We start from the raw sequence: 71243 nt of genomic DNA on the forward strand, positions 1-71243 counted from the left end.
GAATGCGTTGTATCAGCAGCTTCTTGACGTAGTTTGAATGAGTCAAGGATATAAGGCGCGTTCGTAGCCTTTCATTCTGTGTCGGCTTTGTGGCGCAGTGGGAAGAGCACTATGTACCTCGCGTTCCGCCCACAGGTAGTGAATGCGTTGTATCAGCAGCTTCTTGACGTAGTTTGAATGTGTCAAGGATATAAGGCGCGTTCGTAGCCTTTCATTCTGTGTCGGCTTTGTGGCGCTGTGGGAAGAGCACCATGTACCTCGCGTTCCGCCCACAGGTAGTGAATGCGTTGTATCAGCAGCTTCTTGACGTAGTTTGAATGAGTCAAGGATATAAGGCGCGTTCGTAGCCTTCCATTCTGTGTCGGCTTTGTGGCGCAGTGGGTAGAGCACCATGTACCTTGCGTTCCGCCCGCAGGGTCGTGGGATCGAAACCAGGCGCCGGTAAGTATTATTTTTTTATATAGTGTGGGGGAGGGGGGCGGACCAGTTGTTGAGAGCGAGGAGGGTAGCGTGATGAGGGAGAGGAGGAGTGGGGGAGAGGGCGCACCTGGAACGGCTGTTGCGGACGCCGAGGCACGCCGACAACGCCGGGTGACATCGTGAGTTAAAGAAATGCTCTGCATTTAAAACACAGAGAAAGGATAACAAAGAGTAAGCGACGCTAAGCTATAGCGAAATGGAACAGAGTTCTAACACGTGAAAGAGTCACAGGACGTGGTTGTTACCGGTATGGGTTGGCAGCACCCCACGTTCCGGTTGCACAATCGTGTAGGTGCGGCGTCGCTCGACGAGGTCATAAATTGGGGTTCATGATGGCCCGGCGCGCTACGAGCTCCCGCTCGTGTATCGAACGCAGCTCCTTGGGACACGCCGCCGTCCTTCTCGAAGGCCACCCCACAAAACGACTGCCGGGTTTCCAAAGGAGAGAGCCTAGGATTTCTGGTGTGGGCGCCCATAGAGGCGTGCCAAGCGTCTGGACGCCCGACCGGAATGCGTCCCGGCCACACTTCTCACACGTCCTGTGTTCGTCTTTTGAATAAAGATATTTTCAATCAATCAGTCCCACATGGCCTCCCTGTTCATCTTCGTGTGTCATTAGTGGAAGCGCAAATAATACCATACAAAAAGAGGGCACAAACGCAGCGCTGACTAACAATTGGTTCTTATTGCTTACGTCAGTGATTTTTATGCACACGTAGGCAAGAAACAACCAGAAGGCGAAGAAGGAAACACTAATTTAGCACGTGAACACTTGAGAGGGCGTGAGCGTCGCGTGATAATGACTTGAAATGTTCTTTACGCGTTAATCTACTTACGGGGCAAGAAGTGCAACCGATACAACACACATTCTCTTTTAAAAACCGCAAAAGCTGTTTGGAAACCAAACACTGACTAACAGGGTGTGGTTTTCTGCACCAAGAATCGACACTCCTTGTCTGAGTAGCGGTGCTTCCGCATTGGTCACCTCATTTTTTTTGTTTACGTGGCCTCAAAAACGTCCATTTGTCATCTCGCTCAGCATTGTCCCGATTGCGATAGTAAATGCCAGCCGCTCCAGGACCAGAGCGTTGTGATAGGGGAGCACGCCAACCAAATCGTGCGAGAAATGTTAAAGGTCACGGAAATAACAAAGTTAGGCGACCAACGCGTAAGCACCCCTTGTATTGCCCTCTTAGACAAGAAGTGTCGATTCTTCGCGCAGAAACCCCACTCTGTTGATCAATGTTTGGTTTCAAAACAGCTCTTGTAGTTTTTATGAGGCATTGTGTGTTGTATTGATTGTACTTCTAGCTCCCTAAGTATATTAACGCGTAAAGAAAACGTCAAGCCATTATCAAACGATGCTCAGGGCCTCTCAAGTGTTCACGTGCTCAATCAGTGTTCCTTCTTTTTCCGTTTTGTATATTCTTGCCTATATGTGTACAAGAACCCCTGGCATAAGCAACAAACGTCACTCGTTTGTCATCGCCGTATTTATACCCTCTTCTTTTGTCTCGTGTCGTTAGTGCTGTTACTATGTTCCAACTCGCCCAATCGTCCGTTTTAGCTTCTTCATTTCGATCGCATTCGCCTCCTGGCCTCTATCGCTGGCAGCTCCTCATTGGCCGGTGCCTTGCCCGAGCTCGTGTTCTCAGCTCGAGCGCTAGCGTCAATGACCTTGGCGCCACGTGCTTTCGTCCCCCGCATTCGTCTTCTCGTCTTCTTCTTTTTAAGGGCGTGCATTTTCATCTCCATGATTTCTTCGCATCACATACCCATACTTGGCGGTTTTAAAAAAGTGACATTGCAAATAAATAAGCAACTGCTGCTCCGTCGAGTGGTGTATTTGTATTCCCAGCACTGTAGTCTACCGACATAGGACAACTTGCTTTTACACTGCAATGTCGCGTTAAATGCTGGCTTCAAACCAATATTAAAAAATGTAAGAAAACGGGAAACATAAATGTGAAATATAAAAATGCATAAACGTGCTTCGTTTTCAATGTACTGGAAGCGGCGTTGGCTGGGAAATAATATTGCTTACCCGCAGCCTTCACCAGCCACAGAAGACGACGAAGATGACGGTGAAGGAGACAAGGAGGATCATCATCGTCGTCATCACTCGTTGAAGAACGCGATTCTTGAGCGACAGGAGCCTCGACGATCTCTGCAGGCGTAGCAAAGCCAGGGCACCACTGAGGCTTCGAATACTGGTTGCTCCCTTGAGTTCGTCGTCTTGAGACGTTCCTGAGACGTTCCTGGTTATGGCGTCCAGCTGTGCCGGTCCCAGTTCGGAAATGGCGGACGAAGCGAGTACCAAAGACGCCGCCAGCTGCTGTTCGCAACTGGTGAGTGGGTGCACCTTGTCTTCAGTCAGCAGTGGTAGCGGTGACGCCGACGCCCACAAACGCAACCTTAATCCTGATAGCGGCTATGCGGGCGACTTCACTTCCGAGCCTGGAGCTTCCGACGCTGAACAGCCGGCCACCGCCGACCCAAGTTCCGAACGCGTCAAGTGCGCAATAGTAGCGTCGTATGACCAAGGAGACGTGGATCCTGACACAGAGTTAGAAGTCACAGAGCTCGAGGATGACGAAGGCGCTGAAGATGGCGTGCAGTATGACTCAGAGGATACTGCCGCAGGATCAGAAGACGCAGAGTTGGAAGATGACGACGACAACGACGCATAAGGCGTCTTCAACATCCCGGTGATGCCATCAGTCAGGCCCCCGGGTCAATAAGCAACAAAATTGGGTAAGACCACAAATAAGGGCAGTGCAGCCAGCGCCGACGGCTCGCTTTGAACACCCCTCTTGTTGAAAGTCGCCGTAGGAATAGACCTCATTCAAGACGGCGGTTAATACGCTGACGAGTACTTGCGCCCGGATTCCTCAACGCAAGCTTGTTTTGACGTACTGAACCGGCCGTGCAGTGTCAATTTTCCTTCCCTCCAGTTTTGTACACTCGTGACAGCATCAGTTATCATTAAATAAACGTGGGTTGTACGAAATCATGGTTGTGTTATTTAGGAAGCCTCTTTATAATGTAAGTTCTTTGTCTCCTGAAATTCAATTATGGTTTTGAACGGCCGTTCCTGCAGAAACGGCGAGACTTGTCGCATCATATTGCCGCGAACCGTGCATTGGGTTTGCTTATTCGTGTTTTGCTTTTGCCGCCCGGTTGCGCCGGCCTGTGTTATCGCTGTTGTCTCTGTGCCAAGGGAAGCGCGTGTTCCGTTCTCTCTTTCTGTGCCGCATGTGTTATCTCTTCTGATAGGGAGAGCGTCCGAACGAATGTGAACAGCCTAGAATAATCTTCGTTGATCTACAGTGTTCTGGATACAATTCGACTATTCCAGAAACCCTCGCACCGAGTGATAAATTCCCGCTGAGGAGATGCCGCGGCATCCGAATACCCGACGCTCGCCCGCACACGTCACTTTGTTGACGGCTGCTTCGACGCCTGTGTATTCTTTGAGTTGTTAGGGGAGCACAAGTTCGCTCGAATAAACGTGTTTTCCTTCAAGACAACTGCGTCGTCTTTGGCTTCGTGACAATATTTGACATACGGCGTGGCGTGCTTATTCACACTGAGTTTGCGCCCTTCTTCGAAGTTCATATTTCTGCATAGTCCACTCTGCTTGTTTGGAGCTAAAAAAAGAGGTTTACCCCTGATCTTCAACATTATTTTTTTTAGGTTGCGGCGTACCCCGTGAAGGTAGGTGATGGCCGATGGCCTTCTATGAAGCAGTGGTGCGCGTTTGGCGGAGGCGTTTGATGGCGACGCTGTAAAGTAACTGGTCCGGACACCCGGCTGACCCAAGACGGTGGACTTGAGTCTCAAAGCTGGACTGGACTGAATGCTCACAAGACCTTGACCAGGCATTCTTCAAAGCGGATGTAGCCACCGCACAGTTCACGAACTTCGAGTGGGCTGACGAGTGCGCAAAGACGCCCTTCTTTGGCAACGGAGCATACGTTTAGCAGACGTGCTGGCGGCTAATGTACAACAGCAGGTCAAAAAATTGGAGCTGCTCGTTTAGCGGGTCTTCCTTCGTCAGCTCGCACTCGCAGAACACAATGAAGAAAACACGAAATATTGCTTGTTCTTCTCAAAACGGACACCCGAAGTCGCTCGGAGTATGCTTAAGAAATCGTTGACTTAGCGGAACACTTTTACAACGGCATAACTGCTTGGTGCTTCATGCGGCTTTTTATGGAGGTGGGCCGACACCAAGTCGCGGAAGAGAAACGCGGAAGCAGCTAATATGCACTCTCTTCTTCTGCACGTAAAGGTTTTCTTCAAAGCGTACAAGGGTAAGTTGCAGGTAAAGTTCAAGCGATTCCAGTGCTTACGCCGCATGAATTCCGGTACCATGGTCTCGCCCCATGAATCGATGCCGTCCCGAACGACTTCAAAAATAACCTTGCGGGTAAGGAATACTACAGGTGAGGGATATATACGAAAACAAAGCAGGCTTCCACTGGACACTCATTTCTGAGGAAGTCTGACGCATCTTGCGGTCTTCGGACCAGAACTTTTGGGTAACACGGAGAGCTGGCCAGTTCTGTAGAAAGGGGCCTAGAAAACGCTTCCATGGGCCCCGTTAATTGACACCATTTCCCTAAATGGGCATTCGTCTATGTGACCCTTGGCACTGTATAAAATACCCAGGCTTATCAAAATTCTTCATTATCATCATCCTCATCATCATAATCATCACCATCAGCCTGTCTACGCCCGCTGCAGGGCAAAGGCCTCTCCCATAGAACTCCAATTATCCCGGTCATGTGCTAACTGCGACCAATTTGGCCCCGCAAACTTCTTGATCTCATCTGCCTACCTAACTTTCTGCCGCCCCCTGCCACACTTGCCTTCTGTATACGAGCCACGGCGAAGTGTCGCTGGCGCCCCGTTGCATTCATAGACTCCGTCTTTCGAGCCGTGCAACTTCCCGGAATCCGGCACACTCTCTCAACCATTACCCCCGTCACTGCTCTTCAGTACCACAGCCGACAAAATGACTAAAAGGGAATCCAACTGACCGTGTAACATAAACCTTGGAAAAGGTCGGCGAGGCGCACTTGCTTTTTGAACAGAACGCAGCAGCCGCTTCCCCCAGCGGCCATGCTTTTTGCTGCCATAGCGACGCCCAATTGGGAAGGCCTTTCAAGAAAACGCAGCCGGAGAGCCAATGACGCTTTAGAAGCTATCGTTTGCTTCGTTTCACAGTTTTTCTTTTAGGGGCGAAGCTCCTCTTGCTCGGTGCAAGTCCCTCGGCGCGCCGTGTCCGAAGCCCCAAAAAAGCTCCCAGTAGTTATAACTAAAATATATAGGCACAATTTTTCATCACCGTGCTCTTCTTATTCACTTTTTCCCCATTTCAGATGTCCGATTCATGCTAGTAAATTAATCCGTGGCCCCTTAGGCAATTAACTTATCGCAAACACAGCGCTACCGATGCCCAACAAACTGATTGCCCGTTAATCTCCCGTTCAAACTTCCGCATGAAGACAAAATACAAGTTTGGTTTATTCGAAAGACTGCCTTGCCCCGATAACAGTGATGCCACTTGTATCGCAAACTTCAAGAAAATGATCCCAATATTAAATAGAACAATATTAAAGCAGTGGCGCCGCCCCAGCCATCTTCCGGCTGCTTCTCTATGACGTCACAGGAACTGGTCTGCGATTAGAGGCCGTCGACCAATCCGCTGCCAAGAAACATGACTGGGAGATTGTAGTGGAGCTTCTATTGTCGTTTGATCGTATCACTTCAACGCTAACCTGCAGGCCAATAAGTTTTAGGGGCGAAGCTCCTAAAGTCATGGGTCTGTCCATCCCTTGTGTCTCGTGGTACGTGACCGCCGCATGCTTTCGGAGATGTCGCAAAGTGGGCTGCGTTGCACGCGCAAGAACCGGCTGCAACCGGCAGCGCAAACTCGGCACCGGGAGCGCGAGCTTGTCTGTGTTCGCCAACGGAGGCGCGAGCGCACGTGCACTGCGAGGGGGAGATCACGCAAGAGATCACGCCACGAACGCAGCTGCAGTCGTTCTCGGAGATCGAACGAGACGCAAGGACCTTTGCTCGTTTCCTCTCGTCTTGTTCGGGCACAAGTTCGCCCTAAATAAAAGTTATTTCTTTACCGTTGTGTCCCATCCTACGTGACAAATTGTGGTGGAGGTGCGGGGTAGTCCTCGATGGCGCGGGGTCTTTCGCCAGGTCTGGGCCTGGGAGCATTGACTCCGACAATAAAAGTTGATTTGTACAATGTACGCACACAGTCTTACGTCTTTCTTAATGATGTAATGGGCGAACTTTCACGGGAGAGTTACGGTTACCGAGGATCTCCCCCTCTCGAGCTTCGCCCCACTTATAATCATTCATTCCGTGGATATGGCGTGATTTTTTTTTTTTTAGTGTGGGCACATATTACGTCACTTCTGCCTCTACTACGTCCCTATAGCGCGAAATTTGAAAGCTTCTCGATATTTCTCGCATTTTTGCGGTTAACATAAAACGACGTCTCTCGTGGCTGGAATGGAGCTGATTGGGTTTCAAAAAGGCTAGTTATTTCAAATTGAACAAAGGCTGTATTTTGTCTTCATGGCCCATTTAACATGTTTATTCGTCCAGAGCGCTCATCCCCGCTCTAAGACGCGAACCAGAGCTCACTCTTGCAGGCGGCGCGGCCGAAGTCACGCAGCTAGCGGCAACGCGCGGGCCTGTCGCTCAGGCACGCCAGGGCGCGCCTCGACTCCGGCGCACAAACGCCGAGCGGGGACGGCATCATTATCGGCAGGCAGTCACGCAAGCAGTGTTAGACGCTTCCCCAATAAGGGCCGGATTAAGGGGCCCGACGCCGCCCTCTCTCTTGCGGCATAGCATGCGACGAGGGTGACTGACCCGTGTTTCGGCGCAATCGGCTTTGCCGTCCGGCGAGGGGTTTTGGCTTGGTTCTTCTGTCCAGTGAATCACAGGCCTTCCGGGGCGCTGTTGTTTATTTTATTATTTATTCATTTCGAAATACCGTAGCCCAGATTATGGTTATAGCAGGAGCGGGTACAAAATAATCTGCACAATGCAGATATAGGATCACACACAACCAATGTAATGTATCTACGCCTGGTTGAAAACAAAAATGAAAAATGGCAAATAAATACGAATTACGATAAATACAAATAAAAATGGCAGATTCATTTACGAGATGAACCCGGACAAAGAGATGCTACATTGTGATGGTGCTGCGTGGTTGGGGAATGGCGAAATGAAGATGGCGATACCGTCTACACGATAGGCTGGTGTGTAGGTGTACACACTGTGTCGCATGTTGACTTTTGCAATGGGCAGAAAATTACCTTGCTGATAAAAAAATGGCTTCAGTTTGTCGTCGATCGTCGATCGCCCTGCCATGAAGCCTGCCTTGCAAGTCTTGAAAAGGCCATTGTATTCTATATAAGTGTACAAGTCTTTTATTTATCATCTTCTCAAGAAGCTGGCGCAGGCAGCCTGTCAGTGTGATGGGACGATAACTTGCAGAATACTGTCCTTCAGAAAAGCCACTAATGTATGGCCTCCCTCTAAGATTTGGAAAAAGCGCCCGTCCAGCCAAATTTTATTGTATGAGTGGAGGCGTGTTTCAACAGTGTCTACGTGTAAGCGCTGTAAAATAAAAAAACAGCAGACGAGAGGAGATGAAGTTGACTTGACAATAAAATGAAATAAAACCACACTTGGCACTGTACACTATACCGACACACACAAAGCCTCATTGCGTCGCCTCAGGTAGATTACGGATACGCCACACGCATGGAACTCACTCAAGTCTGTTCACTCGATCTTCAAGACGCCTGTGTCACAGGCGGGGAGCGTGCCTGTTCGTTATTTAAATCTTAAGTCAACGTAAACCACTCGACAAACCAGGACGCGAAAGCTCTCGAGAGCTGTACAGCTACATTACACTACGCCCCTCATACCTTTCAGGTATTCGGCTACCTTTTCCCTGCAGCGGTTTGAGTATTTATTGATGGTAAAATTTTTACAGCTCATTTCTTGTCTGAAAATAATAACCTGGCCCTACACGCCATCCATATTACGTGTATTTTGAACCATTTCACTTTTACTGTATCTGGTTTTAGCTAGCGTCACTAAATAAGCCTTTATTTAGTCACGCTAGCTTCAGCTGTACCCCAGGCTCACATCACTATTATATTGAATAGTAATTTCCTTTATTTGGCACCATTTGCCCACTCATGGCACCGCGCCATAACGTGGCACGTATAATCCATGGCCAGTGCAGTCCTTCTGGGGCCGAATTCTCTAAAACGACGGGGCATCGCTTTGAAACGACGGGGTAGCGCCATGCAAATGCATGTGTTCTGGGGTTGGGGCCGTCGCTTTGGGGTTCTCTGAAGGTAGGGTGAGCCGCAGAAAAGCGCTGTGGCAAGGTCGCGAAGCGACACCCACTGCCCCCCCGTCGTTTCACTTCTCGCTTCGCGCCCTTGCCACAGCGCTTTTCTGCGGCTGACTCCACCTGCAGGGAACCCCAAAGCGACGGCCCCAACCCCAGAACACATGCATTTGCATGGCGCTACCCCGTCGTTTCAAAGCGACGCCCGTTTTTTAGAGAATTCGGCCCCTGGTCTCGTCTCCGTTCTTTCTTTTTTTTTCGTAGCTATATCTTTGTATCGTGGACCAACACGCCTAATTTGCCGTGTTGTGTAATAGTGTAATGTAATGTTGCCTGCGCCTGAAGGTGAAGGTTTACAAGTGCTCCGCGAAGAGCTCATGAAGTAAAAATGAAGGCTTTTTATTTATTTTTATCACGTTAAGAATTCCTTTGGGCGGATATTTTGTGCTGCATGAAAGAGGTCGTGCAGTGTTAAGAACTGGATACGTATTCGAAGTGTTGTGCAAGCGTATTAGCCTAAACTTCAAGTGTGCCCCCTGCTATGCTAACCAAGGGCAGTCTATGTGTCTGTTGTCCTTTCAGTCCTCGTATTCGCGTCCTCGTGTGAGTCTGTGTATTGTTGGGACTGGGCATCCCACCGCAGTCACCAAGGTTGTGACTCGCATCCCAGCTTGTCACCGATGTTGGGAATCAGCCATCCCGACGCTGTCTCCGCTGTTGGGATTGGGCCCGCTCACCGCAGCCACCACTGTTGCGACTGGCCATCCGAGCGCAGCCACTGGTGTAGCGGCGTTGCCTTGCTCCGTCCGCTGTCGAGACGGCGTAGAGCAGAGCGATGAAGTTCTCGAGACGACGAAAAGTTGAAGTAACATTTGTATACAGTATGTACAGTCTTTGTCAAAATTTTGTGGGCCACGGGAACCGTTGCTGGAGCGGGCGCGAGGCTGAGCAGGGGCGCTGCACTTGCCGCTGTTGGCTGGTTGCGCGGCTAAAGAGAGTGAAGAGAACTTTCGCACTTCCCTTCGTTGTATGGCTGGCGCGATAAGTGCAGCGGGGCCGGCTTCTCAGAGCAGGCGCACATCGCTTCAGCGCACGTACTTTGCGCAGCACTTGTCGCCCCGGACGCACTACAAAAGCAAGAGCAAAAGTTCCCCTCGCTCTCTTGAGCCGCGCAACCAGCCGGCAGTGGCAAGCGCAGCGCCCCTGCACGGCCGCGCGCCTGCTCCGGCAACGGTCACCGTGGCGAACAAAATTTTGACAAAGACTGTACAAGGGTAAGCAAACGTTACATGGCTCGCACAAAGGCGACAGCACCTCTCCACTCGGTGCCTCCGAAAAGTGCCGCCGAAGAATGCCGCTCAAGAATGCCGACGATAAGTGCGTCCGGGCGGGTTTTTATACCCCCGGAAGTTCGTTGGAGCCCCGAGAAGTTTGAATAGCTCTAATCAGGACTCTCGCTGGCTGAAGTTTGAAATGCGACGAATGGTAGCGAAGCGGTTGCATCAGCCGAGCCGCCACGATGGGGAAAGGGAGGGCGACGCCCACGCCGTCTCGGCGAACCCGCCTCCAGTCGTGTGGCTGCATGTCGGCTGCCGGTCGTTCACCCGATGCAGGATTAGGCCGAGCCGCCGCGACGCAAAAGGAGCGGCGACTCTGCGGCGATGCATGTTTCAGTCGCTTCAGCCTGTGCACCGCGGGCGGGCGGTTTGCACTCCTGCACACAGCGTCTTCTTGCGGGGAAGCAACCTTAAGTACTAGAGTGCGTAATACTTATAGGGTTGTTCGTTTTCGGGTTTTATATTTCAACAAGAACGTGTTTAATGCGGGGTACACCAAGATTTCACTGACGTCATATCCGTCACGGAAATGACGCCAGTACACCTTTGCCGAAGCGATTCACCAGCAGGAGGTCGCTCGCCAAGCACACGCACAAGACAGCCGCCGACCCGCAAATCATGCTCAGCTGCAGATTTCGCTGTGCATTTCACTTTCGCGTTTTACCGATTCCTATGAGAGAGGAATCAACCCCGGTTTTTTAAAGGGACGGACAACCGATTTTTGTGGGGTGGATGTCGTCTAGCTAATGAAAGCCAGCGCTTTAGGGGCAACCGCCAGGTATTTTTAAATGAACAGGTAGAAATACTATTAATTTTGCACTAAAATTTCTGAAGTCTTCAAGGTGGCGACACGCACACTAAACTTTTTTACGCCCTTTTTGGCCGAAAAGGGTGTAAAAATCTTGTCCCATGGCTCACGTCCCTTGTCCCTTAATCTTGTCCCTTAATCTTGCGTGCAGTTGAAAGTTTGTAGCAGCATGGCTCGCTGTCATAGTCGCCGGCATTCCTTTTTGAGGGACACGTATGGCTGCTGAATCTAAAAATTGCGATTTCAAAAGTTCTAGGGCGCTATCAGTAAAACCGTTTCGTGTTAGGGTGTTTTAAGTGATGTATTTTCATTTGGGATAAAGTAAATATACTCGACAAAATCGATTATCTGTCCCTTTCAGAACGTCCCTACAGGTCCGCTGTACTGTTTCCCTTTTTTTTATGTTGAGGGCTTTTCGCGGGGTTTTTCTTTTTTCATTGCTGATTTAGACGTCCTTTCTTTCCTGCTCCTTGCGTTCCTCACGCTGCGATGCAGGCAAGTAGTGTGCCCGTGTCGTAATCGGGTGCATAGTCAAGTTTCTAAGGACAGGCGTTTATTTCCCCACAGGGCATAGATAAGGGGGTATGAGTGGATGATGACGAAAGTTGATGAGATGAGCATGAAAATGTTCGCTTCGCAGATGAAGCCTAGGAGACAACGATGATCTTTTTTGTGCTCTTTGTCTCAGCAGCCACCACCGAGGAGGTGAAGAGCACCACGGGTCCCAAAGGTGGTGCAGCGAGAGTGGGAGCTGTTGCGGGTCCCCCATGTCCATGACCTCCATGCCTGCCCTTAGGTGTAACGGGTACTGGCGAAGCAACAACAGAAGAAGAGCAGCAGCGTCGCTGTGGACGGTGTTGGTTGCCACCGCAACCGATGCCGGCTCGGCAAGCGGCGCGGTGACTTATTGGGCTGCCAAAAGCAACCGAGTTATATTTCATTCGTACGTGTCTCTTTCACTTTCCCGCAGCGCGCTCATTCTTTATCCGTAAAGTGCCGTTTCACATACGGCTCGGCAGTGTCGGCTTTTGTTTTGAGGTGTTGCGGTCATTCCTCGTGGCGTTATGTCGAAAAGACATTTTAAAGCGGCAGAAAACCCGCGCACAGAACGCACCGGTTCGGACGGCTTGATCAGTAGCGATGAACGAGCTTCCGGGGCAGGCACAGAGGAAACCAGCAGCGAACTCAAGCAGGGTGCACGCTTTTAAAGCAAAGCTTTCCGCCTCTACCAGCCAACGGTTCTTTCGTGGTGTCGGGACAAGGTCCAAACGCGGCTGCGGAGGTAACGGCGATTTGCACTCACGGAGCACAGTGTAGCTGGCGCGGCGAAGTTACCCAGCGTTCCCCGCGCGCTCACGCCGGAGGGCGCATCGGCGGGACCCGGCCTTGTCGGCTGCTTTAGCGACGGTTGTTTTGGGCCCGTTTAGGCGCAGCTTCGCGTCCATTGCGGGCTTTTTTCGCACGGCTTGATTAAATTGTTCGACAGCCCCTCCTGTGTAACCCGGACAGTGCGGAATTAAGTAGTCGTACAGCGAACAGGTTTGCATGGTGGGAAAACAAAACGTAGAGACCACATACAGACATCTGGCGGCAAGAGAAACGCTACCGTTTGCGCACTGCTTGCCACGAATGGCGATTTCTAAATTGGGGAATACCAATTCGTGTGTGTTTTAAGAGGTATTACAAAAGACGAATGGAGCAACTACATCTGATAAACAGCGATTATATAAGTCCCCTAAGCTTCGTCGCCATTCTCAATCATGCAATACTAACTAGTTTAAATCGGTATAAATGGCAATCACTAAGCTCACATGCCGAATTGTTTCGGTGTTCGCACTTGTGTCGCGCGGTAATGTAGCCCCGAGCTCGCACATCGGAATGGCTAGGTTCCGCTGTCTCACCCTTCGATCGAATAACGCTCCTTGCCGTTTTTTTTTTTTTTTTTTTTTTCTGCCGACGCACGTCCGGGCTACGGCGGCGGCGTCCGCCGCTCTAGCCCGGCCGTGGCCGACGCTTCTGCGTTCGGGACGCCGCCCCTGCGAATTCCAAGTAACAGCAGGCAGAATCTCTGGTTTCCCTCTTTGTAGAGCCACGTGTGCGAATGCAAGTGACGTAGCATGGGCAATTGCTGTGAGTGTCGTTTCCAGCTTTGCTTTCCAACCACCTTCACTGCGTGGATTGGCCGCCGCGGGGGCTCAGTGGCTAAGGCGTTGTGCTGCTGAGCACCAGGTCGCGGGTTCGATTCCCAGCCGCCGCGGCCGCTTTTCTAATGGAGGCGAAAAGCAAAAACGCTCGTGCGTACGAGATTTTGGCGCACGTTAAATATCCCCAGGTGGTCAAAATTAATCCGGAGCCCTCCACTACGGCGCGCCTCATCGCGTGCGTTGCGTCGGCGCGTTTAACGACAATCAATCAATGATCACAGCGTGGATTGGAGCCAATTTTTTGTATTGTCAGATTTCAGACGTGGCGTTGACAGGTGCACGGGAGATAGGCCCCGCGAACCCGTCCGCCACCTCATGCAGCCGTACCATTAGCAGACGTAGTGCGAGCGGAAAGGACGCAGAACTGAAGCCTTCTTCTTTTCCAGTTAGTGTTGGCCTGGGTCTGCATCGAGACTCGCAGTGTGAGACGACGCTGGTTGCGGCGGGGGCGTGAACGCTCGAAATGGTGGCAAAGCAGCGGGCCCTTGGACGCATCGACCCGCTGAGGCGTGTTCGAAAAGGAAGGTCCCCTACTGCAGCGGCTACGCATCAAGCGGCACTCGCGCGTGGAGCGTGTTCTTGCCCTGTCCTAGCCCGTGCGCCCCTGTGGATGTGGGTTCCCCGGCCCGGTCGGTCCCCGGACCTGACGGCCGAAGTACACCAGGATCGAGATCCAGGGCCTCCGCAGCAAGCGGCGGACGCCGCACTGCGGGCAGCTGCAGCTGGCCTGGGCCGTCGTCTGGGGCGACCTGGCGCCCAATTCAAGAGCTAAAACGACAGGGCGAGAGGCCATCTTTCTGAAACGGCGCGGTGGCGCCATGCAGATACATGTGTGTTCGGGTTGGGGCGCCGCTTTGAGGGGCGGACGAAGGACGAAAACCATTGAGGGGAGCACTCGAAGAAGAAAGCGACACGCACTGCATCCTGTCGTTTTGCTTCGCTTTGCGCCCTTGTGGGAATGCTCCCTCACTGCTTTTCTTCTCTTCTCCGCTCACCGTTTCAGAACGACGGCCTCTCGTTTTAGAGAATTGGACCCCGGGAGGCGTACAGAAACGCCCGCCTATACGCCCCCGGGAGGGCCACACCCTGGCCTGCTCGGGCGGCTCCATGCGGCAGAGGCAGGGGTTTATCCAGAATTTCGATTTTGGTAGGGTATCGAACTCCTCCTAGGGGAGGGGGGTTGTGAGACTGTTGGGGGGGGGGGGGGCATGGACGGCATGCTCGTGGTTGTGGAGTCTTCTGGGGGGGCTATAAAACCCTGGGCAGAGGCAGGTTCTGCCGCAGCGACAACTGCAGGTGCTGTGAGGGGGTGTGTGTAGGGGGTGGGGGTACGAGCAAGGCAGGCCCGGCTGCACTACACCGCCTCATCCGCCACGGCCGCTCTGCTGGATGTCAGCCTTGGCCTGGACCTGCTACTGGAACCTGCTACTGGAGCCTCCTCCTAAGCGCTGTGCCCTGCTGTGCGATTTCCGGGTGGCCCTACTGCGGATCCGGCAGTTCAACCCGCGCTCACTCCTGGTGCGGGCCGTGCGGTACACAAGGTGGGAAGGGTGGCTAAACGAGGCGCTCCGCTGCGGCTGCAGTGGGTGCCAGGCCACATCGGGCTGAAGAGAGAGAGAGAGAGAATTTTATTTTATTTTTTTTTTAACCAAAAGAGGGGAAATGTCTCTGTCGGAGAGCTTCATGGAGTCTGGGTGCTTCCGTCCAGGCTCCCACTGATGGCCTTCTCGATGAAGTCCACCAGGCCACGTTGCTCGTCCTTGGTCTTCTGGGTGGCCAGCCACTCTATAGTGTAGTGTCGTCTAATGTGTGCATAAATGGGGCACTCCCATAATATGTGTTGTTGGTTGGCGATCACATTACAGGTGCGGCATAATGGGGGTGTATCTGTCTTTCCACTTTGCATGAGGTGTAGTCTAGCAGGTGTGTGTAGTGTACCGGCTTGTGCTTGTCTGAATGTAGTCTGCTGGTGTCTTTCTAGGTGTGGGTGCGGCTGCGGTAACTGCTTCCTGGCTCTCCTGCAGTCTTTCAGGTGAAGCTGTCGTGGGCTTGATTCGGTTTCACCGGGAGTTTCGCCGCCGTTCCTGGGAGCCCGGTAGTGCGCTTCTCGGGCGAGTTCATTTGCTTTCTCATTACCCAGTACGCCAGCGTGACCCGGAATCCAATATATCTTCACAGTGCCCTGAATATATCGAAATAGATGTGCCGCGATTTGGGGGGTGTGTCCGGATGCTATAATTCGGCAGGCTTTCTTGCTATCTGTGTATATATTTAGGGGACGGGTTGGTTGACTGAGGTGAGATATCGCTTTTCCAATTGCGTAGATCTCTGCTTCTTCTGCCTTCTGGAAGTGCATGTTGCTCTGAGTGTAAGTTCGGTTGAGTATGTTCCAATATGCTACTGTCCATGTGTTGTTGGCTCCTGCCGCGTCTGTGTAGGCGTGCATTTGGTCCAGCTCCCTCTTCGGTTTCTTATTAAAGTAATTTGCTCTAATGGATCTTCTTTCTATGTGCCGGTTTGGATCCATATTATTCGGTATGGGGGCCACCTTGATTTTTTGCCAGTCTCGTGGGTGTATTTTGGCAATAGGAGGGGCCGCTTGGCTGACCCTGTATCCTAGAGACTTCAGGAGTTGTCGACCGGCTGTGGTTTGGTTCAGTCTTGCCAATTGGTTGTGATTGTGAACAGCGACTATTTCGTCCACGGTCACTGTTGTCCCCATTTTGTCAAGGACTGTGTTGCTCGCTCTGATAGGGAGACCTAACGATATCTTGACGGCTTTGCGGATTAGGGTGTCTATTTTTTTAAGCTGTGTCCTGGTAAAATTGGTGTATGGGGCTGCGTATCTTATTCGCGATATGACGAGGGCCTCGTGCAGTCTCAGTAGGTCATCCTCCTTAAGTCCCCTTTTTTGTTGGAGATCCGCTTCATAAGTTGAAGAACCTGCTCCCCTTGCTTTAGTATCTGGTTGGTTGTGGCTTGTCCCCCTCCATCTTTTTGGAAGTAGTGTCCCAGTACTTTGATAGTGGATGGAGTTGGAATATTGTTGCCGTGCAAGGTTAAGTTAATGGGAGGATGTTTCCACCGTCTGTTGGCTACTGTTAGCAGTTCTGTTTTTTCTGCGGAGCATGATAGACCTATTGTTGTTGCTGCTTGTTGTGCTCGATTGAGTGCTTCCTGTAGTTGCGTCTGGATGTGTCCAGGTGATCCAGTTGTGCTCCATATAGTAACGTCATCTGCATATATGAGGTGTTTAATGTCTTCCACTTGCGATAGTGCCCTATGGATCTTGAGTGTCGCTAATGTGAAGAGAGTTGGGGATAGCACCGCTCCTTGAGGAATTCCCCTCTGTGGATGAGGTATTGGTCCTGTTTCGTGATCCCCTATTGCTATAGTAAGAATTCTTTCTTGAAGGAATGCCTTTACATAGTTATACATCTTCGGTCCGCATTTTGTCGCCGCTAGTTCTTCGAGTATGGCGTCGTGGTCAACGTAGTCGAACGCCTTCTTGAGATCCACCGCCAGGATGGCTTTGAGTTGTGCCGAACTCGGTTCTGCCGTTACTTCCTCATGGAGGGCAAGGAGTGCATCCTGCGTCGATAAATGTTGCCTGAAACCTATCATGTTAAAGGGAATTCTGTTCATCTCTTCAAGGTGGTTTTGGAGTCGCTGGAGTACCATTCGTTCCATAAGTTTGCCTACGTTTGATGTGAGCGTTATTGGTCGCAAGTTGCTGACGGCTATTTTCTTTCCTGGCTTAGGGATGAATACCATCTTGCCTTCTTTCCACGTGATATGGAGAGGCTGCCTGCCTGTCCACACATCGTTCATGTTTTGTAGGAGGAGTTGGCGATCTTCTTCCCCTAGATTCCTGAGACACGGTGTGGTCATCTTGTCCGGTCCCGGTGCCTTGTTGCCAGTGCATTTACTGATTGCGGAGTTTAATTCTGCCAGGGTGAACTCGTCATCGAGGAGGGGATTTGCTGGACCGACATATGCTTGATACTCAGGTTGAACCCGAGGGGCTACGTAAGTTTCCTTTATAGTTTGTAGTAGCTGTTCGGGATCTTCAAATTCTTGTGTTAGTCGGTAAATTTTCTGTGTTGTCATAGTTTTAGTAGTAGTAGGGTTAATGAGGGCTCTTAGTAGGTTCCACGTTTTTCTCATTCCCATTGTGCCTTGGAGCTTGTCGCAGGTTTGCTGCCATTGTTCTTGGTATGCTCTTGTAGTGTACTCCCGGATGTGTCGGTTGAGCTCTGCTATTCGCTTTCTGAGGTTTCTGTTTGTCTTGCGTTGCTTCCATCGTTTGATTAGGCTATTGCGTGCTTCCCAGAAGTGGACGATGTGTTTGTCTACCGGTCCTTCGTTTTCATACTGCGTGATGTTCTTGGTATGTCGGTGCACAACTTTTAGCAGCTGCTCGGTCCAGTCTTGAATGTTATGATGTGGTTGATTAATGCGCTCTTCGCGAACCTTGTCCCATTCTGTAATGCGCGTTGTCTTCCACTATCATCAGCGTAAACATCGGGCTGGAGGGCAACGAGCGGGCAGACGAGCTGGCTGCCGCCGCCCACGAGCTGCCCCCCTCGCCCACGGCGGCGGCGGTCGACGCCAGCCTCCTCATCCAGCGGCACGTGCGGGCCCAGCACCCAGATCCGTGGTTGGCCGCTGGAGCGAGGCCTCACAGCACGTTCGGGCCGCGAGGCTGCCACGTCCGCAGAGCACGGTTGTCGTGCGCCTCCGCGCTGTGTGCGTGTAAACAACCGAGCGAAAACACCGCCTGGAGCTAGCCACGATCAGTCGTGCCAGCCCTGCCAGGCGGCCGTCCAGGTCGAACTGCCGCACTTGGTTGTCGAGTGCCCACAGTTTGCGGCAGAAACGGCAAAACTGCTGGCCGCCCTCCGGGAAAGGGCTCAGCCGGTCAAACAACTTTTGTGGCCGCTGGGCAGTGCCGGGGAGCGAGTCGCAGCCCACGAGGCCCTTGGAGCCTAGTCATCCTACCTTGACGCCGTGCGACTCCTCCCGGCTCTCCGTTTTCTCTCCCCCGGTTGCGGTGTGGACTTTATTTAAATAACTTTTTAACCTGTAACAGGGTGTATTTCCCTGTAAGCGTGTGAATTGCGTGACTGCTGTCCTCAGTGGTCGAGGGGTTTCGGTTAAGGTCGATCGAGACGACGCAGGAGGGAAACGGCCAGCCCCATTTTTCTTCCCTAGAGTATAACTAGTTCTCCCAAGTTTCATTCAGCATATACTAGCTAGGACGTACCCTCAATCGTAAATTACGTTTTATTTCGTGCACTCCTAGCACTGCGCCCAGCATCACTGGTCATCCTCCTTCCGAGTGGAAGGGAACTGATTTCTTTTGCTAGCAGCACCCGTCCGAATGTTAAGGGCATGTCACCATGCCTCGTTCACACGCATGGTTGGGCCTCCCTATGCCAGCGGCGCGGTCACGTGCGTGCTATAGCTACCTCGTTGGCCGTGCCTAGCACTCTGTACCTGCGATACCACGTGACTTGAGGACGAGGAGGGGGAAGAAATACATTGAGATTTCTGAACGGCCCAGAAAGCGGCCCAGGGGAGTGGTTCCTGCACCTGAGCCTATAAGGTGTAGGCAGAGAGGGGGTGGACAGCGCATCTCCCGCTGCTGCTGTTGGTCAGTTTACGGGAAGAGGGGAGGGTGCTCAGGGCTAAAGTCTCCCGCCTGGTCTCCCGCCGGCACCCTCTTTCCCGGAGGAACCCCATTTCCACCTAGCCACCTGTTCGCGGGGAGTCAGCTCGGAGATTCTGTCGACGTTGGTCGGATCAGGCGTCCCTTCTCCAGCAGCCACATCGACAGATATTACACTCCGTCTCTCTGCGGCTTTAGCGAGCGAACCGAGTCTGTCTCCGACATAAGAGACAGTTGTATTTTCTGGTGCACCATCTGTACATGACTGGGCAACAAAGTCTCAACTTTGTCGCTGATGCCGGAGTCGGTGTACGTCTTCGGACTTGTCTGGGACTAGTAACACAGCTTGGTAGTGCTCTCTCTAGTGGAGCTAGTCGGGGTCCAGTTACCCTGTACTCAAGCCCACAACCGGAAGCTAGAACTAGAGACACAGCGCACACGATCACTATGAATTTACTGTGGGACATAAGGCCACTGGGCCTAAAATATGACGCGATGGCCTTAGTTGGCACCAAGGCCAAGGCCGTCTTCACAATTTCCAGCTAATAAGATTAACTGAAGATAGACTGCTGAATTTTTGTTCACGCAAGAACATTTCATCCTATCCCTCATGAACTTGACACCCGACCCGATGTGCACGCTCCGGTTTTCTGTTTTGGGGTCCCGCACTGGCTGCACACAACAGCACGTGCAAGCAGTGGCAGGAGTCCCGAGACCCATCGAGACAACGCAGCAGCAGCAGCAGCACACACAGTTTCGACACGAGTCTCTGCAACATTGGCACCATCCCGAAGGCACCCCTCTCCTTTCTCAAGGGCAAATCTGTCCACTCTGTGCTCCGCTACCTGTTGCTCGTGTTCACACATCAATGCTGTTCTGGAGAGCAACGGGAAAGTTTCACCGACCTGCACCATCTACATTGCTTACACAGCAAAAACACAAACTGCTACTACTACTAGTACTACATCCAAGATATGCACACCAAACAGTCATTCAGGTACCACTTGTATGTAGCCTTCGGTCAAGTGGCCAGTAACTGGTGCCACCTGCAAGCACCTCTGAGTACTTGCTTTACTGTCAGTGTCAGTAGAATTTCAGCGGTGGGCAGCTGTCCCGTGTCTCGACTGGGAAAAAAGGAGACAAGAAACTATGGCAGGCTTAACACAAGACATTTATCGCAAATAAATTACACGACCGAATCAAACAAAACCAAACCGAACAAAACAAATTAAAATATCTAAACGAAGGAACACTACTTCAAGAGCAGAACAAACTAAACTTCTTGTCTTCCTTTCAAAGTCCCCATGAGCTAAACAAAGGAACACTACTTCAAGAGCAGAACAAACTAAACTTCTCGTCTTCCTTTCAAAGTCCCCATGAGGTCCTAGGTTAGAGGTCTATACAAGGCCTACCCCAAGTCACTGGCAGCAGCGGAGGCATTGCAGTATTGCTGTAAAAAGGTCATGTCCGTCTCCTGTGGTCACGATGTAGTGCAACCGGCGTAGTCACCGTTCTCTCGGTAGTTGGTGCTGGATGACCACTCGCGTAGTGGCCGCCAACCACGAGGTACCACCTGGTTCCGGAAGCGTTGCCGTTGCAGGGGCCATCAGAACGTGTCAATGGTGCACTGTCACTGCACGAAGGCTCTCACCCGTCGCCGCTGGGGCCACCAAAGTGCAGGTTGACGGTGTGTCAAGGAAGCTGGAACTGACGCGCTGTCAACAGGCTTTTGCCCAGGCTTGAGTTGCGACATCGATGCCCAGGCAGCATCTCCAGACTTGGCTCTCTGGAACCTTATCCTCTTCTCATACCGTTCTTGTCTACTTGTGTCCTCTCCCCTCTCCTACCTTGAGTTAATAGCTTAAATTATCTCTTTGGGCCTATAGCGGCAATCCTTCATTGGTCATTTTAGCTGCACACCCTGCTTCTTTTGCAGGGCATTGCCCGATTGGTTATATCATTGGACACATTTAAACTTTCCATCTCCCTTTCACGCCCTTTCTTTCGTGTGAGCTCTTCTAAGGTCTTGGATGTCGTCTCAGGGGAGACTGCCCCTAAACTCATCAAAGCAACTCATCATCCTGTGGTTGGCTTATGCTAAACAATGATTGTTACTGGGTCGGTAACACATACTCGCCATTACGAACACAAACATCATGCCCCTATTATTGTAAAATCAGAAGTTATTTGCCAGGAGAGCAGAGTAGGTGAAGGCCTCAGCGGGAAGGCTGCTACGAGTTCCTGAATCTGTTTCTAAACGAATGCACAAGTACAGACTGTACCAATCCTGCCGAAACGAAGGCCTGGTGAATGGCTCTTCAAAGTGGCCTCACTCCAAAACAAAACTTTATTTAGCTATTTACAAAAAGCTTCTCACTCCATCTTGTTCCGTTCAAACCGTACAGTCATGATTTCCTGGAAAAAAGAAAAGTCAATGATTTGCATCTCTCTAGGCATATGACTTCGAAACGCTTCCAACCGTGATAAATATACAAATGCATAAATTTTTTAAGGTGTACAACAATTTCAGCAGAGAATAAACCCAGCAGCAACAAGTGCTGCTGAAAGGCATTACCAAGGAAAACAGATAATGTGGATAGCTACCAACGCAGGTTCTCGGAAATAATGCATATGGCAGGTAATAAAGATCGTGAAAAGTCATGCCAGCCTTTTCTTTCTAAGCCTGTATCACTACGTGTATGAGAACATCAAAGCGTACGAGATGCCAAAACTTTCAACATTGATAAAAGCAAATGCTCATCATATGCAGGGTGTTCGTTTTTACAATACCAAGCATATACAAAAAAGTGGGCAGAAGTTATCCCATTTTGGTGTAAGCTTATGTGTTTTGGTGGAAGCAGAAACAATATTATTAACATAACTTAGCCCAATTAGCTGAAATTTGTTTATTAGGTTTTTAATGACTGGTTTTGGGGCTCATGTTTATATCACAATTGGCAGCAAGTATTAAACAAAGCTAGCTTGGTTGATAAGATTAGGAATATGAGTGCCCCCAAGGTGGGCCTCCGATACCACAGTTACGTAAACGCTTGCGTGCTTTTTTTTTCCTTTCCCAAAAATCAAAGTGAAGTTATGGGGTGTGATAATATAATGCAGACAAAATTTTCAACTGCTAAATCTCAAGCCAGCCATTTTAAATACAACCAGCATTATTTTCAAGCAGGACTTGCCTTTGTAACAACAGTATACACGGTTGACAAAAGCATGAACTCCAAAGAACCTCCCAGGACTAGCCACACCACAATTTCATAACTGCTTCTCACATTTTGTAGACAGGAGATGCATTGACTGGAGTTAGTACAGTTCTACCCCAAGTTTCTGTCAACAGTTCCATCGCTGGTTGATTTGACTGATTGTAGGGTTTAACGTGCTGACGCAACGCAGGCAATGAGGCGTGCCGTGTTGGAGTGCTCCGGATTAGTTTTGACCACCTGCGGATCTTTAACGTGCGCCAAAATCTCGTGCACACGGGCGTTTTTTGCTTTTCGCCTCCATCAGAAAAGCGGCCGCCGCGGCCAGGAATCGAACCCGCATCCTCGTGCTGGTTACCGCCTCATTGGCTTTTTCAGACGTTTCAACCTTATCCCGCACTCACTGTTCTTCAGTCATGTCCAGAGAGTTAGACATTTGATTCATTATAAGCTTCCGATGATCACATGTGCGCCAATCATGTCCCATGCTTCTGATATCCAGCCGCACAGCAGCTCCAGAGACGGTCTCCTGATCTTGCCACCCAACGTCAAAATGACTCACTCACAGAGACGTCCACAGGCTGTAGCCCGGATGTGAGGCTACCTGGCATAACTGCCAGGTCAGTGTTTGGTTCGCTCCCCTTTGCAAAAGCAGCCTCCACAAGGAGCCTCAATCTCACCGCATATGAACGCGGAACAAAACCCAACACAACGAAAAATACGAGCCAGTTATTTTTGCAAAAAGATCACAAGGGGACTGCACAACAACCACGTTTTCACGGGCATGGCCAAGGGAGGCAACACATGTGCAATCACCTATTGACCACACAGTGGAGGAGACAGAAATTCTCACCATAGCCATCGCAGTAGCTCATCCATCCGACCCTGATAGAATCACCAATATTTAGACCGGTTCGAAACAAGCATGCATTTTTTTGGGCCGAAACACCAGCCATCCAAACGCAATACCCCTCCTTTCTGCCATCAAAGGACCAGCTAGGGTGTACTGGATCCCTGGCCACACTGGCATGTCGTGGAATGAAGGAGCTGATCCGGTCGGCCGCGAAACCCTTCTCCAAGCGCCTGACATCAGCGACCAAGTCCAGAATTCTAATGCCCCTGTATAACCTCACACTCAAGATCTATTTATCCGATAAGCGGCTTTTGCCGTCACCTCACCCCAGATTGACCTGGCAACAACAGGCAGCCCTCCTACAAGCACAGACAAACACACTGCTCCCACCAGCTCTGCAAAGACACACCCCTCCCAAAGGATGCACAATGTACAGTATTGCAGGATCCCGTGGGTCTTCCCACACACCCGGCCAATTAGGGCACACCACACTAGAGAGTGGCTGACTACCGCAACCAAGTTAGAGGAGCAGAGGAGCCTGGCGGTCTTCATCATGAAGGCCACCAGGAGCTGCCTGGTGGCCTTCATGAAATCATGTATGGCTCAAAAATCGTGTACGGTAGCAACTTCCGCAACACAACCATCATGTCTTGCAACGCTGCTTTTCAGCACCAGTCGTCCTGACGTCCACAGTGTCTGCTCCAGTATGATGCAGCTTGGTGGCACCTGGCTTGCGTTCCCAGTCTCTGAGACACGAGTATTTTTTCCTGCCGAATCCTTATCATGAAACAGTGCAGGTCCGCAAGTTTTTCTTCATAGGCTGCAGGTGGCTCTTGGCAAACTGTTTCCCACCTCCTGAAAGACTTTACGTCCTACCCATTACTTGTCTGGACCTTTTGCACCGGGATGCCTCCCTTCCTTGCCAATCCAGGCCCCTAATTGCGCATGAGCTCCGTCAACATGGCGTACTCATCAGGGCGTAAAGCTCTGATGTTGTCTCAGAGAAATGTTTCAACTCGAGAAAATTTTCTTGTCTTACTGGCGGTCTTCCATACCAGACGCAGGAGTCGTTGACGCCGCAGTGACTGCGGCTGGTGTGGTTGCCGTGTTCACACGCAACCTCAGCAGCTTTCAACTTCAAAGCAGCTGGATAGCCAGCGCACCGCCTCATGGCTAACCAGCGCTAAAATCAACACGGAATGGTGTCAACTCAGAAGAGACTTCGCAAAATCTTGAAATGGCAGCTTTTGCTGACGACAGACAGCATCACATTTTTGTTATCCGGGTAGCAATAGTTTGTGTGGCTGGCCTGTAAACCAAGTGAATTATGAACCAACTGGCTCAGACTCTGCCTCTTCTACTTGCAACTGACCCTTTGTACACACACTCTATGCCAACATGCTGTGCAGATGGGGGGGGGAAGGAGCTATGACTGGCTTCTTAGCATGATGTCATTTCACGACTTGAGAAGGAAAGCCGTGGAGAAACCGAAACCTGCATTTCTTAAACTATATGCCGATGAGACACCCAAATACCCACAAACGCTTTTTTTTTTTAAGTGCGGAGCACTTAGGCGCTCGCCTTGTCATCCTAGCTCGCTCGCTGGAACCAAGCATATCGCCACAGCGTTACGGTGTAGCCTGTCACGGTCCCTTCGCTGCGGCGTAACCCCGAGGCTTCGAAAGCCAAGAGGTTTATATAGTCCCAAGTGCTCGAAACTCGTGAACCGCTGGCGCTTAACAGTGGCTTAGCTCGGCTATGCCAGGATATACGTAGCGCGAGCTAAGGTTCACCTGGTTATTCTTAGCTTTCCTGGTTGTCTAGGATTAGCTGATTATCATGCTTACTGCTGCTTATCAACCAATCCAAATCCAATGCAATCCAATCCGAAACCAATCAAATTCAAGCCAATTCACTTCAATCCAATGCAATCCAATCCAATCCTCACGCTTGCACAAAATGTGTCAGTGCAACGCCGCCACGTGCAGGGAGAAAAGCACAAAGAGAACAGAACTCCCACTGGCGCAGTTCCAGGCCGGGGGCGCGCAAGCACTGCGAAGGCAGGAAATTTGAATTGCATGGTGTGGTAGCAGTCAGCGGATAACGGCGGTGCAGCCCATTATGGCGAACCACTGCTCTGCACTTCCGACAGCTTTCAGATTGAGTGGAACGGCTTTAATTTTTTAAATATCTTCACGACCCCTTTAAGTAGTGTTCGAAAAATGGTTCTCAGTTGGCACCTGCTACCACTATGACCAGTCAGCACAGGGAGACAACCTCCACCGCAGTCACTTTAATACCTTCCCGCCCATGCCTATTCATATAAATAGTACATTATCGATGCTTTCAAGTTTAAATTTTGACGTTTTCCCATTCAAACTTGGCACTTTCGGAGTGCGCTCTGAGAGCTGCCGCCATTTACTGAGTCGTAAGACATTTACATCCTGCTTGGATTTTTTTCCCCCCCTGCAAGTCGCGATTTTTCAAAGCCCTGCCGGCGTCATGTGACAAGTGCTTGGATGACAACAGTGCACCAAACCGGTCCAGAACCCGATACCACTGTTTAACGCAAGAAGCCCCAGAAAATGCAAAAGTATCAAAACTGTGAATTGTGCTACGAAGAAAAAAAGAGTGGAGCAGAAAAACAATGTTTTCTGCGAAGCATGTGTGGCCAATCTGTGTTTCGAGGAACTGATTTGCGCAGTTGCACGAAACCCACTAGTGCTAACATGTTTTTTGTAAGTCAAGAAATTTTACACTTAGGCATTCGATACTTGCAAGAGCTTTGCACTAATCGTATATGTGCAGAATGTATACCCCAAATTGTTTGTGTATTTTTTCCTCTGTGGAGCAACACCGACGTTCTTGCTTACTTTTCTTTTTGTCCCAAAACTTTTCTGTGCAGCTTTTGTTCTTTTTTTTTTTTAAACATTTTGGTTTGAAACAATGACTACTGCAAAGACAAAATTTGCTCTCCTACAATTCGATACCATACACTTATATGTTGCATATTTTTTGCGGCTGGAAAAAAATTGTTTGTTAGACTACCTGAAATCACTGCTTTTCCCGTGGGCAGAAAAGCGTTAAGGGCATGATAATTGCGAGAAGGAAAAAAAATGTCTAACTTTCGTTGGCTAACGTTTGGCATGTAAGCATCACACAGGTGCAACCGTTAAGGAAGAAATACCAGAAGTTAACATTCCACGTCCCTTTACGCATCTGATTTTCAAATGCATAAAATGACACTGCATTAGCTGCTGGCTGCTGAGACACATAAGCTCACACAAAAAAAAATGAGGTGGACCCAAAATTTGCCCCATTTTTCGTCAATGTCTGGTGCAGTTAAAAAATACACCCTGTGTAGCTGTGCTGCCTGTCGAAAACAAAAAAGTGAGCAGTGGGAGAGCTTGTAGAGTCGCACTATGGAATCAGAGGCAAAATTTTGAGTTGTGTCCGTTTTGAAAATGTCCATTTTGAGTCCGCTTCAGTAATGACGTACCACATTTTTGTGCGTATAACCCACCCCTGCATATAATCTGCACCCCACTTTCAGCCCGCCGGAGAAGAAAAAAAAAATGCTCGCGTATTGCCCGCACATTTGATACAGGAAAGGCTGCACCAAACCTACCGCTCAAGCAACACATCACATACTTTGCAGATAGAAAAGGCGTATATTTAGCAAGTGGAATAGACTGACTGCAAGGCAAAAGTCACAATTCACTAAAAAAAAACAGTTGTTGGAGTGCGCTCATCCGTGTATGTTTTGCGCAATCGCTGCAATGGAAGGCTTAGTCAGTGTTACTGCGTAGGAGCATCACGGCACAACATGCATTGCCGTGAATCTGCACCAAAGGAAGAACCCCGCCTTCTTTTCGCACCCCCACATTACCACTGAAATTTTCACATTTTCGGTGCAGGTTGTACGCGCGAAAATACAGTAATTGCACTTGCGAGGCTTCCAACCAATGATATCGCTTTGCTTGTGCTGCGTCACATCCGCTTGTCTGTTACAGCCAATCAGGGCTCACTCGAAGCGGACACTTTGAAACAAAGGACACGAAATGGACAATACTGTGAATACCGCCCCCGTTGAGAGAGTCATCATCATCATCATCACCAGCCTATCTACGCCCACTGCAAGGCAAAGGCCTCTCCCATTATTCTCCAACTGCCTCGGTCCTGTGCCAACTGTGACCAATTTATCCCCGCAAACTTCTTGATCTCATCTGCCCATCTAACTTTCTGCCGCCCCCTGCAACGCTTGCCTTCTCTAGGGATCCACTCTGTTACCCTTAATGACCAGCGGTTATCTTGCCTTCGCATTACATGTCCTGCCCACGTCCATTTCTTCTTCTTAATTTCTACGTCGAGAGAGTAGTACAGTCCAACCCGGTTATAGCGAACTGCAATATGTGCCGCGATTAGTTCAACATAGCGAAATCAGCCGATAACAAGTTTTTTGTTACGAGTTCCCAATACGCGGGCACACCCTCCTCCTTATCCCAGCGTGCGGAAACCAACGCAATGCAGTATGTCGTTATCATACACAAAACAATCCATTTATTGCAAGCAACACGGCTACTTTCCACCTCAACTGCGTTCTTCGCAAAAAAAGCGGTGTTTCTTGTTTTCACTTTTATTTTGGCGGCGTCAACTAGCACAGCATTCCAGTCCCTGTCCTTCAATGTCGAAGCAATAATGGCGGAGCATATCAACTGCCGAAAGTGCTTCATTAAGCAGCGGACGGCTTTCACTCGCGACATGCTCTGCCTCTTTGGTGCTTTCAGCAGCGCCAGCTGCCATGACATCGATGACGGTGTCTGCGTCAGAGGGGCTCACAGTGACAGCAACCTGGTCGTCTCCACGATACTCACGAAATCCCTGAAGGGATTCTATGGTCCCGTTTTGTTGTGCGCAGTTACGGTCACGAACCATTTTCAACTAGCCCGTCTTTCCACTCTGCTTCAGTTACAAAAAGTGTCCGGTGTCACATTGCTCCGTGTGAGGCTGAACGTCTAACCGCAGCCAATCAACATCTCAATTACCGATGTGAGACCATGCGTTTCAGCAGCAATACTAGGTTCACCGAGTTCGATATATCCGATGTGACCTTCGTTATAAGGAATATGTGTCGCGTGTATTTTCGTAACTGATCTTTCTTTATTCGACATACAGCATAATTTGCTCTATTCGGGTTCGTTATAATCGGGTTTAACTGTATGTGCTCCAGTGTCGTCTCCTTCTGAGCTCGCCTCAGAGCTAGATAGAGAGCAATTTAGAGACATCCACCTACCTCGTCCGAGTCCAACAGGCTTGGCAGTGCCCTGCAACAGAGAATAGGTGAGGAGGCTGGCAACCGCCTCACGGGGGGAAAAGCCGACAGGAAGGCTACTCACGTTTCACCCAGAGACGAGGGGATGGTCTCTTCCACCCACTTTAAGTCGTCCTCCTGCAGAGGGCACCCGCCCAAAGTGAGCACTCAGTAGCAACACTCCGTTTCAATATGGGTACAAGCTCAGCACTTCCAGTGCGATGCAGAACATTTTAAAATAGCTACAGTGCAAACAGAAACAAAGACACAAGGAAAAGACGGGACCAACGCTGCCCCGTTGAGAAATGACGGGACAAGTGCTCGTTCCGTCTTTATCTCGTGTCCTTGTTCCTTTTCGCGCTTTGCTATTTCAAGATGAACCACCAACTCGCCCAACAGTAAACCTTGCACAACATCTCTTAAAGGGACAGACAACCGATTTTTGTCAAGTATATATTCTCTATCCCAAATGAAAGGGCATCACTTAAAGCCCCTAGACGAGAAACGGTTTTGCTGATAACGCCCTAGAATTTTTTTAATCGAAATTTTTAGATCTACGAGGCGTATGTGTCCCTCCCAAAAATAATGTTGGCAACCATGACATAGAGTAGCTAGGCAGCATACTTTTGTCTGTATGCGAAATGAAAAACGATATTTAAAAACTTGTCTCCAGCTAAAAAAGTTTGAATCACAGGCTTTCCTGTTCCTTTATGCACGTTTTTAATGCAACGGTCTATTTTGCACGAATGCGCCATCTGTTGGGATAGACGACAGGTAGAATCGGGCTTCACGTTGTGGAGGCGGGAAGTTCGATTCTCCCCGGGCGCGACGTTTTTTTGTTTTTTTTTTAAGGTGCCGTTGGCGTATTTGGAAACTGAAATCAATTATTTTGGCAGAACAAACGTCCCTGACTCAGGCAGAATCGTCAAAGCTTCTTCACGGGGTCTGTTTACTGAACGCTGCCGTTGATTCTGGGCATGGAGGCTCAGTTAGCCACACTGAGAGCAACCTTGCGGCGGCGGGCGGCGTGTGTTTAAAATTTTCAAAATAATGTTTAGAAATACATATACAATTAAACCTTGTACAAATACTTCTGTTAAAAGGTTTTCAATACGTAAATAAACGTTTCAGCAGTTACAGTAGCTGCTAGGTTTGCAGGTCACGTGACAGGGACACATATTGTAGTGTCAAGTTTCGACACTACGAACCGCCACCCTTCCGATTTCAGGAAGTTTGCTGCCGAATTAAAATTATTTCCGCCAATTTGTTTAGAAATTGCTTGTGGTTACCGGGCTAAATAAAACGCCGGCTTTAATTTGGGATAGAGAACATATACGCGTCAAAAATCGGTTGTCTGTCCCTTTAAAGGCCAACTGCCCTCAAATTTTACCTCGACCAAATTTATTTTTAATGCGTAGTAAGTACCCCAAAATCAGCTGGGACACGAGTGCTAGCCCCGTGAAATGCCTCATCAATCAGCCAGAAGCGTTTAAAAAAGCTCCGCCGCAGACAACGCTGCACCTGCCAGCGGATTGCGTAAACAGATATGACACGCCTGTGACATTCCAGCCGACGGGGGCTTCTTCCTCTGGCGAGCTACGCAACTGGAGAACCGGACGAGCTCTGCTGGGAACGCTTCACCCATTTGCTCCCCGTGCGAGCGTAGAGCTTTCGCGCAGGTTTTTCTCCCGAGCTGGTGACCGTCCGACCGCTCGCTGGACGGCTGCAACGTCACTACAATGGCCACGCTCTTGTCGGTTTTGGTTTCAAAATCGCTGATTTTTGCTGGCCGCTTGCGGCGTCCACAGCTGTTGTATTTTGCATGTTGCTTTCTTTTTAAGCAGACTATACAAAAATAGGGTTTTCAAGAGGTCGAAATTTTGAGTGCACTCAGAGTGGTCGAAACATGGCCCACGAACTCCGGACTACAATTTGCATTAGTAATCCCGCAACGTTTACAAATCACTTCAGTGTCCCTTCAAACCAGTAGTACAACATGGACATATAAGATTTTTTGATGAGATGACGCGTTATCACTCCGTTACAAAGGGGATACCATGAACAGTCAATCAACCAATCAATCAATCCAGTGGTTGGCTTTTGCCCACTGGGGAACGGCATCGCGCCACTCACCGGCTCCTCCTTGCTGGCGGCGGCCGGCTGGCCAGTGGCCGGCTTGGTGGACCGCATCTTCATGCCTTCTGAAAAAGGGGACGAAGATGAGGAAGAGGCTTGAGTGGCCCACAAGACGGGGCATGGGCGGGCCTTACCGAAGGCATCGTGTGGCGCCTGCTGCTCCTCATCTTCGTCCAGCTCGTCATCCGGAGCATCCAGCAGGGGCGTGAAGGCATACCTGCGCAAGACAGCCATCATGCACACCCATCCTTCATGGCCGGCATAAAGTAAGAACACGACAAAAAAGGCATTTCAGCTTCCTAGGGTGACCAGAGGAGGTCACAAGTGCTTGGCCCAGGCTCAGCTAGCAGCTTAGTGGAAGTGTAAGTGGTAAGCGAATATATCTACTTCGAAGTTCGAATCCCCGAGCGTACATTTTTTTTTTTTTTTTTGTAAGTTGATTTCTTCGTTTTCGGCTGATGTTTTCTATACTGAGTTCACCATCTTTGGGCCGTAACATTCACTGCTCCACGAGCGAGTTCGCAGAACGCGCGCAGACTGACACTGATGCGCTAGCGTGTCCTCGTTGGCGTGCCAGGAAAAAATTGGGAGAGATTTTTTAAAGTCGAAATTTCAAACAATAAAGTTGCTAAGAGAAGCGCTTAGAGCCTTACCATTTTCGCAAAAAAACTAAGTAATTGTAATCAAATTTCTTTTTTTATTCCCAACATGCCAGTCACATGGAGCTGTCCTCCTCACTGCAGTTGCTTGCGGCTTCACATTTGTTGTCGGCCCACAGCCCACCGTCTCCCGTGCCGTCAAGGCACTCCAAAATATCTTTCCCGACACCGGAAAACTTCCCCTCTTTGGGCCTACGAAACACACGGCAATCCCTCTTCACCGCCCAAAAACCTCTTGTTCTCGCCCGTAGCATACACGCACTGGGTCAACACTGAAGTGCCGCCCAGCCGCGTGGTTTCCATGTGCATCGTTTAAAACCGGCTGTATAGCTCATGTACTGGCCCATCGTACGGCGTGCACCAGGAGCGCAAATAAAGGTTGCGACACAGCTGAAGAATAAAACCACAGAGCGTAATGGCGACACCGCGGAACAGCAAGAAGAGTGCAGAGTACATTTAGTGCCCAAAAGCAGCTGGAACAGCAAAGAGCAGAGAAAGAGTGCGGAGTACGTTTTGTGCTTTGTTTGCACACCACAATGTCTCTATGGCGCAAGAAGGTTTGTTTTGAGTTCAGCAGGTGGCCCTCCACAAGTGCGCAATTTTTAAATTGCGAGCCACGGCATTCGCACTCATGTCTCTGGCTACTGTTGAGATTCCTTTTTGTTGGATTTTGTTTTCAGCATTTCTGCGCGTATTGTAGCGTGATTACTGTGATCGTCTACGGCGTCAGCAATCATGCTGAGATGATATTCCCGCTGCATTTTTTATTCAATGTGACAAAAAAGTAAATTCTCAAAAAGAAAAGTGGGGGGAGGGTTCATTACACGAGTGGGTTAAATATACGAGTAAATACTGTATGTCAACCTGCTGGTTACAAGCTGTCTCCCGTCAAGCTGATGTTTCCACTTTTCCCAACACCAAAGCGGGCCTTCATCCAATGGATGCTGTGGTGATTGCCAATGTTGACTGATTATGAGGTTTAACGCACCTCCGCTACATAAGCGATGAGGCGTGCCATAGTGGAGGGCTCCTCCGGATTAATTTTGACCACCTGGGGATCTTTAACGTGCGCCGAAATCTCAAGCACACGGCCTTTTGCGACTGCCAATGTTAAGATGCATCCATCGCGAGGTCGCCCGGAAGCCAGTTTTCAAAATGAACCTCCTGAAAGCCGCACATTCTGTGTACAGCACATGGTGTGAAGTGAAGCAGGCAAGAATCAGCGACTGTTGTTTCCGCAAAGGCCCTGTGTGCCAGGACGGTTTGTCTTGCGAAGTTCCCCAGTGACAGTACCCGCTGAAACCACAGACGTGGCTGGGCTGAGGGACTACACAACAGCAAAAGAAGGGGTTTGACTGGGTGAGTATTTGACCGTGGGCAATCCTGCTTCCTTCTGTAAAGAGGCAACGGACAAAGCAATCGTCGACAAAATCTTCGAGTGGTTGTGGAGACGGCGCAGCCAGTAGCAGAAACAGCAGCATGTGACGATAGTGAGTGAGGCCCGAGGCCCACCTCCCTCGACCACACAAAGTGCTTGCCAGTCCACTGAGTTACAGATGAACTTTATCCACTCAAGAGGACTGCTGCAAGCTTATGTGCAACAGCTGGAGATCATGGGTAACTCAATCCTTAAGCAGCGTCTACAGCAAAAGCAAATGGAGATCTAAGATTCTTCAAAGCCCATTCGGAAGTTATTCTGGCATCATCGCACGTGAGAATGAATTTTCCCTCTGCTCTTTTTTTGTGATTGTGCCCAGTCAATGCTGGTGGTGAGCACTAGCTTCATCTGAAAGCATTTTTTAGATGACTCCAGACATGACGACGTTTCGTTCATAGCAATGACAATTTCCGACTTTTTATATCTCGTTATATGTGTATTGCACTGCATCCGAAACTGTCTGTACAGAGATACTCCAGACATGACGACGTTTCGTTCATAGCAATGACAATTTCCGACTTTTTATATCTCGTTATATGTGTATTGCACTGCATCCGAAACTGTCTGTACAGAGATACTCCAGACATGACGACGTTTCGTTCATAGCAATGACAATTTCCGACTTTTTATATCTCGTTATATGTGTATTGCACTGCATCCGAAACTGTCTGTACAGAACGGTGCAACTGTCCCTCTGTCCCTATGCCATTTTTTACTACGCAGCCATGCCAGCCTCAGCAGACAGCACAAAGCTATGTCCTCCTCTTTTCAGCAACACAAATAAATTCTTCCGTGATGGCTGTGCATGGAAAGAATGCACTCGCAAGAGTGTGAACTACTTCAACATTCCGTGAAGCCTGACTGCAGCTGCCTCCTGGCAAACACCAGAAAAAAAGGGAAGCCACCGGTTGCGAAGGAGCTTACGTACAAGCCGTACAAAGCTCATTCCTTGCATTGCGTGGTCTCATCGACACCAGCCCAGCAAGTGTCCACTATACAGCACGATGAACAAAGTGGTGCATAGTGGGACTCCCTGCGCGGAACCCCGTGCACGAATGCATGCTTTTGTTTTTGTTTCTTGCACACGGCATCATTGCCAGAATTCATGTTCACTGCAGCCAGTGTAGCCTCTTCAGGTTCCCCGAGAGTATCTGGCCACCTTCTATTGCCCGAAATGCTGCCCCCGCTTAGACTTATCCCACTGCACTCGGTGTCCCCGATGTACCGACGACCTGGAACTGTGTACCCGGAGGATCGGAACCAAGCCCGACAGTGGGCATCGCCAGCCCTTTTGGGGGCAACACAACTGCATCACAGCGCTGAATGAGGCGCTCACAACAGCCTCGAGCGGGAGCTCACCGTTTGTTGTTGTTGGTGGGGCGCCAGAGGACCATGATGACGAGCAGGACCAGGGAGAAGAGCAGGTGCCAGTATCCCTCGTCAAACCACAGCTCCTTCCAGTCCTGAAACCCAACACGGGGGAAACTCAGCACACTGCACAGGCCATAGAGTTTTGTACTAACATACAGGGTGTTACGATGATAATTGGAATACCTTAAATTTTTTTCCTGAGAGAACCGCTGCTCCTTTAGCCCCCAAACTTCATTTGAAGGTCGCATTTTGCGGTCTATTTCATTTGACACCGAGAGTAACGATGGTACTTACCTGTTTATTCTGAAAATATGCAAAAATGATTTTCGGCTATAAGAAAATGGTGGCCGATTTGGATGTGCAAGCCAGTGCAAGCGAATCTTGGAAGGATGGCGCCACCTGGGGTATGCAGAGTGAAATGGACGATGAAGATTCACGCTCCTTCCATGGCAGGAAGAAGCCAAATGGGGTAGCAGACGATCAGAAAATGTGAAAGCAGGTTTCCTGATCATCTGCTACCTCATTTGGCTCCTTCCACGGTAGGCAGGAGCCAAGTAGCAGACGATCAGAAAATGTGAAAGCAGGTGAGGACACAAATCCAACTTTTATTGGAAACGCTGAACCGGGGGGAATATTTTATTAGGATTGGTATCAGCTGTTATGCAAGTATTTGTGATCATGGAAAACTAAGGACGAAGGAGATTTTCTTGTCATCTGCTACCTCATTTGGCTCCTTCCTACCATGAATCCCCATCGTACGTTTTGCCCTGCATACCCCAGGTGGTGCCATTGTTCCAAAGTCAGCTTGCACTGGCTCACACATCTAAAATGGCCTCCATTTTACCATAGCAAAAATCGTTTTTATTTATTTTCCGAATAAGCAGGTAAGTACCCTCATTGTTCCCAATGTCATACAGAATGGACCACAAAATGTGACCTTCGTGTGAAGTTTGAGTGCAAATCGAGCAGCGATTCATTCATGAAAAAATTTTAGAGTTCCAATTATCATCGCAACACCTTGTATACTACAGTCAAACCCCGCGATAACGAAATCCCACGAGTACAAAATTCCCGCGGCAACGAAAAAATTTCGGATCCCTGGCGAATGCCCATAGAAGCCTATGTATTTCATATATCGCGGCAACGAAATGTTTTTGGAAACCAATCCTGCATTAACGAAATTCGCGGCAACTCAGGCGGATATTTTACCTACCCATTTGAGGCTAAGAGTGTCTAAAAAGTGCTCAAACGCATTTTTGGGGGGGACTCAAAGTGTGTAAACTTCTCCCACAGCGCGCTTGTTTACATAAAAGACCGTGCAACAGGCAGCCGTGGAGGCAGCCTCGCTGCGGCACCACCAGAGGGCGACACATGGTAACTTACGGCATGTCTTTTGCTTGGGCTACGTTAGCCTACCATCGCTGAACAGCATGCATGCGTTCGTTGTGTGTGTGCGGCAATCGGCACGTTTGCTCTCAATCAAAAGCGGAAGTTTTTATCACTACGAGATAAGGCCCAAGCCAGTGGCCCAAGTGGAAGAAGGGAGATTAGCGCCAACGAGTTTGGAACCACCTGCAGCTCGCTCTACCATTGTGAAAAGCAAGGATGCCACTCTTGAAAGGCGCATGTGTGCAAAACAAAACAGCGATGGCTGTGGCCTTTCTGGACATCAACGAAGTGGTGCTCACATAGTTCTGTGGACAGCATTGGAACAATGAGGTGCCACTGCTTTGCAAATTGTGTCCACAGAAGAAGCTGGACTTTGCTTGCATGCTCATCGGACATAGTCACTGCCGAGGACCAGACAGGAAAACGTGCAGAAAAGGCTAACCCACGGAATGCTTTGGATGCATTTGACACGATTCGGTCGTTCTTAGGCACGCATGAGGACTAGCAATGAAGCCTTTCTTGTAGTTTGAGAGCTGAGCTGTGAAGTTACTGCAAGGTAAGGCTAGCCAAGTAATACAACCGACTTTAGGAAATAAAGTTTGGTTTGCGGGCGATTTTCCTGTCATCAATGTTTCCTTCTCGCGGTAACGAAATTCCCGCAAAAGCGAAATTTTTCGTTTTCCCCAGCAAATTCGTTATTGTGGGGCTCAGTGCATAGGCGAGCCACACTTCGGTGAGTGTTCCATCGTGTACCGGGTACGAACATTTGGTTTATCCTGGGCGTGGCTCATACTGTCTGTGGCTGCGAAAAAGCAGCAATATTATTGCAAAAGACTGTTTAAAGCTGTTTAATTATCAGGAAAATGGAGTCCAAGAAAGATTTATCTTTCGAAACGTTGGTTATAACGAGATCGTTCCCTTTAATAATGATTTGTTTTCCTTTTTACGGTTGCCTTCATTTGATGCACTATTTTTCTAGACTGTGGTCACAAAACATTTTTGGGAGCGTGGTTTTCTTTTTTCGTTGGTCCCTCGCAGACACCTGAGACACCATGACAAATTTACTACCCCGAAGTGTTATAGCCATTTTGGTCATCATACAAGACAGTGTTAGGTTCCTAACATATTTAATTTTTTGCCTACTGATGTATACTCGCTTTCATCAAAACATGCACTCAAGCTGTACCTCAGAACCAATCATTCTTCTGTGTCATAGTTTTAGACTAGTTTTTGTTTTGTTTTATGTTGGTTTAGATTAGTGTAAATCCTTGTTATCGCACTAGTTCATATTTTTTTAGCGTTCCTGTTAAATGGCTTGCTTTGGCTTACTTTTGTGCTGTAGCCTTCCTAGTTTTGTAGCTCGTTTACGAAAAATTGCTAACCATATTTTATCTTGATTACTTGTCACTGACTTCCTTTCCATGAAATAAAGGCTTATTATTATTATTATTATTATTATTATTATTATTATTATTAGTAGTAGTAGTAGTAGTAGTATCATCATCATCATCATCATCATCACTTTCTGTGAACAGTTACAAATATTTCCTGTACTTTGTTTCATACATTTTTGTGTAATTGATGCTTCATACTATTGCTATGGTCATTGTACGATGTGTTTTTGCAATGTACCATAATTTACAGTGTAACAGTTTGGATACCACTTCTAATTTTATTCTCTGTAGTATTTCGAGTTTTTTATTGTTCTTCAGTCACCCACCTTTTTTACTGGCTATTTATGTGTCAGCTGCTGATGTATTTCAATGCAGGCTTTTTTTTCCCCTCTCAGTGCGCCAGCACGAAGGCTTCGGCTATTCCTGGGCACTTTAATAAAGGTTGGTTGATTGATTGATTGATTGATTATTATCATTACCATTATTATTATTATTATAATTATTGTGGATATTATTTGTCAGGGATCATTTAGAAGCTTCATGCAAGATGGACAAAAAAACGTTGACCTTTTATGTTGATTTTGGCTTCAGGAGCGATATGAAGCCGCGTGGCTAGCCAAGCCAAGGAACATCACCTGCTCTATGGCAACACCCATGACGGTTCGCGATTGGAGCGACAGACTTCCCTCTGGTATGCATTAACATGACACTACATGGCACAGGCGCGGGCAGCCAGCGGGGAATTGCACTCACCGTGAGGCACTCAGCTGTCCGATGGTCGAAGGTCACCCACACCATGAACACCACCGAGGCTGCAGCGAGAGGGAAAAGGAGGAGGAGGGCCTGCAGCTTAGAATCCCCGAGGGTAAAAAAAGAAACACCCTCAAAGAGCCCTCACCCAGCACGGCGAAGATGAGCGTGTTGGTGAAGTGTCGGTAGAGGGAGAGCTTGATGACGTTGCGCCTCAGCCGCAGCGTGCGCGTCGTCTGGCTCAGGCTGCTGAAGATCCACCAGCAGATGACGCTGTCCACCAGGGCCAGCCCGATGCCCAGCACCGTCAGCAGCCGGTCAGGCGTGTTCTTCGGCTGCACACCAACCCGAATGACTGGGTAAGACCAGAGCTCTTCAATATAGTACACCAGTTGCAAAACGGCACTTAGGAGTCCAGGTCTAGCTTGTTGAAGCTGAGGGGGCAAGCGTATGGGTGCTGCACAACTAGGGGACAAGAACTGAACTTGGCGATAAGCACTTACTTTTAACAACAGAACTTAATAAAATAAAGCTTGCTTTTCAAATTGGGAAATGCTGAACTAGGTAATCTTTACTTATGTTTGCCCGTTTTTCTTTTACGACTTACAGCAGCAGCCACAAGCATTCAAGTGCTATACTTCAACTTTCTGTCGGCAGATGGCAGGCGAGTCAACTTGTTCCACGCTTGCCTCTGATCGCCCTTAGTGTATGGGGGCCGACCGTGCCCCGCGTTTTGATACATGGGCCTATGGGGAGTTTCGCAACTGGCGGTACAGTAGCCGACCGTTTGGTCGGACTCCGAAAATTCGGACTTGCTGGATATTTCGGACTTTCCGAGGAGCCGCCAGCTATCCCATAGGAGTAATGACTCGTGGATTTTTCGGACTACCCTTTTATTCGGACTATTTTTGGTTCCTAACCTCCAGGTCCAAAAAATCGGTCAGCTACTGTAACTGAGTAACTCTGAGGCAGCATTGCTCTGTGTTGGCTGAATCGATTCGTGATCTCAGAAGAAGGCTCAGTGCAGCAAGAAAGGCCACTAACCCGAAACTGTTGGTTCTGGACAAGGCAGCAGCATTTGTGAAAACAGAGCTACCCTGAACAGGGCACACGTCAAACTTGTGAATGTACATCCTCGGGCATGGATAAAGAGCTCACACACACGCACTAATCCCTTACACTTTATGTGTAACCTTCTAAAATCAAAAGTGCTGTGAAATCTCTGCTATTACTTAATATTTTTGTTTTGTTAAGCTTGATGATGAATGACAGGTTTTCTTGGCGCAAGGTTGCCAACAACAAAGAGCACCAATGTTATGGTGGTGACTGACATTTAGGTAGGTGTATTTACAATTGTTTTTTCACGTTTAGATTTACAAACAAAGTCTTCCACCAAGCGTGTTCACCGAGAAACGGTGACCACGCTCCCTCAAAACAAAAACATTGAGTTGCTGTCGTTATGCGATGTTGAATAACCCTTGCAGCAACCGCTGACAAGAAAAAAGGACAAGCAAGCACCATTACTGTTAGCCGCCTTTTAAAGGGGCCATGCCGACAAAATACAAGTCTGTTTTCTTCAAAAGATTTCATCTTTTATAGTGCCCCAAGCCCTTGTCCGGAAGCTAACAATGACGTATTCACTGAGAAATTTATCAATTCAGGTTAAAATTTTGATTCTCCCGCCAAATCATCTGTTTTTGTGACGTCTGCCATGAAGTCACAAGGGCGGGTATTCAAACGAACTTCCAGTGCGTCATTCGGCTCTGCAGCCTTGTTTGCCGTCAATCCTCCCGGATGGCGCTACCATACCAAGCTGCAGACCATTGTCCACCGTTGCTTTGTTTTTGACCGTATTTGCAGGTGGCTTGTTTTTGTTACTGTAGAAGGTAATCGTTTCGTGAAACATGTGGTATGCTCGACAAACAAGGTCACGTAAGACACCATCGCTTACGCCAATTGGCCAGCGTCGTGTAAGACAACTCCAAAGCGGCGGACTTCTGTGCAGCTAAAACAAGCTAGTCCGCCCAGTACCAACAGCAGTGAACAATGCATTGGCACTTCTATGTTTACGTGTACTTTCGTAACTTTCATTTTTTTATCCCACCATTCTTACTACCATAAAATGAATATGCACTACATTTTAGCGGAAATATGTAGTTCATTTCGCAAGTTATAACCCATGTCTGATTTGCATTTGCTTTTTCTGGCCTCGGCCAATCGCAGAGCTGGCACGTGTGACTACATAGGCTCTGTTATGGGAAATGAGCTAGTAGGTCACATGGCCATTCCGTTTTTTCCTAATTATGTAGCTAATTCGAGCAAAGCATGAGTTACAAGTGCTTTCAGTATGATTCTAACGAGGCAAGCTTTCGAATGAACCAAACTTGCGTTTTGTCTGCATGGCCCGTTTAAGCAGTAATTCTTTGATGATACATGATATACCAAACACTTAGAAGGTAGGTTGTAGAAGTGGCTTGGTTTGCGTAGGTGCTTCGGCTTTTTGGCGCGTCCTGTCACCACTTGTAGCCATTGTAAAGCACAGTTTCATGCAAGAGCGGAACCGTGTAGGCGGCAAACACGATTCACTGGTTCGCGGTACGGGCGGCTTGCGAAAGCGAATGCAGACGACGGGAGCAGTGTTTGGGGCCGTACAGCACGGCAGTCTTCGCGCACTACGTCTCAGCAGTGAAGAATTTAACTTCACTTCACAACTAAGAAACACAAAGTGAGCAAAGCACCGACTGTGGCTCTCGCCAATGCTGAGCGAAGTGGATTTTCCCGGCAGCCGCTGGCGGCGACAGCAGCTCGCTCCACCGATCTCGACGTGACGTAAGCACCGCTGCGACCAGGATACGAGTTAAGGCCGCCTCTGACAGCGGAGTTTTCAAACTGACCTAATCTAAAAACGTTTGCTGTAGCGACTGCGCTGGTTTGCATGCTAGGCTCCTGAGTATTCTTTTCTTCATGCGTGCACGTCAGACTCGGCTCATGTTTGCAAGGAAGAGGTAATACAGTTGAACCTTGTCAAAAGGGACATAAATGTAAGAGACAATCGGGTATAGGAGGCACTACAGTCTACGCTCGTTACAGCGAATCCGGCAACAACGGACTTTCGGTTACAACAGACCATTTCTGTTGGTTTGTCTGGTCCCCATGCATTTTAAATGGCGTCCGCTCCGCTCACAATGGACCCGGCTAGAGCCGACTATCGGCTACAACAGACTAAATTTTAGGCGAAAATTGTTTCGGCTGAAAGTTTATAGTGGACTTCCGCAATGCCGGCACCCGACGTGCTTTTTCTATGTTTATTTTTGCAAGAAAACTGTTATGTCTGGCAACATTGCCGGCAGCTGGGTCATTGGCGCAGCCAAGCCAAGCCAGTGCCAGTGGCTTTCTTTTGTGCGACTAGCAGCAAGAGCGGCAGGGTAGCTGATTTCACTGTCGGATAAATTAAGCGTAATTAACGCTGTGGAACATTGGGAAAAACAGGCGGACATCGCCAGAAGTACAGGCCTGTTGAAGCAGACAGTCCGCTCTACCGTCAAGAACAAGGCCACTGCCCATAAACGCGACTACAGTGAGATTGAAAACACGGCTATCGAATACTCGAAGTGGTGCACTCGGAGGAGAGTCTGCCCTCGTCAGTTTTTTTTACGTAATGAAAAACTCCGGTTCAGTGAAGTTCGGCTTTTATTATTCCTACGCATGCATCGTTCCCATTCCGTTCGGTGAAAAAGGTAAGAAATAGTTCAAGTAGGGGGGTTGTTCCCCATCCATTGTGTGCAATCTGTTGGTATCCGTGCGCAGTCCAACTGGTCTAACTTCCAATTTTCAACCGTCATCAGATTATTTCATTACAGCTGTTTCAATGACCAGACTAAAATCCTTAAAAATGTGGAAGCTGCCTTGAGGGAACGTCAGGCAGCAATCCGATTTGTTTGACGAATGGTTTCGGGAAGACCTGCCTCGTCAAGAGGGGATTTAAAAGAGCCTAGCTAATGGCAATGGCCACGACTGATGTTTTATAGCTCGTTAATAATTGCGCCGAGTTATATTCTTGCTTTATTTCTTCAGCTTATCATGCGTCTTTACACTCTTGACCGCATGCGCTAGGCCTTCTCCAAGTGCCGGGGCTAAGCTTTGGAAACGGTGTTTAGCGATTCTTTGCCCTCGCGCGAACACAGGTTACAGGTTACAGGTTACAGGATTTTAAAGATATTTGAACATCGTCTACATAGATGGAACAGGAAATGGTTGGTGGCAATGCCTTTCGGAGGGAGTTCATCTTAACTATAAACAATGTGCAGCTTAAAACTCCACCTTGCGGCACACCATTTTCCTGCACATGTATCCCGGACAGGGATGACCCAGCCTTAACACGAAATGTCCTCGTGGACATGTAACTAGAAATGGTATTTAACATGTTACCTGACACACCAAAGGACTTCAGGTCGCTAAGGATGCCGTATGCAGGCGTTTAGAAAAACCAAAGTGTATGTACTATGCATATGCAATGTCGATCAAAGTACCCACTTTAGGGCTCATACACCCCCCCCCCCCCCCCCCCCCAACCTTGTCGGATACTGCATACTTCGGCTACAGCGGACGTTTTTTTCCGGATTCAGAAGGTCCGTTGTAACGGGCGTATATTCACTCACACGATTGGCCGCCCCGTTTGTTCCATTAATTTTGATGATGATGATGATGGTTTGATGTTTATGGCGCAAGGCCAACTGGGGCAAAGAGCGCCAAAACAATAGTCGTATATGAGAGGTGATACCTTAAACAATAAGTAAAATCAGCAAAAACAAAAGTAAAATCACAAAACGACAATGAGCATGGCTGGTGTATAGGGCCAGATTTCATGATGCGTGATAGGAAATGAGGTTTAAAAACTTGACTTCTGACAAATACGCAAACACACGTTTCACGGAAACAATGGCTTCGTCACCTAGAAAAAACGATGGATGTAGGGGAATATGTTGTCTGTAGAGTTCTCTGAAGTGTTTGTGTCGTGTTGTGTGAAGTGCCTTGCATGTGATTAGTATGTGCACTACGGATAGGGCCTCTCCGCAACTGCTGCACTGGGGTCTAGAAGATCCCGTCAGCAGATACGAGTGCGTCACATGGGTGTGCCCTATCCGCAGCCTACCCAAGGCGACTTCCGTGTGTCTGTTGTGTGAGTCAGATGTGTACCGTCCCAAGTGTGGCTTTATTACATGTAGTTTGTTGTCTGTCTGTTCATCCCAGTGTGTTTGCCATTTCCTACGAAGGTAATGTCGAATTGGTGGCTTAAGGTCACTCTGTGGTAGTATGGCTATATCTACTGTGTTCCTGAGTGCAGCAACTGCGGCCTTCTGATCCGCAACCTCATTGCCAGCAATTCCAGCATGGCCTGGAACCCAGCACAACACCAGAACAAGTTTTTGGGCATATATAGACATGATAGTGTTGAACACCATATGGACAATTCTGTTTTTGCATGGCTTGTATGATGCCAATGCGCGCACAACGCTCAAGGAATCTCTATATATGATGGACTTCGAGATTTTGTGTTCAAGAATGTGTTGTGCAATTAGTAAGATGCCATATGCTTCAGCTGAGTAAATTGTGGTGTATGTGCTCATGGTTCTGCATGCATCAAAGTTTGGTCCATGAGCAGCGCAAGACACTATGGTTGCAGTTTTTGATGCGTCACTATAAAACTCTGCACATTGATACTTGTACTGGAGGTACAAGAAGTGCTGCAAAATTGCAGTTTGTGGTACCCTGGTTTTATCAATATTCATGAAAGACAAGTCACAACACACAGGTTGAAGCTGCCAGGGTGGTAAAACATCAGTAAAGGAAGATGTGTAGATGTCTGAAAAGGAGATGTTGAAATCCAAAGCTTCCTGTCTCACTCTAAGTGAGAATGGCAAAGGAACGGACGGGCGATTTACAAACACTAGTGATGTGGATGCATCATTAAAAACAGGTTTAAAAGGATGGTTATTCACCGATGAAATTTTAAAAGCGTAGAGCAAGTCCATGTACGTTCGTTGGTCCTCAAGGCACCATTTGTTACATTCAACGTATAGACTCTTTGCAGGACTAGTGCGGAACGCACCCGACGCAAGGCGGAGGCCCAAGTGGAGTACTGGGTCAAGCATTTTTAGTGCGGTTTTTGATGCCGACCCATACACGACGCTGCCGTAGTCTAACCGGGACCCGACTAAGGCGGTAAAGACCCGGAGAAGTAGTTCCTTGTCTGCACCATAGGATTGGTGGGAGAGCACCTTGAGAATGTTTAGTGTTTTTAGGCATTTATTAAAGGAGCCATGAAGAGAAAATACAAGTTCGTGTAATTTGAAAGAACTAGGATTCAGTATCTCACTCAGCTCCATTACAGCCCCAAAAGATGTTTTTTTAACGAAAAAAAGCAAGAAGTATTTAAAAACTTTCAAATTTAGCGCCACAGTGACGTGTTATGAGCAAGAATGACGTCATACGGGCCAACAATAAAACATAATTTTCAGTGCGTGAACTGCACGTTAGCATTCAAGTGATGCGGTCAAATGGAACTAGAGGCCCCATTACAGACGTCCAGTCATGTGTCGTCACGACAGGTGAGTTAGACGGCCGCCCATCGCACAAACAAGGTTCCGTGACGTCATAGAAAAGTTGCGGGAAATTGGCTAGGGGGTCGCGACTGCTTCACACGTTTTCTTCAATATCTCCGTTATTTTTTCGAAGATTGCGATGATGTTGGTATCATTGTTATCGGGACTACGCAATCTTTCTAATAAACCGAACTTGTATTTTGTCTTCATGGCTCCTTTAAGTGCTTTGACATGAGGTATGAACGTGAGCTTGTTATCAAATATGACGCCTAAAAACTTGTGCTCCCTTTTAACAGGAATAGATGCACGGCCGAGAGCAATCTCAGGGTCCGCACTAAGCCCGCGCTTGCGGGAGAACAGAACACAAGTACTTTTGCCCGCGTTCAGTTTAAAACCGTTAAGGTCCGCCCATCCAGCAAGCTTCTTAACACCGAGCTGTACCTGACGTTCACAAATTGACAGGTTACAGGATTTAAAAGATATTTGAACATCGTCTACATAGATGGAACAGGAAATGGTTGGTGGCAATGCCTTTCGGAGGGAGTTCATCTTAACTATAAACAATGTGCAGCTTAAAACTCCACCTTGCGGCACACCATTTTCCTGCACATGTATCCCGGTCAGGGATGACCCAGCCTTAACACGAAATGTCCTCGTGGACCTGTAACTAGAAATGGTATTTAACATGTTACCTGACACACCAAAGGACTTCAGGTCGCTAAGGATGCCGTATCGCCAGGCTGTGTCGTAAGCCTTTTCAAGATCAAAGAATACCGTAAGGCAGAACTGCTTATGAGCAAATGCATCTTTTATGAAGGATTCCAACGCAGCAAGTTGATCGTTGGTGGATCGCCCCACCCTAAAGCCTGCCTGGCAGCTCTCGAGAAGACCGTTGTACTCAAGGAAGTACACGAGCCTGCGATTTATCATCTTCTCGAGCAGCTTGCACAGGCAGCTTGTGAGGGCGATGGGTCGATAACTGGCGGGAGAAGAAGGGTCCTTACCCTCCTTCAGGAACGCCACTACAATAGCCTCCCTCCAAGATTTTGGGATGTGCCCCGAAAGCCATATGTTGTTGTATAGGTGTAGGAGTGTTTCAAGAGTGTCCGGGTGTAGGTGTTGTATCATGGTGTATGTAATCTTATCTGCGCCGGGAGCTGAAGGTTTACACGTGCTCAGTGCAGCCCTCAACTCATAGAGTGTAAATTCAGAATTGTAACCAGATTTTGACCTGTTATTGTCATGTAGGGACTTCTTTTCACAAGTATTTTTATGTTTCAGGAAAGTGTTTGTGTAGTGTGCAGAGCTGGAAACGTGTTGGAAGTGTTGTGCAAGAGTGTTAGCCTGGTCTTCGAGTGTGTCCCCTGTTGTACTGACCAGGGGCAGGCTATGTGTATGTTGTCTTTTAAGTTTGCGTATTCTTGTCCATACCTTGTGTGCATCTGTGTATGAGGTAATGGATGTAAGGAAGGTGCGCCAACTCTCTCGTTTTGCCTCACGGCGCACACGTTTTCCGAACGCCTTGGCCCGTTTGAACAAAATGAGATTACCCGACGTGGGGTACCGACGAAGGATACCCCACGCCTTGTTCTGGGCCTCTCGCGCCCGCCTACAGTCCTCATTCCACCACGGCCTCCGTTGGTTGCGCGGGGCTCCAGAGGAGTGGGGAATGGACTTTTCGGCGGCGTCGAGGATGTGCGCCGTGAGGAGTTGGGTAGCTTCTTCAACGTGTAGGTGTCCTATGGATGTGTGGTGTAGTTTGGATGTCTCTGTAAATGTATTCCAGTTAGCTCGTGCTTCATTGAACCTATTATGGGAAGATGGACTGCTTGGGCCTTTGCCTATGTATGTGAGTGAGGTGGGGAAGTGGTCACTGCCATATGGGTCAGTTCCCACTCCCCACTCGACAAGAGGAAAGAGAACTGCGGAGCCAATAGCCAAGTCAAGACATGTGTATGTGTTGTGACCTATGTTATGGTATGTAGGCTGTTTATTGTTGAAAAGGCATGCTCCAGAAGATGTAAGGAATTTTTCTATCAGGCGACCTCGGGCATCCGTTCTGGAAGAGCCCCAAAGAGAGTTGTGAGCATTAAGGTCGCCTGTAAGGATGTATGGTTCGGGCAGCTGGTCAACCAGCGCCTCGAAGTCGGAGCTCGTAAGTGAAACATCAGGAGGAATGTATATGGAGCATACCGTTATCAACCTATGAAATATTATTAAGCGTATTGCTACAGCCTCAAGAATAGTGTTCAAGGTGACAGGGTGGCATGCTAAGGATTCCCGGACGATTATGGCCACACCGCCAGAAGAGTGTGTGCAGCCATCCCTGTCTTTCCTGTATACCAGGTAACTATTCAAGAAATTTGTGTGTTTAGAATTCAAATGTGTTTCCTGAACACACATTACACTTGGCTGATTGGTATGCAGAATCTCATACACGTCATCAAGATTATTCAGAAGGCCTCTGCAGTTCCATTGTACTATGTTCTCTCTTCCCATTATGAAGTGTTCGGAGCTACTGGACTGTGTTGTTTATGTGTCGTCTTTCGGGGCTGTGACTCTCGTCTTTTTTGGCTTGTCGGGAGGCTTTGGCGTCGGGATGCGTTCCTTGCGGTGCACCGCAGACAAGAACGGACCGACGTCCATTTCATCCTCGGATGTCCTCGGAGCGCCTGAGGGATCAGGCTCCTTGGACCGCGAACCCTTTGGGGCGCGCTTTTCCTTGCCCGCAACCACCGAGGGGTTCAGGAACGCCTCGGATGGCACAGGCGGTGCGGTGGGCGTGAGAACTGCCGCTGGCTCCCCCATGTCCATCTCCTCTGCGCCCTCGCCTGTGGTTTGGGACGCTGGAGTGGAAGTGGAGGATGCAGCATCGCTTCCACCAGACGTGGTTGCCCCCACAGCCGCTGCTGGCTCAGCGAGCGGTGCGGAGGCGGGTTGGGCTGCCTGAGGCAACCCAGGGGGGGGCGGGGGCGGGACCAAGTCCGACTCGCGGTACTGGGACCCCGCAGAAACCACACGCCGCTCCGCCCCCCGGCGAGCTGCGTCGGCGTACCTCCCCAGAGGGAAAGAGGCGAACCTCTTCCGCGCCTCTGGGAAGGTGATGTTTTCAGTGACCTTGATGTTAATGATTTTCTTTTCTAATTGGAACTTTTCACATTTTCTGGAGTAGGCCGCATGTGGGCCCTGGCAGTTTACGCAAAGAAGTTGTTGAACGTTACAGTTGTCAGACGGGTGGTCGTGCTGGGCGCATTTTGCGCAGGTAAGTCGGCCGCGACAGGAGTTTGTGCCGTGCCCGAACCGTTGGCACTTGCAACAGCGCCGCGGGTTCGGGATGTACGGCCGGACTGAACATCGGATGTAACCTGCGTTGATGAATTCTGGAAGGATGGACTTGTCAAAGGTTAGGATGAGGTGCTTTGTCGGTATTTGTTTATCGTCTCTGCGGATGGTTATGCGCCTGACCGCTGTTACGCCCTGACTACGAAGGCCCTCCAGCAGGTCAGCTTCAGATTCATTTAGCAGGTCATACTCGGAAATCACGCCCTGGGAGCTGTTTAAACTCCGGTGGGGCGTGACTCGGATTGGCAGATCGGCGATGCTGGTTTGAGCAAGAAGTTTATTGGCCTGATCCTGGCTACTGACCTCGACAAGAATTTCACCGGTTCGTTGTTTTTTGGCCTTATACGACCCTCCAACAATACTGTCAAGAAACTTTGAAATGAGAAATACAGACTGTGAAGCAAGAGGTTTTGATTGGTCTACAGATTCCATCACGATGAAGCGAGGATAGTTGTTCGGTTTCGGAGGACTCAAGTTAGGAAGTGGTGGAAAAGAAACTTCGGTGCGGCCCCTTTTCGGGGGCCGATCACGTTTGGGGGGGGTTTCGAAAATGCCATATAGCATATTATAAAAGCAGGGAGACTGGGGTACTTTCTTCTTTGACCTTACCCTGGTAGCCAAAGAGGTCCCGGAGCTCCCTGCCTGGTAGACAGACAGGGAGCCCATCCGCCGGAGCTTGACCTGGGCTCCGACGGCCACCGTTCGTGGTTTCTAACCCTCCACCTATAAACACATCGCCACGGTTGGATCCAGCGTATGTTTGGGGGCTCGGGGTCCGCGGTATCGCCAGTACCGTCACCAAGATTGCTCAAGGTGCCCCGTGCGGGGTTTTCCATTAATTTTACTTCTTTTACAACAGACATTAGATATGGAGATAATGCTTGAATTTTGGTAAACAATCTCACTTGTAACAGACATTTTAACTTTAGATGAGTGCCACCAGTAACTAACTGCAGTTGCGTCTGTTGTGGAAACAAAGGGGGACGACAGACGCATGCAGTCGCTGTTTATTATAACTTCAGCAAATGCAGAGTGGTTCATTCAGTTATGAAACGATGATGAGAAGCCCCAGAAATGGAGATGCAGCATACAGAATTGGTTAAAGCCTACCGCCAAGCGTACAAGCACGACCGCACATGTGGGTTTCTGCGTGAGCCAAGAATTGCGTAGCTCCTAATCAGCAAACATCGTAGACGTCGAGTCCCGCAAGCATAATGAACAGCCTGAGGGCATATCGAAGAAGCTTGTGCACTCTGGTTATTCATCAGGCCTGCAGACTCAACATCTACGATGCTTCTTCTACAGACAGTGTAAGAAGAGAAAGCTTAAAGAAACTGCTGTAAAAAACGGTGCAAATACAGTCGTGAGGCAAACAAAGATTCAGAACTGTTTCATAAATTTTGGTGGTTTTCATAATAAACCTTTTTTAACATGCTGTAGCGTTCTTTTGTGCTTACTTTAGTCTTAGGGCGCCTACATTGAACTAGGGGCTGATAAATAAGTAAAAACATGGTGCCCCGCTTATAAGACACCTCTCAGAAAAGAGATAGAAACTGCTCCCTGGTACGTGTCTTTTATAAAGGGGTTCAACTGTAAGTGCGCACTCATTGTTAAAGATCTATCAATGGATCTTCCATTACAACCTGCCGCGGTGGCTCAGTGGCTAAGGCGTTGTGCTGCTGAGCGCGAGGTTGCGGGTTCAATTCCCGGCCGCAGCTGCCAGGAATTGAACCCGCGGCACACTTCCTCTCCAGAAGTGTGCTTGTCTTGTGCATGAGCGCAGGGTTTTAAGGTGCAAGAAAAAAGCGGACACTAGAAGAAAAAACGAGCAAGACAAATGAAGAGCAAGACAAATGAAGCACTTCATTTGTCTTGCTCGTTTTTTCTTGCGCCTTAACACCCCGTGATCATGTCGAACCAACTGGCCCACATCAAGCTGTTGCTATTCCAGATTGTCTTGCACAGCTCGCTCGGCCCGCCGTTCCCCCTCCCCCCTCCCTCCGGAAGGAGCCGCCACCGACCTTGAGCGTGCGCAGGCACCCCTCGAGCGAGGCCAGCACGAAGTAGGCAGCGCCCACGGCGATGACGCGGTGCAGCAGGGGCCCCAGGCGGGGCTTGACGATGCCGAAGCCCAGGCTCACCACCACCACCAGCAGGCGGGCCAGGGCGCGCTTGAGGCACGACAGCACCTCGGCGAAGAGCACCGCGCCCTGCACCGAGCGGCCCGAGGCGTTCAGGGCCTCGTAGACGGCGCAGAAGACGGCCTTCTCCAGCATGCCCAGCAGGATGACGCCGCCGATCCAGAACTGGATGCGCAGCAGGTCGCGCCACTGCAGCGCCGACACCACCAGCCAGGCCAGCGCGTACACCACGTACACGCCGCACATCACCCCGTAGAAGGGCAGCAGGGGCCAGTCCACGGCCGACAGGTAGCCGTGGGGGCCCCCCCGCAGCGACACCTCCGCTGCGACCACGCCAGACATCAAACACCGTCAGCGCTCCTTTGCAACCACCGAGAGTGACACTAAACCATGCATGGTGACGCAAAAGCACCAACGTTTTAACCCTTTCAGCCCCAATTCTTTTTCTCAAGCACAAAAATGTTTTCTCTGTGTTCTACTAAATTCTACGGATCCCCAAAGCCCACAAACAAAAAATAGATCTGGTAGTACAAGTAATTACTGATTTATTAATGCGGCAAATAATTAAGACATCCGGCAATTGAAAATGTTACTATACGCAGAAAAAAATTTTTTCCCCTTTTTCCTAAATTTTATGACCACATGAGCCTACAAGCAAGAAATGGGGTACTCTGTGCACACTTACAAATTTACAAGCCTGCGAATACAACTAGGGTCTCTGGTTTTTTTTGAGCCTCGACATCGTAATTTCATGTTCACTGGAGCTTTTCCTTCTTCATAGCGTCCGGCTCCGTTAAAACGCTCCGATGGTGCTGTATATCGCAGAAGTCACCCTTGAAGGATAATTCCCAAAAAAACTAGCAGTTTTGGTTTTGTTCTCTATGTGCTACAGCAAGTAGAGCGATATGATTGATTCCACTTGGAATCACCGGGTCAGAAACGGCTAAGCTCAAGCCGCGATCTGAAGCTCAAGCCTGCCCCGATCACCGTGCTGCGAACGAGCCACTTCATTGTTGGCACCTCTGTCATCATCACTATGTTGGTGGTAAATTAGAAACTCGCAACACGCTGCACAAGCGGGAGCAGCAGCAGTGAGCGAGGGTCCGGTCTTGAAGTCTGTCCACCTCATGAAGGAAAAAAGAAACGTCTCATACACCACTATCACAAGACAGAGACAAAAATAGGAAAACACTGAAGAACAAATTTAAACAGGAATAAACCCTTATCATCCCTTCCTAAAAAAAGTCGAGAGAAGCGTGAAAGCTTTCTCACATTAAAACTGTGTCAAAAGTGTGCAAGAACCTTCGGTAAAAGTGCGTCAAGCCTTCTCCACAGTGTCCACCCAATAAAGGGCCTTAACTCTTTCGCTAGCGCGCCTATTCAAAATCGTTCAATTTGATCGATACTTTGTGAGTGCCTTTTCATGGCGTTCAGGCGTTGCTCGAACAAGCAAAGCTGTTTGGAGTTAGATCAGGACATGGCCTTTCAAAAAAGGGGCGTGGTCATCATGCGTCACTGCTACCAACGAAGAATGCGTGCCACTCGTAATTACTCTGCACCAGCGTTTGTTTTTTGCTATCAGAGCGTGAATGGTGAACCAGCAAACGATTTTCAATCATCAGGTTCGCACTCTGACAGTAATAATCCCAGAAATCGGATGAAAATGTCAAGCAGTGCCTATTTGCAAAGCTACTTTATGATTTTAGGCAGTTTTATTGCCTTTGCGCACGTTGTTCCAAGTTCTGTGGTAGTTCTACTTACCCCAGGACCATTCGCGAACAGTTTACAACAGTTTCGGTTTCGTTTCTGCATCGCGAAATTCATATTTAGCGCTACTATGCAGTTACCGAACTTCAAGGCTACCTGCCATGGCACCTTGAGCGTCTGCGACTGATCCTCGAACAAAGCACGCCGCTCCTGATTTCTCCCCGCCCTAACCCGATTTCTGCAATAAGAACTCCAGATGCAAGTCAAAAGATCACACCCATTCGCCAGATATCTGTTCCGTCAAGGACAGCGCTTCAAACCCGCCTTACACTGCCACCTGTTCGCCTTCCAGTTTCATTTCCATATGAGGGTATACCGGGTGTCTAATGTTGCTACTTAGTTGAACTGTCTATTCGGATGGAGTCTCCGATAAGTTTTTGTACTGTTTCATTTGAAAAATGTTAGGTGGCGCTGCAATGGAGGAGGCTCGTTGTGCTGATCTTTTTTATCGCGCAACTGCTACTTGGCCAAAGTTCGCAGCGCACGATTCTAGAGCATCGCACCTCATTTTTGCGAGCAAGGCTACAATTGCGAGTAAGAAGATGATAATAAAGCTCAACTTTATGTTTTGAGAGATAACTGACCCTGAATGTCAACAAGCATCAACCACGGCGTTCCGTTTTCAACTTCATGCATGTTTTTTTCCGCATCGCGTGCTCGTCCCAAATATTGTGCTCGCTGTAAATGCTAAGTCAATCATTGACAAGATGTTTTTACATTATGTGGGGGCAAATTGGTGCCTCTGATAATGTCAAAGCGCCAGATTCATTCCAGGGAACCACTCGAAATTGCACATATTGAATTGGAGGTTGGGCTTCACCGCATAACACGAGCACTGCGCGTGCTAAAATTTTTTTTTTTATATCTGGCAAACTGTTCTGCGCTAGTTGACATTTTTTTAGGGCGTGTTTTTGAAATGTTTCCCTACAAAATGTATATTCCAATTTTTTTCTACTACCGGTGGTTTGATGTACACAACTTCTTTTTTATCAACTTTTTCGGCGACTTGACAAAAATTTTGGTTTTGATATTTCTTTTCACAACTATGATATATAAAAACATTTAAAAAACTGGTGTTATTGGAAAGGCCGTTAAATAATCTGCATTTTTGTTCCTTTAATTACTACCTGACCAATTTTTCTAACAAAAAAAAAATGTTTTCTTGGACCCCTAAAAATTGGTCAATTTTCCCGTGATCACAAAAGAGTTAAGCTACTATAAAATGGTTGTTTTGTCTCACTTTTCTTAAATTTTGCTTTTATTATGCTAGCTGTCAAGTTTTGAGCCTCGTCGGAACCAGATAAATCTTTGTTAAGCCGATATTGCGTGGCTTTCGAGATTTTGGTTTTGTTATGAAAAGAATAGGTGTCATTGAAATTAGGTGTGACCAAACAAACTTCGTATTTAGTTTGCTATATCCAAAAATTCGCTTAATGAGGTTTGACTGTATATGGAATAGACAGGCAGAACTATTACCAACTCGCAGCTGCACCACCTATTAAAAAAGGTTCACATTCATGGCTCAGCCCGCAAATAAAAACAAAAAAGACCTGCAGAACAGAGATCCAGCATTCTGCAAAACGGAAAGGTACGAGAGTACAAAGCAAAGCGGCGAGGCGACAATTTTGTAAGCGGCATTTGACCTGAAACCAAGATCCTCGTCAGGCAGCGTCACTCGGGAACTTACTAATACATCACCCACGGTTCCTTTCCGCGCGAAACTCACGTGCTACTACCGTCAAACTTCGGATCAAAGCTTGTCGAAATTTCACCAAAGCTTGCTTTCCTGTCATTTTTGCAATGCCACTCCACTTTGCACAGTTGCACCTTTCCATGGACATGTGCAGAATAATTCTAGGCGTTTAACGCGCCGACGCAACGCAGGCGATGAGGCGCGCCATAGTGGAGGGCTCCACATTAATTTTGACTACCTGAGGATCTTTAACGTCCACCGAAATCCCATACACACGGGCGTTTCTGTTTTTCACCTCCACCAGAAGGCCGGAATCCACATCCGGGAATCGAACCCGCATCCTCGTGCTCAGCAGCGCAACGCCTCAGTCACGGAGCCACCGCAGAGGGCCATGTGCAGAATGACAGATTCCTCTGCTACAGACTCAATTGCGAATATTTTCCTAATAAGCCCTTCAGTTGTGAGTCAGCAACAGCTCTGCCCCTTTCTCCCACTTGCCTCGTTTTCATGTCACTGTTTAATAAGGGTCGACACACAGAACAATCGAGCAGGGGCTTATAAGCAGCGCTTGTACAGTACTGAGCATCGAGTTGGGGAATGATGCAACACCCACCTTGGAGGCTGAAATTGTGGTTTCCGATTACACGCAGTATCAGCATGTAGATGCCATCCTGGGCCACGGCGGCAGCCACTGGAGACCCTGGACAGCATCGAGAGGAGGGGAAGCCCACACACTTGCACCAGTGCACCACCAGGGCTCAAAGGCAACGTGCACAAACAGCATGCACTGCTCAAGCTCTGTGACATCAACCTTCCGAGTTCGAATCATGTTGGCGTTTTTCCATGTTTTACATTTAAAGTCACTAAAGCATAAGCCTCGCTTCATGCAATGCTCACACTAAAAATTCTATGCGCTGTCAGGATCCGACGCTTTGACCTGTGAAGCATCGCGAATTTCGCAATTAGACTGACTGTTCCGGACGGGTGTCGTTAGTGGAATGAGAAGGCCTTGTCCTCTTACCAGTGGCTGACGTTGTGGAGTTGGCCTGAAAGACAGAGCAGGAGGCAGTCAGGCGATCGTCTGTACCCCAGTCCGTAAGGCACAACTCACCACTTTGCCCTGCACAAGGTCGATGACATGCAGGCACGGGTGCTTCTGATCCGGTACTGCCAAGTACATGGTCGAAGACTCGAAGATATCGGCACCTCGGAACACGGAGGCCAGCCGATCCTGCGTCTGTGACGACGATCGGCGTGAGCGCACCAATCGCCTGCCGTGTAGTCGCGATGAATTGGAAGGTGATCGCGGGAACATCAACCAGGAGGCCTTTCAAGAGCTGCATAGCGGCTGGTTTCAGGAATGCAAAGCTAAATATTGTGCTGCCTTCTTCCCTTCGTAGGCATTTCTGGCCTATAACCATCACCCCGACGACTAACTCACGACGTTCTTTCTTTGTTTGTTTCCCTTCCAAGGCAATCCCGTGCGAACGTGGCTGCGTCACGATTAGGATAACAATTACACCTCTGTGCAAAAGTTTACAAGCTTTTTGTTGTTATCGAGACAACTGGACCAGACCGTGTATGCTCACTGTGACATGTTTGTTGAAGCGTAAAAAAAAAGGGAAATCTGAGACTTGCTCGCAGGGAGTGACAGCCGCACAAGGAACAGCGAAAAAAGCGAGGGAAGCTACTGCTGACGTTTCCCTCACCACGAAAGTGATGACGTAATGTAGCGCCGCCGCTTGTTTCAGTCGCTGCTCGAGCGATCACCCTCAAATTGATCGCGACTGTGTGAGGCACCGCGTCATCATCATCATCACCACCACCAGCCTATCTACACCCCCTGCAGGGCAAAGGCCTCTCCCATTATTCTCCAATTACCCCAGCCCTGTGCTAACTGAGACCAATTTATGCCCGCAAACTTCTTGATCTCATCTGCCCATCTAACTTTCTGCCGCCCCCTGCAACGCTTGCCTTCTCTAGGGATCCAATCTGTTACCCTTAATGACCAACGGTTATCGTGCCTTCACATTACATGCCCTGCCCACGTCCATTTCTTCTTCTTAATTTCTACTAATACGTCCTTAACACGCTTTTGTTCCCTGACCCACTCCGCTCTCTTGTCCCTAAGCACCACGTGCGTACCAGCACCGCGTGCGTACCACGTAGGCACCGTGTGCGTACCAGCAAATCAACGTCGAGGAACTCCTGGAAGCACGGGCTGCGATGCAGTGTCCAGCTCACTTTCAGTGTTGGCGACTCCGTCGGCAGGCTGGGCTCGCAGGACACTGCACGGAACAACACATGAACTGCTGCCCACCAATGACCAGCACGCGCTTACATCTCACGGAGGCCGTCGATCCATTGTATAGGCTCTTCTGCACCGCCAAGTAGTACTCGTCCACCTGCATTCATTACGCGTTGCAGTTGTTAATCTATTCTAACAGAAATGGTAAGGGAAGGACATAGGGGGTATTATTGTACTCGGTCACGTGGTTCGCCAGCATACAATGCAGCGCGGGAGAGGGAATTACAGAGAGGGCGCTGGGTGTATAGAGGAAGTAGAAAGTTTGTAGGGCGTCGTGGAGCGAGTTATAACTTGTAGGCGAAACAGCGCAGCTCACACACCAAAGCACAGAACATCTGTGCCGTACGCTGCACATCCCACACTGTACAACACGATGATGGACACTGCACAGATCCACAGGTTTTCGAATGTGACACTACAGCCGCCAGACCAGCTTTGTTGCTTTCAGGAAATTGAGGAGGTGGCTGACGGCTTCCCAGCGGATGCAGGTGCAATCGGACACTGCGCGCATCGCAACCCCGATCGAGCCACTCATTCGCCTAGCATGCACACGGCGTAACACACTCAACGCCCTGGAAGAATGTAGTAGGCTCGTAACGACACTGCAGCGGGCTTTGGACCAGCGAATGCGTTGACAAGGCAGAAAGGTGGTGCGAAACTCACATTCTCAACTTTGAAGGACCACTTCCCTTGATCTGGAAAACTGCTGCACGGAACGAACACGAAACACAGGCTTAGGTATAACCGAAAGTCAATATACATCGTTCTTGCTTTCTGTTTATAACAGCGCAAAACTACGATTCGAAAAGAGCCATAAGTGACTAATCGGAACACACAGCACAACACCCATGAGCGAACGAGCGAACATCAACGTAACTGACGTAACTGTTTGACTCGTTGTCAGCTAGACGAGGCTGCGTACCTGAAAACCTAAAAAAAAAAAGTCGTGCATAACATTTATAATTACAAAATCCAGCTATTTCAATCAACAAAACTTGTTTTTGGGTTGTTTTGTTTATTTTTACTGATAAAAAATGTGGAAATATGCTTGGGTGAAGCGGGGGAGGCCGGCGCCAACTTCAAATCCAGAAGTTCCGCCGGTTCCGCAGTGCAGCGAATAAACTTCAAAGTGGTGCATTAGTCCGGGGTGCTGTCGACCGCTGTACTGCCTGATTCCTTCGGTTATTTCCACGACTCCCACACAACTTCGCGAAATACACAGCTCAGAGAAGACAGGCGCGTCGCTGACTAAGAAAATTAAGCCAGACTGTCGCCACCTTCGGACTGGTTAGGGGCGTTCCTGCAATCTTCCAGCCCTGTGACCCAACCGTATGAAACGTAAAGCGATGCATACGCTGCTCCGGGTGAATTCAGGGCCTTCTAAGAACAGCAAGAAAGTCGGTGTTCTGCCCAACTCGACACGTGAGGGCAGAACCAGCGCCACCTTGGAGGATCCCCGCAAACGAGCCCATATCCCCGATTTTCTGCCTTTTCCACGGTGCCTCTTCTCATGATCACGGGCGCTGCCAAAGCCGCAATGAATAGTAGTCTGTGGCTGTCGCCGCACTTCGTGGGGGCAGTGGCCTTTTCCCGTGTGTGTCAGTGCAAGGGGCGGCACTCATTGGCCTAAACTTGAACGGAGCAGCATGTGTCCCGTGATTGACGACTCATTTAAGGGGCTGAACGTTATTACTAAGTCGCGGAACAGCGACAACTTTCTGCATATGGAGATAAATATACGGGGGGGGGGGGGGGGGGGGGCGAACTGCTTTTTGTTACTGCGCTAAAGCAGTAAGAGTTTCGCTTTCAGTTTCGGCGTGACAGATACACATTTGCTACAGTTCATTTTTTTTTTCACATGAGGCCCGGGGTAGCTAGAGCGCTGAACCAAAATCACCGAGCATTGGCATCTCTCTCCCTACGCCTCATTTGTTGCTACACACAAGCCAACACTTTGACTGGAGAGCTTGAGGGGACTTCGAACTGCTGTCGGTTACTGCATGGAGGCTGCGCTAAAGTAGTTCCGGAAAAAATAGTTTCGGTTTCAGTTACGGCGTGACAGATGTACATTTGCTACAGTTCATTTTTTCACACAAATTGCTGTGCGCTGAACCACAATCACCGAGAATTGGCGTCTTCTCCCCTACGCTTCATTTATTTCTAAACACAAGCCAACGCTTTGACTGGAGAGCTTGAGGGACTTCAGGGTACCATTCAGAACCTCCGCCTTGAGCCGTGCGCCAGTCTCACTTGGGCGTCCACGTTGCAGACCATAGACAGATTGTGGTTGTCAAGCTTTTTGAAAATTCTATGCAGCGAATGAAGTGGCAGTTTCAAAAGTTGTTAACTCGAAAACAAAGTAGAGATCACTCCAAAGTCGTGTACGGGGAGTAACCATCCCCCAAATACGTTTATTTCTCAGCTAACTGAAAGTGAACCCGCCGCGGTGGCTCAGTGGCTAAGGCGTTGCGCTGCTGAGCACGAGGTCGCGGGTTCGATTCCCGGCCGCGGCGGCCGCTTTTCTGATGGAGGCGAAAAGCAAAAACGCCCGTGTGTACGAGATTTCGGCGCACGTTAAAGATCCCCAGGTGGTCAAAATTAATCCGGAGCCCTCCACTACGGCGCGCCTCATCGCCTGCGTTGCGTCGGCGCGTTCAAGCCCTACAATCAATCAATCAATTAACTGAAAGTGACAACAGAAGATCAGCCGAAACAGATGCAGTAAAACACGTACATGGTTTGGAAAAAACAAAACAGAAAAACATTTTCCTGCCCCCTTTAGCGCACTGACTTCAAAGTTCAAGGTACTTAAGGATATTCGTTGCTAGGTACATGCAGATTGTCCTTCGGTGATTCCTCACAGTTTGGGGTACTGTCTTGACGATGGTTTCTTGGTGATGAACTTAAAAGTATCATGCTTGTCTCTGACACCGAACTCATATATAGGGAGGAGAGGCTTCAAAACACGCACCGCGATCAGCTTCATTAACTTGAGTCGGTGCACCTTACTGCTGCACGTGCACTTGAGTAGCTTGGAGCTGCAAAGAATGGGAACCGCTTTGTCCACCAGCGTGCTAACCGGTCTTGGCAGTGTTGGGTTTTCTTTTACTCCCTGCTCAGCAAAAACACGCAAAGTGTCGAGCGCGAATAGCAGTTTCTCTGAGGGGGTGAGGGAGTCCACCCGTGTCCCGGTGGCGGGTGAATGTGAACAGGTTTTTTTTTTTTTTTGCGAGAGTTTGCCTTACGGCATAACAGTCATATATACAACATTACATTGGTTTCACGCAGAAACGTCAACAGAGACCGGTACTGAGGCCCCCATATCCACCGCTGTAGATCAGGGGGTCTCCCAGGATGGAGCCCTGTGCCCCGGAGGTGTTGCAGGCGAGAGGTTTGAAGGGCAGGGCAGGTCCATAGAAGGTGGCTCGTGTCGGCTTCAGACGCAGGGACCGTACAAAAGGGACAGGTGTCCGCAAACGGTGCGTGATAGCGGGCAGGCCAAGCGTGGGTCACTGCTGGGGATAATGCCACCCCAACTCGCAGCCTCCGCAGCAGGACCTCCTCCCAGCGAGCGAGCCCACTGGGGAGGTCGGTTCCACGCGGTGGAAGTAAAGCACGCGTGGCGCGGCGGAGGTTCTCCTTTTCCACCAGCAGTTCTTCTCGGGTGGACACCGGAAGAAGTGGCAGCGGCCTTTGTAGGTCTATACGGCGACAGGCGCGATCCGCCGCTATGTGGGCAGGAAGCATGTCCCGGCGAACCCACAATACACGCACAGGGCATGGGTATGTGTCCAGGATCGCGTGAATACGTGCCGACATGCTGGTGCTACGCGCAACGCGACGTAGATCACGTATCGCCGTCGTTGAGTCCGTGTAAATTTCCAGTTTCACACCGGTAGTTACAGTCGATGAGAGCGCTTGGAGACCATCCCGAATTGCAGTAAGTTCTGCCAACAGGCTTGGGAGAGGTCAGAGGGTCTCGTAGGCGCAGCACTGGTTTAAGGTTCGGTGAGAGGGACAAGCCAAGGCTGTGGTTACGAGGCAGTCATGTGCCCCGGCGTCCACGAAAGCCTGTATGACTCGTGTCCGCGTCGCAGGCGCCCAGTGACGGACATGAAGGAGGGCTGCATCCGGAGGTTGATGAAGGCCAGAGGTTCGGACATGTAGCCTTGCCAGAGGCTTGTTGTCCGTCACCTGATGGTAGAGCCAGGGCGGTCTAGCCGCAGAAAAGGCTGGCATCGTATCAGGAACGTGGCCTATATACGCAGCGAGAGCCGCTGCCTCCGGTACATATCCACGCTTTAGCAGGCGAGCGGAACGACGCTGATGGATGATCTCATCTAGGGTGTTTAGCTGGGCTTCGGCTTGTAGCGGCGGGGTTGGTTTGTTCCAGGCTTTGTAGAAATGGTGTCACAACTCTCGCGATTCATCTGCTCGTGTATGACTCTGCCGATGATGGCCATTTTTTGCGAAAGATTGCCCTATGGCATAAGAAAAAGTTCTCATATGTGCAACACTGCACCCGTCACGCGCAAAAAATCCAAGAGACCGGTGCTGGGGCCACCATATCCAGCGCTCGAAATCCGGTGGTCTGATTCCATTCCAATTCCCCTGAACTCGAATATTTGAGGTACCGCTGGAAAATAAGCACTTGCCACACTCGCTCGTGCGAAGTTTCGCTGACCTCGTTTCGTTGTGGTGTCCCCCCACTTAATTATACCTATATATCGGGCATATCTAACAACCTCACCCTTGTGCCACTTTTGCCACGAAATTGAATTTGATCAACATTTCTTTTTTTTTTTTTGCCACCGATTTTTTAATCATCGAAGAAGGTTGCTGGACACTCCCCTGCGACATCTTGGAGTGCCGTTGACTCTACCAGTGCTGCTGTCTTTCGGGGGCGCGAAGCTAGGCCACTGCCATGGGGATGTTTGTCACGCCATTCATTCATTTCGGTGACGGCTCGTCTGCCGTGCTAAAATTATTCCGATGAGGCTGACTTTTTATTTTGCTTTCTCGTTCCTTCTTCTTTTTTTCCCTTTCTTTCTTGAATCTACATACTAAATACCTTATGCTGCTCTACTATTGCTTTATCTAATTCTTTTTCACGAGGAAAAAGACTCTTCTTGGCCAAGTGGGTATGCGGGGTGACCAGCTATAGCTGATATCCCGGGCGCAACTGGCAGCACGTACCCAGGGCCTCTTGGACTGAGGACGCCCCCCGCAAGAGAGGAACGGCTCAACTAACTCCATTCCAGCTCAATAAAACGTTTTCACCACCACCACCATCGTCGTCGTCGTCGTCGTCGTCATCGTCATCATCTTCGCAGTCATCATCACCATTATCCGAAGCTGCAGCAGTTCACTGTCCATTGCTCGCCAGATCACTGTCAACTACAACCATGTCCATCCCCGCAGGGAGGGACGAACCACGGGTAGCTAACGATGAGCGTCGCCGCGAGCCAGCGACGGACGGCCCCGCAGCCGCTCGTAACAACGCAGACACGGTCCCTCCACCAGCCCTCGTGCTCGTCTCAATCGCAGGGTGCAGCGTCTTCATCGGCGCCACCGTCCTCTTCTTCACGGGGCGCGAGGCCATGGGTGCCCTCTATGAGGGCACGGGTGCCGACTCTACTTCGCAAGGGCTGCACACGATGAGGTCCTCATTCCGTTACCGCGTCGCTAATAAGGCGCGCCAGCGTTACGAAGAAGACTGGTGCCGGTCGCAGTTGTGTAGGTGGAACAGGGACTACATCGTTCGGGCCCTGGACGAACGCAAAGACCCATGCGACGACTTCTACGCGCACGCCTGCGACGCCACCCGCTGGTTCAGGATGGGAAACGCGTCGACGCGGCCGTTTGCGGAACTGAGCACCGCGCAGCTGATGACGGACGTGGAACGCTTCTTCCGGTTCTACGTCCAGCTGAAAGGCGAGCCTGCCGGTGGGCCGGGGGAGAACTTCCTCTCGCGCATGATGTGGGTCTACGGCGCATGCGCGAAGGAGACGAACGTCACGCGGAACGTTTCGGAGGAACTCGCCGTCGTTTTGGAAGTGCTGGGGATCAACGGAGAAGTGCCGGTCAGGCAAGTGCATCGCGGAGGACTCGCAAGCCTGGTAGCCGCTGCAGACAGGTATCTGAGGCTTCACCCGCTCTTTCAAGTTCATGTGGCGCGCCCGAGCGGGATGAGAATGACTGGAGGCTTCGAGATCGTCCTTTCTGCCCCGGCGACGCTGTATCGCCGCTTTATGACCAATCTTGTCGAGTCCACGGACTCACTCTACGCCGATTTCGTCGCAAGAACGCTTGACCTGTACTCACCTGGAAAAACCCGTTCGGCGGCCAGGAAGATAGTGCAGCTTGAGAAGCGACTGGAAAGTTTCATGTTGGCCTCGGAAGAGGAGCTGATGATGCCTCCGCGAGAGAAACCCACGTCCCTCGAAGACCTCTTTCTCGCCGACAACTGGGACTGGACGGCCTACTTCAATGAGGTCATCGTCAGCGCCAACGGAAACATTGGAAATCACACGAGGGTGACCGTAAACGACCCTATATTTTTCCGTAACCTGGGCCACGTCATGAGAGGCACTTGGGACGTAGTGATCGCTAATTACATCGTTTTCAAAACCGTCGTTGTGCTGGCTCCTGTTCTGGGTGAGGAAGCCGAATTTCTGCTCGAGTTCGGCCACGATGACGACGTTCCCGACATTAGCGTGAGAAAGGCGGCTTGTCTCGTCCTGCTGGAGAGACTCTTCAAGTATGGCGTGGGCATCGTCGCCAAGCTCACACTTGGCAAGGAATTCGCTACTACGCCACGAAATCACATGGACCGCCAGCTGACGCATCTGTTCAACGCTTCCAGGCATCTGATCACCAGCTTGGTCGAGTCCGGAAACTCGTGGGTGAACGCGTTGGACCGGAAGACGGCGTCCCGCAAGCTCCAGGCGATGCGTTTCGAATTTGGCGCCCAGAGCAACCTGGTGGATTACGAGCTCTATCGGCAAGCTCTGTTTCAACCCAACGTCACGCTAACGTCCTCTGCACAAACATTAGCTGACGGCGGCGATGGCAATGGCTTCTGGGATGAACGACGCCTCCCTCGTATCGTGTTTTCCCTATACGTGACGGCTTCCGCCGCCTACTGGGATGCCTGGGGCAACGCCAAGGTACCTGCCTACGACAACCGGTACAGGCTGACGGCCTTCCGAGCCGGCTACGAGCTCCTACAAGTCAGCAACGTTCTGGTCGTGCCGCAGGCGACCGTGGCGTTTCTGAACCCTCTGAGCAACGTCTTGCACCCCGTCTTATACGGCGTTGTCGCGGCAGACGTTGTCCGTGGCGTTCTAGAGGTGCTGACACGGAGCGGCTCCTCCGTGGACGAGGAGTCTCGGCATCGCGCGTGGTGGAGCGTTGGCACCATCGAGGCGTACGAGAACGCCAGCGCCTGCGTCGAGTCTCAGCACCAAACGGCTCTGGTCGAAGGGAGCTCGATGCGCTCTTTGGAGATGGACTTCCTCGACAACGCCGTTGCGTACCCTCTGTTCCGGCTTTACAGAGACGCGTTTGGTGACGCCATTGTTGGCCGCAACGTGAGTGGGCATCCTGGTGTGGCAACTACCGGCGGTCCTACGATGGACCAGATGTTCTTTTACAACTTTGCGGCAGCCCACTGCGACTCCAGGGACGAAGAACTTTGGAAGCAGCAGCGAAGGTTCCACGTGACGCCAGCTCCATGGCGTGTTAACGTGCCGCTGAGGAACTTACCTGAATTCGCCGAAGCCTTTCACTGCAAGCCAGGCACTTATATGAACCCGGCTCATCGATGCAGTGTGTGGAAGAGGAATAAGCCGAAGTGGTTCACCACCGACGGTGACATTTTAACGTCGCAATAAATGGAGCATATACTTTTGTTTGCAGATTGGCTGAATGTGCTTGTTGACTAGACCTTCTCGCCTTTTAGGCGTGCGCTTCACCAGCTGATATAAGCTGATGGCGATACAGTACGGCCCACTTTTAGCGAACCCGGTATTAACGAAATCCCGGCTATAAAGAACAAATCTTCGTTTCCCGTTACCGTTCGTATATATATATTAAATGTCCAGATAAAGCGAAAAATGGATATAACGAAGGAATTTCCGTTTCCCAATATGTTAGTTATAACTGGTACGTGCATTAGGTATCACTGACGCCGCAACCGGGGGGGGGGCAAAAAGGGGCAGAAACCCCTCACGTATTTTTGTGTGCGCGCTCGGCCACCCCTACGCCCCGCCCCAATGACATTTTTCGCGCAACTTACGACCTGCACGTCCGTACGAATTCGGCCTCTTCCACGACGGCATAGCAGCCAAATTTGCGTTGATAACACTCGCAAAACACGAAAGCAGCCACGGATTGCCGAATCGACACGCTGACTCTTGTCTATTTGGTGTCAACGGGTGCATCGGCTGAAGAACGCGGGAGGCGCTTGTCAATCTTCGTGAGCATGCATTCTCAGACTACGCGGGATTGATTATTGTTGTGACTGAGCTTTGCCACGCGGCAGATAACTGCCGGCCGGGGTGGTTCTCCCTAGTGTCACTAGATAAGATTACCCATACTGCGTTGATGCGCAAGGCATGATGCGTGATGCATCATGATGCACCCATGATGCACCCGTGATGCACCCATGATGCGCAAGGCACTGCGTGCCTTGCGCATCACCTACTATCGTGATAAATTGAATAAAAAACTCCCACCTCCCCTCGCGGGAACCCCTGTGTAGATGCGACGCATAGGGGGTTCACGTTGCAGCGTTGGACAGCGGAGGAACGGCGCTGGAACGATGGAGCGGAGCGGCGCAGGCACCGCGTTTTATAGCGCGCATAACGGTGAGGGGACGCGCCGGCGCCAGTGCGTCTGCCGCGGCTATGACGCAACACAATCCACTTTAATCCAATCCAATCCAATTCAATCCAAGCCAAGCCAAGCCAATCTAATCGAATCCAATCCAATGCCATTCGCGAGAGAGTGTGCGCTATCGGAGAGGAGAGGGGGTAAGCGGCGGAGAGCGCAGCTCGCGCGGCGAGGAGAATGGAGGAGGGGCGGATGCCGAGGACAACGCCGACGACGCCGGATGCAGGGACAAGGCGAGTGAATGAGATGCAGTCGCATCTAAAACGAACAAAGGAGCGCGTGGCTTTCAGTACATGCCGCGCATCCTGGCGGTGGGCCGGGTATGCGCAGTGCGAGCAAGTTACAAGAGTTCGTATCCCACCTTGATATGGAAAGACCATCGTACTTCCATCGTCCGTTGGGCGCTCAGGACGAAACGAAGGAAATATAGCTGCATGCACCGTTTTCACTCATCGCAGCAACGAAGTTAGATAAAGCTTGCGTGAGCGGGCACCGAACGCGGTGGGAAGACAAACCAAAACGCTCACACGCCGAACGACGGGGTTTCCATATTAGCGTTGGACACAAACTCTGGTAGTTCGTTCGCACTGCATAAGCGGCCCTTCGCCATGGGATGCGCGGCATGTACTGAAAGCCACGCGCTCCGTTGTTCTTATTTCAATTTATCACGAATGCTTCTTTGTTATGAACTCCACCGCTAGGAATGCAGAGAATCAAAAATGACCTAAGAAGTAGACTGCTTGATTGATTGTAGGGTTTAACGCGCCGACGCAACGCAGGCGATGAGGCGCGCCGCAGTGGAGGGCTCCGGATTAATTTTGACCACCCGAGGATCTTTAACGTGCGCTGAAATCTCGTACACACGGGCGTTTTTCCTTTTCGCCTCCATCAGAAAAGCGGCCGCCGCGGCCGGTTATTGAACCCGCGTCCTCGTGCTCACAGAAAGAGGCTGCTACCGCCATGATTCGGAAAGTACTTGTCTCCCAAAATAAGGGATTTTAATGAGGCTAACTTCGGGCATAGGAGGTACCGCAACCGCTTAAATTTTGTAAGGAAGCGGCCACTTTAGATACGGCCCTTTTCGATGGGTTAATATGATTAAACGATTCAGCAGGTGATGTATAAGCATATGTCCACACACACACACGCGGACACACAGTTAAGGAATGATGCCGGACTCTGCCGCTTCACAGACGGTTCTTATACGGTGCAGGTTGGTGTTGATAGAACTACCCCTAATTCCGAGTGTCTGATGAGGGCCTACCACACTGCTGATGTCTGTCTTCAGACGTCGATACAGGATACGGGCTATAGTATTTTCTAGTCTGTCGAGAGTATAGACTGATCGGCCTGAAGTCTTTCACATTTAGTGCCGTATCATGGGAAGGTTTTTTGGGTATGAAGAACAAGTTACTGCTCCGCAGAGAAGGCTGCAGCATTTTAGATGCGGCGCATCTCTTGCTCTGAGGCATGTCCCTCCTGCGTCGTCGTCAGCGGCGGCGGCGTCCGTCCGCAGCCCTCCTCTGTTCGCCTCTCCCATAGCTGTGTGCAACACTCTCACTCCGGCGCATTAGATAACGACTGCTGGTGCGCTTGGATGGCGCGCGCTTCGCTGCGTTAACGCTGCGTTAACAGCTGCTCCGGTGCGCATGTGCGCGCATGCGCGACTCTCCTCCGCGGTCACCGCTCCTTCAAGCGCTGTCAATGTCAATGTCTTTATTTCCCAGAGGTTCCTGAGAAGCTTCCTGGGCTAAAAGCTGTTGTACACAGCTTGACGGGGCCCGGGAAGCAATTACAAGACAGCAACGGCGGAGCAGTACGTACAAAAAAAAAAGAAAAAAAAAGATATACGAACGATGTAAGAATGAAGACCAGAGAGAAACACAGGGTGTACAACTTCATACCTAACGGAATTAACTTCGATACAGGATTAAATACACACCTATTGTACGAGAAACACAGTTAACCACATAGTTAATTAAATAAACACTCTTCAAACTGCTACTAAAAAATCTAAATGAATATAAGTGAATCTAAGTGAATATTGCACCGGGTGGTGGCCGCTGAAACACGTGTACTCTCTCATTTCGCGTATGCATGTGCATGAAAATGTAAAATTGCCTCCATCCTCCCGTGTATGACAACGTCCGTATGTGATGGAAGGCATCCTGCGCGTTCACAATACGTTTCACGCGATGTAGAGAATCAACCCAATGGAAACGCCAAATGAATCCCCAGATGCGCCGCATCACACCAGGGTTCCCTCGCGGGGAGATGGAGGCAATGTGTGTTTTTAATGTTTTCGGAGACCACTGCCAAAACAGGGCTGAACTCTTCACGAAATACCTGATAGAATTCCGCCGCCGTCGTCGTCGCCGTCCAAGGTTTTTACCGTTAATTTTACTTGAGTCTCCATTGCACTAAGCGAAGGAAAACCTACCGCGACTCGCAAACGCGTTAAATACACCTTGCTGGTGACTTTTTATACTATTGCACGAAAATCCCCATTCAGAAGAGCATGGTTTTAATGAAGTGGGTGCATAAAGAACATTGGTGAAATTTATAAAAACCTGTTCTTATGTCGCGCTGTGCGTCGCGTGAAAGGTAATGTCGCCTATGGGCAAAACACCACTTTCTGAGTCACCCCGAAAAACTTCGAACCCATGCCGTGGCATAGAGTTCTGCGGTACGGCATACAAAAGTATACACACGATTCTTGCATTTTAACGCTGAATTTCATAAAGGTGAGAACCATGCAGCACTGTATATTGCGTGCTTCTGAAATATTCAATGAAGGGAGAGGGAGGGGAGAGAAGAATTGGCTTATTTTTGGCGTACAACAATAAATCAGAGCCCGCCCCTCCACAGTCTTGTCAGCAGGGAAAGTTAAGGGTGCTCACCTGAGTGAACACATTTATATGGGACTAACAAATTCATTGGATGGTTGATTGTGGAGTTCAATGCGCCGACGTTGAACGGGTGATGAGGCGCGCCGTAGTGGCGGGCTCCGGATTCATTTTCACCACCTGGGGATCTTAAACGTGCGGCCGGACGTTTTCCCTTTTCGCCTCCGTCAGAAAAGCGGCCGCCGCAGCCGGGAATCGAACCTGCGTCCTAGTGCTCAGTAGCACAACACCTTAGCCCCTGAACCACCACGGCGGGTACTAACCAATTCCCGACCCAAGGGCTTAAAAAACATCGTTATTCAATGCGAAAAGTTCTACACTGTGGTACCGGGGCTCTTGCACCCGGCCACGGTTTCCCAGAAAGACACTGCGCCCCGTGAAACCACACCTTTACTGGGAGTCCCGTTCCGCCAAGGTCCCCTCCTCAGCCGATCCGGCTGCGCACACCTAGTCCAGCCGAGAGAGAGAGAGAGATGGAACTTTATTCAGGCATCCGGCGTGCAAAGGACACGATTCCCGGCCACGCAGGGCTCGGTCGCGTCCCCTCTATCTAACCACCCCAAGTCGCAAAAGTCCTAGGGCGTCGGGCTTAGACCCCGAGGCGGTTGGTCTCGGCGTCCGCTCGAGCTACTCGGAGCGCTCCCGGCCGCCACCGTCGGCCCCCGACCCCCACCTCCCGCATGGGAGGGCGGAGTGCCGGGAGGGACGGGCGGGCGCGGGGCCCCCTTTCGCCTTTGCAGAGCCAGAGCCGCCTCGAGCCGCTGGATGGCCCTCCTCTGTTGTTGGGGCTCCGCAGAGCCCACGCATTCGCGCACGTCCGGTGGGTACGGGTCCTGTGGGTCCTGTCTATCCCCCCCACCGTCGCGCACTGCACAGTCACAGCCCCACATGATATGGGTCAGGGTCGCAGTTTCGCGTTCACACACACTGCACCGAGCACTCTCGTAGTGTCCAGCCGAGTCCGCCATGTTCTGGCCTAGGTTATGTCGCGCCCCATCCCTCTGTTCTCTAGGCACATGCCCATCCTTCGGGATTGTTTCCCGCCACTGTTGCACGGTTACCGCAATCTCCCCCTCCCCCCCCCCCCCTCCGAAGAAAAGGTTGAGACACAGTCTTCGAGGATGCTGAGAAGGAGCCGAGAGTAACTGGACGGATTAGACGTTGGAACACCAAGATGATGACGTTGATGACGAGCTACCGGCTCGGACACGAGTGGGTAGCCACACCCAGACGGCAGCTCGCCTTGGTGACCGGTGGCGACGGTCTCGTAACGGAAGGCACGTCGACCGGACGTTGGACGTGGGAATGCCCAATCCAACCGTGCCCTGTCTCGGTCGCCCTGCGCTTCCCGGGTTCGCAGCTCCTGCTCGCACCCCGCCCTCGCCTTTCTCTTCTCGGTGGTGTGTCTTTTTTCCAGCGGCCGCTTGGTGTCTCGCGCGATGTGAAATTTTCTTTCACCATTTTCACCGTAGCGGCCGCTGATGACGATGAGTCGAAGGAGAAAAAGAACGCCAAGGAGGAGTCGACGATTTTCAAGCCTCAGACGTCAGCTCCTTGAGGTGCTGGGATTGGCATTATCAGTGCCGGCTCTATTATCATTTGGGGCTTCAGAAACGGTATATTGCCGCTGGGGTGTTTGTTCTGCTCTTCTGCGCTTCATATAAAATTCCAAAAGATTCACAACGTAATTCGATTCTTATTCTGGCACCTCACCTAAGCCCTCCAAAAGTCTTCATTTCTGAATATTTTTCTTGTTTTCTTCTCCCTCCTCCTCCCCCTCCTCCTCCTCCTCCTCCATCTTCTTCTTCTTCTTGCTCTTCCTCTTCCTCCACCTCCTCTTCTTCTTCTTCTTCTTCTTCTTCTTCTTCTTCTTCTTCTTCTTCTTCTTCTTCTTCTTCTTCTTTATTTATTTATTTATTTATTTATTTATTTATTTATTTCCATTTTTGTTTTACTTTAATAATGACTAATTTTCAAACTCGATTCCTCAAACACAAGAAGAAAAAAAGCTTCCAAATGTTTATAATTTTCCTCGAGTAATGTATCTAGTCAGTAATCTCTTTCGGTTTAACGACTCATGTTCGCCCGATCCCCTGGTTGGGTATGCGCCATTAATATAAGGAACAACGACAACAACAACAACGAAGATGGCGGAGGCGCTGATCGTCCACGCCGACGGCAATCACGACTTGGACGCCGACATCGAGGAAGACGAGGCCGTCACGGCCAAAGAGGGCGCCGAGGGCGAGACCGCTAAACCGAGTGACGCTACCAAGACGGCAGCCGCGAAAAAGGTGGAGGCGGCCAAGAAGGAAGCCGGCGAGGGAAGCAAAGCCGAGCCGGAAAAGGCGGCCGCTAAAACGAAGGCAGCCGGCCACAAGGCCGTCAAAGCGACCGCCAGAGCCGCGGCCGCAGTCAAGGAGCCGATCCGAAATCTGTGGGTGACTGGGCTGGCCAACACGACGCGGGACGCCGACCTGGAAGCGCTTTTCGGCAAGCACGGCAAGGTAACCTCGGCCAATATTGTCACCAACGCCAAGACGCCCGGTGCGTGCTGCTACGGCTTCATCACCATGAGTACCGCAGAGGAGGCTACCGAGTGCATCCAGCACTTGCATCGCACGGAGCTTCACGGAAAGATGATTTCTGTCGAGCGCACCAAGCACGGGCCTGGAGGTGCTCTGCGCAAATCCGAAGCCAAGACTGCAGCCGCAGCCAGCACCACTGCGGGCACTACCAAGTCAGCGGCGGCCAAGGAGGGGAAAGAGACCACCCCGAAGGCAAAGGCAGCTACCAAGGCAAAGGCCAAAGAGGCTGCAGGAAACAAAGCGGCTGCTAAAGACGGTGACGCTGATAAGGCTGAGGATGAAGAGGCTGCAGAGGAAGCAGCGGAGGAAAAGGAAGAGGCAGATGAAGAGGAACGTGATGAGGAAGGGAAGGGCAAGAACCGGAGGCACAGGGACGACAAGGAGCGGCGACGCAGTCGAAGCCGCTCACGCGAGCGTTTCGGGCGCGGCCGTTTCTTCCGCAGCCCATTCATCCGGGGCTTCCGGTCGATCCGAGGCTTCAGGCGCCCGTTTATCCGGAGTCCCTCCTTCCGGGGACCATTCCGCGGCCGCGTGGGCACCGACTTCAGGGACCGGGAGCCGTTCCGCCGCAACATGGACGGAGCCGCGTATTTCCGCCAGAGGGAGCTTGAGCGCTGGCGGCGCGAGAAGATCTTCCGCATTGAGGCTGAACGTGAGCGCATCCGCGTGCAGCGCAAAAAGCTCGAGTGGGAGCTTATGGAACTCTTGCGTGTCGAACGGGAGCGCATCCAGCGGGAACGCGAGGAGCTTCGGCAGCAAAAGATGGGCCGGGTCGCCGGGTTTGGTGAGGGCCCCGGCTTGATGCGGCGCCCGACCAAGCGACGGTATGACGAGGGCCCTGGCGGTGGCTTGATGGGTGACGGGCCACCGCGCATGGAGGCCGGGGGCGATGCCTTCTGGAGGGACCGCAAGCGACCCCACGTTGGGCGCCAAATGTGGTACCGGGGTTCCTGCACCCGGCCACGGTTCCCAAAAAGACACTGAGCCCCCTGAAACCACACGTTTACTGGGAGTCCCGTTCCGCCAAGGGCCACTCCTCAGCCGATCCCTCTGCGTCCGTCCAGCCGAGTCCGCCATGTTCTGCCCTAGGTCATGTCGCGCCACATCCTTCTCCTCTACCGGCACATGCCCATCCTTTGGGATTGTTTTCCGCCACTGTTGCACGGTTACCACAACACTTAGCTGAAAATGTTCCTATGTAACGGCCTGAACTGATTTTTCAGTAATAGTGTATCACCAATTTTCTTTAAATAAAAATAAAAACCTCGCAGCGGTGAGGCCATTTAGTGATAACTAGCTTAACTAAAGTATCTTTCTTGTTTGTTGTTTATTTAAGTGTAGTAGTGATATCGTTACGAACATTTTGATAGGTACATAAAACTTTTCGTCTTGGTGCGCGATGGTTTTTAAGCCCGTGGTTCACTGTAGTGTCTTATAGGAGTGTGACCAGGTACTGAGTCCCCTGTTGCTCAGGAGCGACAACCCAAACAACATTTTTGTTCTCCCGCGTTGCATGGTTCTTTGGACATTTCAGCCCAGCTGCTGACAGACGAGGGTACCCGGATTTTTAAAGGGACT

General features: G+C 50.0%; 3 protein-coding genes across 3 annotated transcripts; 2 read left to right on the plus strand and 1 right to left on the minus strand.

Moving 5' to 3' along the window:
• Positions 1–21238: 21238 nt before the first annotated feature.
• On the minus strand, positions 21239–56174 carry LOC144150123 (transmembrane protein 87A-like). The gene is made up of 15 exons (XM_077681950.1): positions 55940–56174; positions 55310–55373; positions 55153–55256; positions 54080–54205; positions 53990–54014; positions 53582–53668; positions 49389–49831; positions 37572–37758; positions 37427–37485; positions 33879–33982; positions 30557–30639; positions 30420–30487; positions 28372–28424; positions 28269–28299; positions 21239–21325 (listed from the first exon to the last, which is right to left on the minus strand). The coding sequence occupies exons 1-15, from the start codon at positions 56036–56038 to the stop codon at positions 21284–21286; spliced, it is 1575 nt and encodes a 524-aa protein (XP_077538076.1). The 5' UTR covers positions 56039–56174; the 3' UTR covers positions 21239–21283.
• A 4507-nt stretch (positions 56175–60681) lies between these two features.
• On the plus strand, positions 60682–63171 carry LOC144148581 (endothelin-converting enzyme 1-like). The gene has a single exon (XM_077680096.1). The coding sequence runs from the start codon at positions 60682–60684 to the stop codon at positions 63169–63171; it is 2490 nt and encodes an 829-aa protein (XP_077536222.1).
• Positions 63172–69224: 6053 nt separating this feature from the next.
• LOC144148582 (uncharacterized) lies at positions 69225–70649 on the plus strand. Its single transcript, XM_077680097.1, has one exon. The coding sequence runs from the start codon at positions 69225–69227 to the stop codon at positions 70647–70649; it is 1425 nt and encodes a 474-aa protein (XP_077536223.1).
• Positions 70650–71243: the final 594 nt, after the last annotated feature.

Source organism: Haemaphysalis longicornis, unplaced genomic scaffold (assembly GCF_048455015.1).
Source record: "Haemaphysalis longicornis isolate Haplotype H1 unplaced genomic scaffold, Haemaphysalis longicornis Haplotype H1 scaffold_8, whole genome shotgun sequence".
Classification (NCBI taxonomy): domain Eukaryota; kingdom Metazoa; phylum Arthropoda; class Arachnida; order Ixodida; family Ixodidae; genus Haemaphysalis; species Haemaphysalis longicornis.

Coding starts and splice junctions, on each gene's coding strand:
- LOC144148582 (XM_077680097.1), top strand. CDS start 69,225: ATGGCGGAGGCGCTGATCGTCCACGCCGACGGCAATCACGACTTGGAC.
- LOC144150123 (XM_077681950.1), bottom strand. CDS start 56,038: ATGTATATTGACTTTCGGTTATACCTAAGCCTGTGTTTCGTGTTCGTT. Junction 30,640..33,878: donor CCCACCAACAACAACAAACG/GTGAGCTCCCGC, acceptor TGTCTTGCGCAG/GTATGCCTTCACGCCCCTGC. Junction 21,326..28,268: donor GCCTGTTGGACTCGGACGAG/GTAGGTGGATGT, acceptor TCTTTTTTCCAG/GAAATCATGACTGTACGGTT.
- LOC144148581 (XM_077680096.1), top strand. CDS start 60,682: ATGTCCATCCCCGCAGGGAGGGACGAACCACGGGTAGCTAACGATGAG.